A 72,089-nucleotide genomic window follows, 5' to 3' on the forward strand; every position below is an offset into this window, starting at 1 on the left:
TTAGTGTCAAAAAATGTCTTACATTATGGGACAGAGGGAGTAGTAGACAATTTTTAGATTTGTGAATCTACAGAATAGTGATGTGTATATTACTGCAATGAACAGCTATCTAACGCCCCCATTTTCTTTTTTAGACCCCTTTTTTTCTGGAAGCCGGGTAACCCGAAGGCCCAATTAAAAAAAATGAAAAAGAGGCCAGAGGAGGAATGAGGCTGCTGGTTCGTTGTTTGTGTTAGGCTGGAGGATGGGTAGAAAAATAAGAAAAACGCAAACAAATAAACAAAAAGAATAACTAAGGCTATCCCAAATAATATATATGAGAACTACCTGGCGAACATTCAGTAAGTACCGTTATCGAGCTATTCATTCTTCAAAGTTTACATCGGAGCTTGTCCCCGCACAGGCGCACTGGTGTTGCTAGTCCGGTTTGTCCACGTAGGCTCAACAATCTAGCCAATTGGCTTGATGTTTGTGGGTGGTTGTCCTGCACGGATGTGCCGTACTCATTGGGTCTAGAGCACAGAAGGCCTGCAAGCAGCCAATGTGATAGTTGCTCACTTGCACTTTTATCACCCCTAAATCCTTGATATCAATGTTGCTCGTATAGTCGATGATGTAATCCCGTTATTCACTACCACCTTTGACACCCCTACATCCTTGATATCAAGGTTGCTCGTGTAGTCAATGCACTAGATGACGATGGTCGTCGTGGGGGACTTCATTGAAGCCCTTGATCTTTGCAGCAAGCACAAAGAAACTAATGTGATCAATTATTTTCTATGCACTTTGATATAAGATTAAAAATGTTGTGGTGCACTAAACATGTAAGAGATATTTTATGACAATTCAATTTAGACTATAGAAGGTTCTACAAATACGATTGGCTGATAATACACTAGAAATCAAATTCAAGATATTAATTACATTGTATTCTTATATATATATCTCTATATCACGATAACTAATAATATTTAAATACACAAATGCAAATATGTACTTTATAAATCTGTCAAAAATTAGTTCAAATATAACTTGTTTCAAGAAATATATTTATTGCGATATGCATTACAACTGTATAACAAATAATATAATATTTGGTGACATTGTTATATGACTAAATAGACAAATAAAATAATAAAAAAATATTTTAATCAATATTTTATAATATTATTAAGTTTGAATAAGTATAAAGGTTTAGTACAAAAATACAAATTCTAAATCAACCTCGATTCACATTGGACCCGCCCTACTCAATGAATATATAATCCCTCTCATGTTTCCTTTTTCTCTCCATCATCATATTCACATATTTCAATGAGCGTGTTTCTATGCCTCGATTGGATTTGTTGTACTATTTTTGGCTATCCTTGGAGTGCTCAACTTTTCTCTTTTTCTGGTGTTTGCGAGTAGCCACTAGTACGAGTATGTGATTCGTGATCGCGGCCAAGGAGGGGACAACCGATCTAATGTTGACAACAACTGCCAAAGCGACCTGACTATAAGTCTGCTCGCACACTATTTAATTTAATTAATTTTCAAAACTATGTGTGAATGTGTTCCAAGTTATTAACTCATATGAGACTGTAGTAAAACCTAAATAAAAACAGTTCGAGAAGGAGCTTAATATTTTTGCCTTTTTATTATAGTTTTAGGCTTTACTTGTTTTTCTTGGTTTCTTTTTCTTTCTTTTTTTACTTTTGTACTAATAATTCCGTTTCTTTTTTCCATTTTCATTTCTAGATGCATGCCAAACTTTCTTTAGTACACGGTGATTAGTATATGTGGAACTTTTTCCAATATGTCGAACATATTTTATTATACGGCGAACATTTTTTTAACGAGCTGAATATTTTCTTTAACTATAGTGAATATTTTTAAACACATCATGAACTTTTTTCATTATGTGATGATTTTTTTATATACACATACACTTTTTAGTATATAATGAACATTTTCTAGTATACCGCGAATATTTTCTAAATATATGCTAAACTTTGTTTAAATATGGTGTATATCTTTAAAATACACAATGAATATTTTAAATACATGTTCATTTTTGTGTTTGCACAAACAATAGAAAAAACAAAAAACAGAACCAAATTGTATAAACCAAAAAATCGCTACCAGATTACTCCATCACTACAAAAAAAGGTCCTCATGTCTTAGTGGGCCTACATACTCAGAGTCACCTATGTGTGGCCTCAACTTTTTTGACAAAGGGTGCCTTTTATTGATTTATAATGTAGCATTGAGGGATATAATCATGACGAGCACACAATCAGCCTCAGCAAAACTACGATGCACGCAGCTAACAAACACAAAAAATCACGCTGCCAAATAGCAAAGTCAAACAAAACCCAAACTGTTCCTAGACCCATAAAAATACAGTGAAGTATATCTAAAGCGATCAAAACAACGGTTGATGATATATCTCAGTGACCATATGTACCAACCATCTGAACTAATGCGTCAAATAGGAGGTCTTCCTTCTAAGGCCATAAAAATTATTAACGCTGGTTCCCTGTAAAAAAGACTATCGTAGCAGGCGAGACACCTTGTCTTAGGTGTGAAATGACCATTTTATTACGGTTGCTCCATCGTTTTTTTTCCGCACAGTCTGCTCCCCTAGCCGTAGCTCAACCACTGCTTATAAGACTTTTCTTTTGCGGGTGATGAGGCACATTTCTTGAAGAGAACATCGATGACACATGCATGCAATGATTTTGTATCTTCTGTCGTTTACTTATACTATATACTAAAAGATCTAGACATATAATATGCCATCACGAGGAGGTTGCACTTAAAAAGTCAAATTGCACATAGGTTAGTACAAAAGGTTGTTATTCTCTCGTGAAAGGCTGACTTTAGTATGCGAGCATTCTCAAGGTACTTGTTCCTTCATGGAAAAGAGAAGCCGATTCTCTCTTGCTGTCGTGTTAATTGAAATTATACATGTGATAATTAATTTTGTAACCCGACCTCAGATGCCTCCAGTGAACAGTAAAATAAAAGGAAATGGAAACCAAATTCAGATATTTTTATGGTGCAAGTTGCTCTTGTATGTGAACTCCGTGCAAACTATTGTGAATTTTGGACATTCGATGTGCTCGTGGCAAAAAAGATAAAATCGAGAGTGTACTGTGTGATTTAAAAAAAAGTTCTCATACACCCGAAATTTGTATTTTTTGCCATAGGCTCCTCGAATGTTCAAACTTTGTAAAATTTTGCATGGAGATATATATATAACTCATTTGAGTATCTTGCTTGCGAAAAAAAAGAATATTTTTGTTTTTTATTTCACTATTTTTTGTGTTTTACTGTTCATGCCCAGGCTCATCTCAGCTCGGGTGCCAAATCGCCGCATCCTTATACATGTACAATAATTATGTCAAGGTTGATTTCACATCACTCATTCATTGTGCTTGACTTGAGTTTTCCCCCGGGATATACCATGTCATTCCCGTCTCTCGGAGATTTTTTGAACCCCTTACTCATGATGCATGGCTCAGTCATTACCGTCTCGTGTAGACGGGTTCATCTAACAAGGTAGAACTTAACCAATGGACTCAGCTGAATGAACAGAAAAAAATCATCTACGAAGCCTTATGCATTAAACAAACTTGGAGTGTGCGGTCGAAGCGGTAAGTCGCGGGCTGCTTCCTGAATATCAGCGAAAATCAAGCTCTCCCCCTCCGAATTCGGGAATAGAGGGGCGGGCTTTCGGAGTGGGCCGTCGAATATGTCAGCCCAATTCCTTGGACTGGTTCCTTGTCCATCCAAACAGCGGAATTCGGGATATCCAATGCCAATGTCAATATCTAGGCCTGAATATCAACATTCAAACAAAGTGATAGGGTATTCAATAGGATTGATTGATCATGTCACGTATATTCATTATTCAACATGAAAAATTAATTAATTTAGAGTATCTCCTACAAACAAGTAGAACAACATTAAATGGATACAACTATAAATATATAAGAGAACAAGTTTGTACAAGCGAGGACAATGCGATGCTACGTCGTGTATGTTAGTCAGGCCACCTGAATCTAAAGTTTGATGTGGCACCCCATTCAATGGCGAAAGAGACATCATCCGTATCTTCATCTAGATATAGATATTAGCACAAAATCGATAGCATCTCATAAGTTTTCTCTGGCAAATAGGAACTGTTTGTAGATACACAACTAAGATATGGTCGCCGGGACTGATGTATCTGAGCACGTGTTTCATTCTATTAGATAGAGCTTGAGACATAGTGTAGTCAGAGATCTTTTTGATCTTATTTGAGAGAACTAGGGATAAATGTTCTCTAAACCAAGTCTATAAATAATTAAATATAGCACTTCATCTATCCTTCTTGATGCCCAAATAATAGAAATGAGACAAAGCAGAAGTTTCTGTTGTATCTTATGGGGGACAAAACTATTCTACTTTGCCTTATGGTGCTTGTGTTGCTAGGAAATTCCACCTGCGCTGGTACAAAATCAATCTCCCTATTCCTGTGCGTGCGTGCGTGTGTGTGTGTTTCCTTTTTCCTTCCAACCAGAGTAGGAAAAGCCGTCATGACTATTGTCAACTCAACTGCATGAACTTCTTTGAACCCTTTCAATTTGGAGTTCTTTTATCAACAAATGTATGTTGTCTACATAGCATTGCATGCAGAAGAATACACCTATCGAGGACATATACTGTGCCTGGATTTCAAATGCTATTTCATTTGCGCGCGTCACTGGGACAATGTCAGGAAAGCCAGATGCGCCGGCACTTTTTTCCGTCATTGTCATTGCGTCATTTGTTCCTAGAGTTGCAATCTAGCTAGCATCGTGCCAAATAATAGACAATGCTGTCCAGTAATAAAAAATTCTTGTGACTTGCATGCAAGAACCTTGATCACCAAGTTTTGGTGTTCTATTTGATTTGATTTTTGCATGTGCGGCCTGGTATTTGCCTCACCCTAGCGGTTCGTAAGGTCAGAAATAACCATATCCAAAATGAACCAAGCTCTAAGTACACTTGCATACTTTGCCGTGGAGGTCTAAAGACATGGTTGTCCCGTAGACAACGCCAATGCTAGATCCAATTAATTGCTGGCACCATTTGTTTTTATAGGCTGATGAATCATGCATTCCATATAGCAAGTTCTTTTTTTACAAGGAGTAAATCTGGAGCGATACTCGGGCAGAATCACTGGGTCAATTTCTCATACAAATAACGTTAATCCATCAGTCGTGGTAAATAGCCCAACCAACAATTACACAGACGGTATTAATATATAGAAAGACAAGTTACTTTGGAGTATAGTAGTAATTACTAATATATAGATAGATAGATGAACATGGATGGTTGAGTAACATAGATAACACAGGTGGTCATAGACCATTCGGCATGATTAGTGAGCTATCTCAAAGAAATAAATAAACAATGAACAACATAGGTGGCCATAGCTTAATTAGCTACAACAAAGTAACACAGTTGATATAGATAGATATACCAATTGTGTTACTTTGTTTCCTTGTTCGACGTTCTGTATGAATCGTCATGTCCAACTGTGTTACTTTATTTCCAGGATCTCTTCCGAAGAGGCATGTGATACAACCAACTGAGCTAGCGAGCTTTGCCTATCGTAAGACAACAAAAACCCTTAAGAACAAAACCCGAGCGCATATTTGAAATACTTCTATAATTCCGAACGCGATTTTTTCTTAGGCAACGCAAATCATTAAAAACTGTAACGTTTTCTGAAAATCGTGAACAATTATGTTGAAACGGGATTTTTTTTGTAACTCAACAACAAAATTTGGAAAAGCGGGCATTTTTTTAAGCTCCCAAACAAAATATGAAACATGACATTTTCTGAAAACTGTGAACAATTTTTGAAACTCCTAAAAAATGGAAACATGAACATTCTTAAAATTTATTGAAAATGGAAACTTTTTTAAAGTTTTGAATAAACTTTAATAACCTTACAAAACATTTTTGAAAAAACAAAAATAAAATTGGAAAACATGACCATTTTTTGAAATTTACGATTTTTTTTTGAAACACGAACAATTTTTCATACTTTTTGAAAGATGGAAATATGAAGTTTTGTTAAATTTGTGATTTTCTTTTTGAAATTTGTGAACATTTCAGAGAAAAACATTCAGAATAAAATTTTGAACCACGATTTTTTTTTTACAAATTCGCAAACATTATCTCAAAACATGTGAAGAATTTTTGAAATTTACGGAGATTTTTTGAAAATCTGAAATTTTTGAACTTTAGGAACATTTTGAAAGCACAAACTTTTTTTTTGAAATATGAGAATATTTTGAAAAGACAAACATTTTTTTCCAATTTGTGAACATGTTTTTTGAAAACATAAGTTTTTAAAACCACAAACATATTTTCAAATTTTTGAACAATTTGGAATTCTAAACATTGTTAAAGTTTGCGCATTTCGTAAAAAGAAACATGAAAATGAAAAAAAAGAAACAGAAAAAAAATGAAAACAAAAATAAAAAGAAACAGAAAAGAAAAAAAAACAAAAAAAACTAAATGAAAACCAGCCGCAAAAAACAACAGGAAAAAAGAAGAACCCAGTCGGGGAACCTTCTAGAAGGTTCCCAAAACCGAAGAAAACCGTAGCTACGCTAACGCTAATGGGCCGGCCCAGTTCGCGTCGCTTCCTCCTGTGCGAATCGTCGACATCTTGACGCAACGTGCGTCACATAGGATTTTCCCTGATACCCGCGGTAGCGTCACATGGTTTTGTGCATGTGACTTGTTGGTGGGGGTGCCCGCCTATTAATTGAACATGACATGAAAAAAATACCCAAATGATAGGCTATTTAATAGGATTGATCATATTACATATATTCATTATTCAATGTGAAAAATCAATTTAGAGTATCTCCCAAATTTATATCAGCATTAGATATGGACAAATATAGTCATATTAAATGAGTACAGTTATAAATAAGAGAACAAGTTTGTAGAAATGAGGGCAGTCCACTGTCCAATGCTACACCGTATATTATATGTTAGCCATGCCACCTAAGCTAAAGTTTGATGTGGCAGCCCGTTTAATGAGGAAAGAGATAACAAATGTATCTTCATCCAGATATAAGATATTAGCACAAAATCCAGAGCAGCTCATAAGTTTTCTCTCACAGAAGACATTAAATAAGAATTGTTTTTAGATCGGCGTTGCTATACACACGACAAGATTACAGCCGATGGCTGCATGATCCAACGTGGAGGGCCAGCAGTGAGCGTGCACACAGGAGGTTATTTGTTTTTCTTTTTTTAGCAGATGCTAGTGCTGTTGGAGAGGAACATCGTTTGCAGATCGTGCGTAAAGTGTCGTCCGTGAAGCAATTTCGTTTTTAGATACACGACTAAGATATGGTCACCTGAACTGCTATATCTTCTAAACACATGTTTAATTATATTAGATAGAGCTTAAGACATTGTGCACTGGGGCTACCCTGACAATGATACAGTCAGAGATCTTTCTGATCTTATTTGAGCAAACTAGGAATAAATGTTCTCTAAAATAAGTCCATAAATATAGCACTACATCTATGCTTCTTGAAGCCCAAATAGTAGAAACGAGACATAGAAGAAGTTTGTGCTTTATATTATGGGGGAGAAAACTATTCTGCTTTGCCTGATGGTGCTTGGGCTCCTAGGAAATTCCACTTGCACTGGTACAAACTCAATCTCCCTGCGAAAAGTCCATTCTGCACCCGAGCTCATATGCTCCCGCATGAACAGTAGAATCGGAAAAAACAAAAAAAAATTCAAAAAATTCCAATTTTTTTTGAGACAAACATTGACAAAAGTTCTAAGTGCCTGCAAAAATTCGTCACGGAATCACATTCCTAGAAGGCGTGGCAAAAAAAACAAATTCAGTGCTTCAAAATGCGTTTGAAAGTAGCTTTTTCAGAGTACTTTTTTTGTTTTTTTTGCCACGCCTTCTAGGAATGTGATTTCACGACGAATTTTTGCAGGCACTTAGAACTTTTGTCAATGTTTCACTCAAAAAAAATTTGGAATTTTTTGAATTTTTTTTAATTTTTTTCGATTTTACTGTTCATGCGGGAGCATATGAGCTCGGGTGCAGATTAGCCGCGTCCATCTCCCTGTTACTTTTTCCTTGCAGCCGGAGTAGGAAAAGTCTTCATGAATATTGGCAGCTCAACTGCACAAATTCCTTTGGACCCTTCTAGTTTGGAGTTCTTTTACCGACGAATGTATGTTGTCTACAGAGCATTGCGTGGAGAGGAGTACCCCTTGCGAGCCCATGCTGTGCGAGAATTTCAAATGCTATTTCATTTGCGTGCGTCACTGGGACAATGTCAAGAAAGCCTACTGCGCCGGCACTTTTTCTCCCGTCATTGTAATTACGTCATTTGTAACTAGAGTTGCACTCTAGCATCATGCCAGAGAATGGACAATGATGTCCAGCAATAAAATCTTCTTGTGACTTGCATTCAAGAACCTTGATCACCAAGTTTTGGTGTTCTCTTTGATTTGATTTTAGTGGTGTGTAATCTTAGATTTAGTGGCTTGGTGTTTGCCTGGCCTAGCGGTTAGTAAGTTCAGAAATAACCATATCCAAAATGAACCAAGTTCTAATTGCACTTGGTCCGAATCATTAGAGCAATTTCTGATAAAACGACGTTAATCCATCAGTCATGGTACATAGCCCAACCAACAATTACACAGACGGTACTAATATACATCAACACAAGTTGCTTTCGAGTAGTAATTAATAATATATAGATAGATAGACCAACATGGATGGTTGAGTAACATTAAACCCTTTAACAGTCGCGACAATAGCGCCTGCTCGCGCGTTCCACCTGTCATGATTTACTGTGCCGATACTTTTTACCTTTTTTTTGAGGAAGGTAAAGTACCCCTCCAGACATTATATCACAAGAGTTCTAGGGATACATAAGCCATCAGGCGGATCTAGTAGCCAGACAAACCGGCCAACATTATACCTAAGTGATGATCGAGCAAGCCTGTGAGCTTCAAAGTTTGAACTGCGTTTCTCGTGACAAAAAACAAAGCCATCCAACTGCGCACCTCTGGCCTTAATCTCCTGTGTGATGTGATAATATACTGGTTTGGAGTCCTCATTCATAGTATTGATCACCCTAAGGAAATCAGAAGCCACCTTAACTCTTCGAGTAAGCAAGTCGTCCGCCAATGAGAGAGCTTCCCTTATCGCAAGAGCTTCAACGGTTTCTGCATCTGAAATTCCTATGAAGACAACAGAAGAAGCTCCCAAGAATTCACCTTCACAGCTTCGTGCTACAGCTGCAACGGCAGCCTTGTCATCAAGTTTTCCCAAGGCTCCGTCCACGTTTACCTTCGTCCAGCCGGCTGGTGAGGGGATCCATTGCTGGACATTGGTCTCCACTTGTCTTTCTTGTACCTTGTTATTCATCTTGCTCTGTACCACACCTAGATCTTCCATGAAACTCCTGATGAAGCAATGAGTAGATAATGGACTTTGGAATAGATTTTCATGAATTACCTTCCGCCTTGCGTGCCAGATAGCCCATAGGGAGACAAACGCCTCTGTCATTTCACTAGAGGGTAATTTTTCAATGAGCTCAAAAATCCAGTCCCTCGCATTCCCTTGTTGCGTCATGGAGACCTGTTCCGCAACCTCCACTGATGCCAAAGCCCAAACGCATTTAGCCATTGTACACTCGATCAACGAATGCTTCCACGAGTCATCTTCTCCACACACTGCACATTTATCTTCCACTGCCATATTTCTATGTTTAAGAACATCACTCGTCGGGAGAGAGTGCTTTGCTAGCCTCCATAAAAAAACTTTTATTTTGGATGGAACTTGGATTCGCCAAAGGGAAGTCCACTGTTTTTCTACCTTTTTTGTATCAGACGAAGCAGCTGACCCCTCCAGCCAAGCTTCCCTTGTTGTCTTGGTATGCACAAGCATCTTGTATGCTGATCGAACTGTAAAAACCCCTTTGCGGGCGTAGTGCCAAGCCCACTCGTCCTACTGGTTCCTGGTCGACAAAGGGAGGTTCAGAATCGCCTCCACATCCATCGGCAGGAAACACTCCTTAAGCTTCTCACAGTTCCATGTTGCTGACATACGATCAATGAACTCACTCACCCTGGAAGGGGCATGCGCCGCCAGGCAAGCAATAGGTCGTAGTCTCCCATCTCGGGGCAGCCAGTTATCATTCCATGGATCGGTAGCTTCGCCCGTACCAATTCTCTTAATTATCCCTTGCTTCAGAGTATCTCTCCCATCAAGGATAGCTCGCCATACCTGCGACGGTCGCGAGCCCAAATCTGCTTGCAAGAATTCTGTTGCTGGGAAGTATCTCGCTTTGAGTATCCTCGCACTCAAACTATCTGGTGATTGTAGAACCCGCCATGCTTGACGAGCTAAAAGAGCTAGGTTGAACAATTCTATGTCCCTAAACCCTAGTCCTCCCATGTACCGTGGCTTTGTCATATCCGACCATGCCATCCAGCAAGCTTTTCGTTCACCAGCTTTACATCCCCACCAGAACTTACGTAGGATGGAATTGATCTCCTGGCATAAGCCTCTTGGTAAACTGAAACATGACATCGAGTAAGTGGGTATCGCCTGCACTACAGATTTGATGAGGACATCTTTAGCTGCTGCTGACAATGTCTTCTCAAACCAACCCTGCACCCGCTTCCATATTCTGTCTTTCAAGAACCGGAGTTTACCATTTTTATCTCACCCCACATCAATTGGCATTCCTAGGTATTTCTCATTCAGGGTCTCCTGGTGGACATCAAGCCAATCTTTAATATCATGTCTCAATGCCTCCGAGCACCCCTTGCTGAAGAAAATGGATGATTTGTCCAGATTTACTCGCTGCCCTGACGCATTACAATATAATTCCAAAACATCCCGAATGTGATTCACACTCTCCAGATTTGCCTTGAAAAACAGCAGGCAATCATCTGCAAACAGTAAGTGGCTTATCGCCGGTGCCGACTCTGCCACTTTTACACCTTGAAGAGCTAATGATTCACAACGATCTTTTATGAGGCTTGATAAGCCCTCTGCTGCTAACAAAAACAAATACGGAGATATTGGATCACCTTGCCTTAAACCTCGGGAGGGGGCAAACTTTTCAGACTTCACACCATTGAAGAGAATGGAAAAGGAGACTGTTGAAACAAGCCTCATTACCATATTAACCCACTGTTGGTGAAAACCAAGCTTGGACATGATTGCACGTAGGTAGCTCCACTCAATTCTGTCATAAGCTTTCCTCATGTCCAGCTTGAGAGCACAGATATTCTTCTTCTTTGCTTTGTTTCCCTTCATAAAATGTAGACATTCAAAAGCAGTAATAATGTTATCTGTAATAAGGCGCCCAGGAACAAATGCCGACTGCTCCTCTGCTACAATCTCCGGGAGGATTATCTTCAAACGATTCGCCAAAACCTTTGAGGCAATTTTGTATAAAACATTGCACAATGCTATAGGTCTGAACTGGCTAAGATCTTCTGGGCTGGCAACTTTAGGAATCAGCACTAAAAAGGTTTGATTAATAGATGCCATATCTTCCTCACCTCGCAGTAACCGCAGCACTGCCATGGTAACTTCCTCCCCACACACTGCCCAATGGCGCTGGAAAAAGTGTGCCGGGTACCCGTCCGGACCAGGCGACTTGGTCGGGAACATCTGAAATAATGCCGTCCTAACCTCCTTTCCATCAAAAGGGGCGACCAACAACTCGTTCATGTCATGTGTCACCCTAGTCTGTACCACATTTAGAACCTCCTCCAAGCCGTGAGTCGCCTCGGACCCATATAGGTCAGTATAAAAGGCTGTTGCGAGCGCACACATTTCTGCCTCATCCTCCGTGTACGCTCCATCTTCCCTCCTCAACCGAGTAATACGATTTTTCTTCTTTCTCTGACTAGCACGGAGATGAAAATTTTTTGTATTCTTGTCACCTTCAGACAACCATTGGATCCTCGACCTTTGGCGCCACATCACCTCCTCTCTCTGTTGTAATTCAATGAGCATGTTGCTGATCTTTATCTCCGCATGACTAGGGCCAACCCGGATCGGATCAGCTCTCAGTCTTCCCAGCTCAGTGGTAAGTTCGCTGATTCGCCTTTTAACACTGCCGATACTTTTTACCGGATAAGGTGGAAACGCAGGGAGCTAGCCCACGTGAGACAGAAAGCCCAGCCCACGTTCCTTATTCGTTGCCTCCTCTCCCTCTCCCTCTCCATCTCCCTCTTCCTCGTCCGCCGCCGCCATTCACCGCAGCCCTCCGCCACAGCCGCCGCCGCCACCAGAGCCCACCCCAACAGCCTGCAACCCAGCCCTCTCTCCCTGCGCTCATATTATCCCCACCACCAGTGAGCTCATCCCCTTCACCTTGCCCCAGATCGAGCAGCAGGTTCGGATCCACGGCCACGACGGTGTGAGTGCCTCGATGTAGATTCAAGACGCTTGAGGTCGGTGCTCGTTGCGGCTCTTACTCTCGTGCCGACGCCATGGACAAGGTGCCCTCTCCATCAATTTTGTTTTTGATTTGGAGTTGATTCTCTGTTCGTGAAGCTCCTTTCTTCTCTGCAGGAGAGCATCTCTCTCTGATCGTGAAGCAGCCCCAATCCTAGCCCTTCTTTGGCCATGGGGACTGAGCAGGCAGGAGGTACGAACCCCTCCTCGCCTCCCAAAACCAACTCCTGGGTGCGTTCTTCATCCCCTTAGGGCATCCCCAACGCTAGGCGCCAACCCTGGGCGCTAGGACTAAAATCCTATCCGATTAGTACAGCCGTCATCACAACTCTCTATATTCTAGAACAACAAAGCAGCCCATTGTCTTGCTGGAAAGATGTGGCTTATAGACTTGGGGCCTTTGTTGATTGTTTGTTGGTGTTGGTGTGTGAGGAATTGGGTATGTCAATAGCTTTGTATACATCATTCTACCTGAGGCCCATGCATTTTATTTCTGTAACATAGTGATGGTCTGTTTTAGTGTGTAAAATGGTACCCGTGCAATTTCCCATATGCATGTTTACCCTATAGTGTCCCTTTAGCATTAATGCATGGTGGTTACTTTCTCTCTCTAATGTTGTTTTAGTCGTGTTATTTTGTTGTTGTTAGATTTCCTGTTGATGACAGAGGAACAAGGATGACAATCATTCAGTACTTGAAGGACATATACAACTGCAATCTGCGTATTTTATTCAACTACATGATCGACCAACACTCTTTTCTATAGCATGGCAGCAGCTTTGGTTTCTGGCGCTCTATTCTCCATTGTAAGTGGAATGAGAACCCCAAATCCAGTTGTTAACGCAATTACAGCTGGTATGGCTTTTGCAGTATAGTTGTACATGTTTCCTACGAATGAAAACCATTTTGTTCCACTTGAATTATGTCTCTAGGTTTTAGCCTTTCACGTCGCATTGCAACTTCACTGTTATATATCAGTATGATAGGGCAATCTATCCTCAGTTTATCCATGGTTGTTGTACTGTTCTAATTCTTATGGTCAATCTATCTCGATTTTAGGTTGGCAGAAATTCTCAAAGACAAAGACACACAATGAAGATATTAACTATTCTGAAATAATATGTTGAACCAATTAGGACTTCAAAACTATGAAAAGAATTTCAAGAAGGGTCTTCTGACTGATGAAACATTGCCTTTTATCAATGAAAGGTACATGTTTTTAATATTCCATTGAGTTCCTGCAATTACCGAAAAGTGATTTCTATAACAAAATGGCCATATGCTTACTAAAATTTACCATTCAATTGATGAAAAAATACATATGTCTTGCATTATCCTCTAGTGCAGTCAGAGTTATGAATATCCCCCTTGTTCCAAGGCTTGTCATACTTGATCACATTAAAAGATTTGGAATTATTGCATAAATTTCCAGTTTCTGGTGCATTAGTTTCCTTTATCTAATGTCCCTTTTTTGCAATTTTGCAAAGAACCTGGGTTGATAAAATCAAATTGAAGTGATTGTTTGTCTGTTGGCACCAGTTTTTTCTCAAGTTACATAAACTATGTTCTGGGAAGTCCGTCCATTCTAGCTCTTAAATTTTGTAGATGTCTCTTACTTAGTTTGATGGTATGCACATATTGTTTGATGTCGCTTGTGTTCAGGGTTTCTATTGGGTACATCAAAATAAAGGATGACGCATGACACATTTTAGGTGTACATTTATTTAATAGATTGAAAGACAGAGGTTTTTTTAGATGGAGATATATTGGTGATGCGATCTCACTGGTTTGCTGCATCTGTAGTTAGAGAGTAGTCCGTGCCTCATCATCGGGCATCCTCTGGAGCTTCCCCGAGGTGACAAGTGCTTCCCACGGTGTCTCTCTCTGTTCTTATTGCTACTGCACACAAGCTACTGACCTTGCAGACCAGGACATACATCCTGGTGAGCTCCTTGGTCATCGACTGGTCCATCACCGAGGTATGTATTCACCACTAACTTCTCTCAGATCATATGCATGCTCCTTATAATCTAGGGATTATAGTTCTTCAGAATAACTGTATTATCGGGCCGTGAGGCACCGCTGTTGCTATAGTCTTTGCATAGAGTTAGAGAAAACATATGAGTTCGACAACTTGCGTTGAGGAAAACTGATGCAAGCAAAGTGTATATACGTCACCAGAAATTTCCAAAGCATCGGATGTTCTGAGATTGATCAGGTACAGTCAAAGAGAACATGGTCACCTGTGGTATGATTTGGCTTGGCTCACACACCCCAGGCTTTCTAGGAATAGATCATTGGACAACGGTCAAAATTGTCCTTGGAGTAAATAAAGGACATGTTTCTCGATTATGGAGGTGATAAAGAGTTCGGTGTAAAGGTTTACATCGATGCAAGCTTTAACACCTATCCGAATGACTCTGAGTAGCAAACCGGATACGTATAGTGGAGCAACCATTTGGAATAGCTCCAAGTGGAGTGTGGAAGCAGCATTTACAATATGACCTAGAGATTTGCGAAGTACATACGGATCTGAATGTTACAGATCCGTTGACTAAAACCTCTCTCACAAGCAAAACATGATCAAACCCCAGAACTCATTGAGTCTTAATCACATGATGATGTGAACTGGTTTAGTGACACTAGTAAACTCTTTGGATGTTGGTCACATGGCGATGTGACCTGTGAGTGTTCATCACATGGCGATGTGAACTAGATTATTGACTCTAGTGCAAGTGAGAGACTGTTGGAAATATGCCCTAGAGGCAATAATAAATTAGTTATTATTATATTTCCTTGTTCATGATAATCGTTTATTATCCATGCTATAATTGTATTGATAGGAAACTCAGATACATGTGTGGGTACATAGACAACACCATGTCCCTAGTAAGCCTCTAGTTGACTAGCTTGTTGATTAATAGATGGTTACGGTTTCCTGACCATGGACATTGGATGTCGTTGATAACGGGATCACATCATTAGCAGAATGATGTGATGGACAAGACCCAATCCTAAGCCTAGCACAAAGATCGTGTAGTTCGTATGCTAAAGCTTTTCTAATGTCAAGTATCATTTCCTTAGACCATGAGATTGTGCAACTCCCGGATACCGTAGGAATGCTTTGGGTGTACCAAACGTCACAACGTAACTGGGTGGCTATAAAGGTGCACTACAGGTATGTCCGAAAGTGTCTGTTGGGTTGGCACGAATCGAGACTGGGATTTGTCACTCCGTGTGAACGGAGAGGTATCTCTGGGCCCACTCGGTAGGACATCATCATAATGTGCACAATGTGACCAAGGGGTTGATCACGGGATGATGTGTTACGGAACGAGTAAAGAGACTTGCCGGTAACGAGATTGAACAAGGTATCGGGATACCGACGATCGAATCTCGGGCAAGTATAATACCGCTAGACAAAGGGAATTATATACGGGATCGATTGAGTCCTTGACATCGTGGTTCATCCGATGAGATCATCGTGGAACATGTGGGAGCCAACATGGATATCCATATCCCGCTGTTGGTTATTGACCGGAGAGCGTCTCGGTCATGTCTGCATGGTTCCCGAACCCGTAGGGTCTACACACTTAAGGTTCGATGGCGCTAGGGTTATAAAGGAAGTTTCTATGTGGTTACCGAATGTTGTTTGGAGTCCCGGATGAGATCCCGGACGTCACGAGGAGTTCCGGAATGGTCCGAAGGTAAAGATTTATATATGGGAAGTCCTGCTTTGATCACCGGAAAAGTTTCGGATGATATCGGTAATGTACCGGGACCACCGAGAGGGTCCTGGGGGTCCACCAGGTGGGGCCACCAGCCCCAGAAGGTTGCATGGGCCAAGTGTGGGAGGGGACCAGCTCCAGGTGGGCTGGTGCGCCCCCCCTCAAGGCCCAAGGCGCAGGGAAGAGTGGGAGGGGGCAAACCCTAGGGCAGATGGGCCCTAAGGCCCACCCCAGGTGCGCCTCCCCTCTCTCCCCCTCTGGCCGCCACCCAGATGGGATCTGGGGGCTGCCGCCACCCCTGGGGAGGGAACCCTAGAGGGGGCGCATCCCACTCCCCTTCCCCTATATATAGTTGAGGTCTAGGGGCTGCCCAACACATGAGTTTCTCTCCCTCTTGGTGCAGCCCTACCTCTCTTCCTCCTCGTCTCTTGCGGTGCTTGGTGAAGCCCTGCAGGATTTCCACGCTCCTCCATCACCACCATGCCGTTGTGCTGCTGCTGGATGGAGTCTTCCTCAACCTCTCCCTCTCACCTTGCTGGATCAAGGCGTGGGAGACGTCACCGGGCTGTACATGTGTTGAACGCGGAGGTGTCGTCCGTTCGGCACTAGGATCTCCGGTGATTTGGATCACGACGAGTATGACTCCTTCAACCCCGTTCTCTTGAATGCTTCCGCTTAGCGATTTACAAGGGTATGTAGATGCACTCTCCTTCCCCTCGTTGCTGGTTTCTCCATAGATAGATCTTGGTGACACGTAGGAAAATTTTGAATTTCTGCTACGTTCTCCAACAGCAGGTGCCAAAACTAGAGCAACTCTTTCTAATAGGCTGTGAGAACCTCCATGCAATACTATGGAAGGGTGTCAATAGAAGCTTGAAAATACTACACGTCAGCAGTCAACGAAAGGACGCTATAAGGCCACATGATTCTTCATTCATCCGTTCTGTAAACAGGAAATATGATGGTGAAGTTTATCTCAGAGATGCAAGGCTCATTCCATCCTTGGTGCTCGGTTCGTGGGAAGTCAGTTCTAGGATTTTGATTACGGATAGCCTATACTTGAATCTAGGTAAGTCTTTCGAGATCAATGTTGAAGGGAGAAGCGTTAATACTGTGGGGATTGAGACCTGCAATGTCCAGGTAGTTTCGCCAGTCCGAAGCCCCTTCAGATGCTGCTACCATGACATCGTACTCGAGAGAGTAGCTAATGCTTACGAGGTCCCATGGCTTCTACCCCTACACCGCCACGTTGAGATTGGTGATGGAATTAATCTCACTGATGCGGAGTCCGTTTGGGGACTCTTAGCTATTCGTCAATTGATATGGTGGGCTCATTCCTTGCGTGTCCATGACAATTCATCCATCCTTGGTGTTACCCCCAAGCAAGATTCGGTCCTTCCATGTAGAAAACTTATGTTTTATTTGAGGTGGTGCCATGTTGAGAGGTGTCCTAAGTTACAGGAAGTTTTCACCCCTTACACAAACCAGTGGTGTTGTTCCTTTGCTGATATGGAGACCATTTGGGTGACCGATCTCAGAGCAGCTGGCTGCATTTGGAGCAAAGGAATGACTCGGGCATTTGAGGAAGAATCTGTCTTTGGAGAACTACGGAGCATACACTTGCACAACTGCCCAAGGCTCAAGTTTGTCCTCCCAATCTCGTCATTCATCTTACCCAGCCTAGAGACCATCCAAATAGTCCACTGCGGTAATCTCAGGCAGATCTTCCCATGGGATGTGAATTATGAAGCTGGAAAAGAAGACACTGTGAAGAATTTTCCAAAGCTAAAGCACATACACCTGCACCAACTCGACTGCCTGGAGCAAATATGCGAGGCCAAGATGTTTGCTCCCAGGCTTGAGACGATCAGGATAAGGGGTTCTTGGGGCCTTAGGCGCCTCCCAGCTGTCGGCCTTCGCCATGGAGCCGGCCTTCCTGTTGTGGACTGTGAGAAGGACTTGTGGGACATGCTAGAGTGGGACGGTCTGGAGGCCGGGCACCACCCGTCACTCTTTGAGACACATCATCACTCGCTGTATTACAAGAAAGCCCTACCCAGAGTCTCGGTCCTCCGTTGAATTGTCATGACCGTTCAGGTATGCATACACATGCCCTCGCCTTTTTATTGTTTACCTTACTGTATCATATGCCATGTCATCCTTGTATAAATCATGTGTATGTATCTGCGGCACTTACTATGCATGTGCCATATATCTGAATCGCAAAATGATACATATAGCAAGGATCCAATCACCCCTATGTGCTACCGAATCTTTCTTTTCTTTTCGTCTCACGTTAACTAGTTTTATCATCACATTCGCAGATGTGGTGATGGGATGATTTTCTGCTGCTGGAACGGTTGAATCAGGTGTTGGGCTTGCCCAGTTGACGGTGTGTTTATTTTTTTTTCTCGAAAAGGGGGAGAAACCCCGGCCTCTGCATCAGCACGATGCATACGGCCCTAAACGACGGTGTGTTTATATAATTTCCCAAAGAATAAACTGGTGCTTGATGATGCGTGTGTGCACCTGCTTGTTTATTTCGGTGTGTGACTCTCAAGTGAGGAGAAGACTATGTATCAGACGTATGGTTTGGTTTGGTTTGATTTGATTTGTGCTTATGTTTGTATCTAAATAAAATAAGAGGATCCGTCGTGCATGCGGTGTGTTTACCACTGTACTTTATCATTTGGGCATTTGTTGAGTCCTGTCGACATGGTGCCAAAAGTAAATTTTTAATCATTTTTTGAATATGAAACAAAAGAACCGCTTTAATTTGTGCTATCCGTCCCCTTGCATTTATTCTGGAACAGAAAGAAAACTGCTATCCAGTGAATGACTGCTCAAATAAGGACTAAAACTGGGCAGGATCCGTCTACTTAGGCAGTTAGGCACCAATGGTGGTGGCGCAATGCAACTCCTCTGTTCTTGGCACCAACGGACAGTTATTTCTCATCATGAGAAATACGATTTCGCATCGAACGGCACACAACACCCAGGTCAAGGCCCACGCGGTGAGCAGCAGTCGTCGCTGCCGGCGGCGCCTCATACCACGCGCCACAGCTCGCTGCCTCGCCACCGCGGGCCGCCGCCTGTCGCCATCCCCAACCCCAATCCGGTAAGCCAGGTTATCATGCAGACCCGTTGTTCAGTGCATCGTGTCTTGACTCGCATGCATGATGTAGTACTATTTGCTAGTTGGCTGTAGATTGTGCTGAGATTGTTGCGAGTCTTCTCGGGCCTGATTCATCCAAGGAAACTATCTGCGAATTTTTTTGATCTTTAAAGCCTTTTTTTAGCTTCGCCAACATAGGAATCCGTCCTAATACATCAGTATATCTGAGTTAGTAGGGCCTGGCTTTTGTGAAGTTGTAAAGCTTGAGTAGGACGAATTCATGATTGAATCTGGGATGGGCTTAATGGAACCATGAATGCAATATTAACTGACATTTCCCACTTGGCATGATAACGGAGAGCTCAAGTGTCCTCTGTGTCCATTGTTCATGCTTTTGTGTGCTTGTGCACTGTATTTGTACTGTGGGAAGAAACTACAAGTCTTAACAAAATATGGAAGAAGAAGTCGTCTTAACAAAGTAACAAGGATAATGGAAAATTGGATTTACCATAGCCCACTATCTCACTACTTGGCATCGTAGAAAATGGAAACAACAAATTCCTCTTGTCATGTTAGGATACTTTTCAGCACTTGGCACAATAGAAACAACAAGTCTTAACAAAGTCGAGTAGAAAAATGGAACACAGGATTCTAGCAAAAAGCCAGGAAAACTCTTTGTCGATGCCTTAACAAAGAAAATGGGAAATAGGGTTGGACATATGCCACTTTTCAGTACTTAGCATTATAGAAACAACAAGTCTTAACAAAGTGAAGTAGGAAATTAGAAAAGACGATTCTAGCAAAAAGCCAGGAAAACTCGCTGTCCATGCCTAGTCCTGATCATGAACATAGACACAGACTACGGGGCAAAAAACCTGGCTCGCCATATCCTATTATTATTACAAAACCAAGCAGGAACGAGAGCAACAAGTCTTACACAGCAACGTTATCACTCAGGGCTGAGCAGCCTCATTATCATCCTCTGCTTCCTGACGACCCATCCCCTGCCCTGAACCGCCACATTGCTTTGAAGCTGCTGTGGCAGGTGCATCGGAATTGCTGCTGCCTGAGTTGAGGCAAGCGAAGCACGCCCACCGGCTCCACGCCTGTTGCTGCGCGGGCACCGGAGGAGATGTGCTGGCGATGGTAACGCTGCTTTCTGTTAGGTGAGGTCCGGGACGGTTCTCATCTTTGTGGACGGACTGCAAAAGAAAGAAGGGAGTTTGAATGAAGAGGGCCGGTTACACGAACCGAAAAGAGAAAGAAACCTCACTGGTCATGAGTGAAGTAAATACACACCTTTTGCTCGTCGTTGTTGTCGTCGATTACCTGAGTAGACATACCAACAGTGGTAGTTTGATCCAGAGAGGAGGCTGCTAGCAACTCCTGTTTGGTCTGTTCCGAGTCTGATTCTTCTTCATCAGTCTGAAAAACGCCAACACTGGTAGCTGTCAGGGAATTGAAAAAAAAAACACCAGATAGACAACGAATCATGCAGTAATACGTACCTGTGGTCGACCATATGTTGAGAGATGAAGGGTGGGACGGTTGGGATGGATGTCCATTGCTTGCCTCACCGCTGCCTTCACCTTTTCAATATCAGAAGCATTGGCACCATCACAATCGATCTGAGCTCCCACTCTCCAAAGAGAAGGGAGGTTCCTCAGGCTACCAATAAAGTCTAAATCAGTGCCGGCATCCTTCAAGGCACGCACTTGCACTATGGTATAAATGGATTCAAGGCTCTGCATACTTCCCTTCAGAAACCTGAATGGCGCATGCACCCTGCAGCTCCTCAACTTGGGGAAAGTACCATCAGGGAACTCCATGCCCCCAGGAATCGGGTAGCGAAGGAAAGTAAGCTCTGGCAAACTCCCGAAGTTCACCACATCTTGCTCCACAAAATCACCCACTTTCATGGCTAGGATGGAGAGGTTTGGAAGAAGCGAGGAATTAATCCATGCCGGGACCCTACTGAAACCATGTTGTATGTACAGATCACGGAGTTGCCGAGGGGGCTCATAGCCTTTCCAGTAGTCATCTAACTCGGATGTTGGTTGCGTGTGGGTAAAATATAGTCCTAGGACTTTGATTTTCCGCAGATTGCATAAAGACTCAACAAAAAATTTCTTCCAACACTCGTCCACATCTTCATTTAAGTTATAGATGAGCACCCTCAACTCTGTCAGCTTGCTGAGCTCTTTGACGAAGATACAAGACTTGTCAACAGCGTTCAACTCTAGCTCTTCCAAGGATGTCAGGTTCCCTATCCAATTCGACACTGTTATACCAACACCATCCACGTCAGCACGCAGACACTTGAGTTTCCTTAGCAAACCAATACTCTGTGGTAACTCTCTGATACAAGTGCCCCTCAAGTCCAGTGTCTGCAGAAATTTTAGATCTCCTATTTCTTCTGCGAGCTTACTAATATGTGTGCTCTCTAGACCCAGGTATCTCAACTGAGGTAACCTCCTGAGATGCTCAAGATGGTAAGGAAGGTCTTTGTCAAAGCTGCACTCTTCCATATCTAGAACACGTAATACTTGAAAGTTTAAAACAGACGGCAATGCATTGGGTTTACACATGATGGCATAGCACGACCTCAGTTTTGGTATGCCCATGTTAGCTAGAGGCACGTCTCTCTTTTGGACAGCTAACCTATGGGCATTGCATGGTGAAGGTATGTTCTTCTCGTTACTATTCAATATAGTAACAAAATTTTGTTCCTTTCATAATAAACAAATCATGTCCAGCACCATATCATGAATACGACAAGCATCTATTGCGTACGTTACTCGATGCTCTACCGGCTGAATCATGCTTCTATTTGCAAGTTCATTAAAGTACCTTTCACCGGTCTCAAATAAACTTACCCCTGGTTCCTCACTGACGAAACCTTCGGCGACCCACTGCCATATCAGTTTGTCTTTCCTGATCAAATGGTCTTCTGGGTATACACTCAGATGCAGCAGACAAGACCTTAGATAATAAGGTAGATCATAATAACTAAATAATAATATCTTCCTCGTGTTCTCTACATCTGTGTTGCTATCTCCAGATCCAAAACCAATGGAGTTGAATTCTTTAGACCAATCCTCCATTGGTTTACCTGCCAACAAACTAGCTATTGTAATTATAGCTAATGGCACACCTCCACATTTCTGTAAAATTTTGTCTGATACTTCAGCTGGTTGATCAAAAGGGCATTTATCTTTACCACCAAACAATCTTGTATAGAATAATTCTTGAGACAAATGTTGAGAAAGGGGTTTTAGCTTGTAAATATCACCGGTATTTGTGGCAACATCGAGATACGAGTAGTTGTGATTACCCGGCTCCCATGATTGTTATCAATGAAAGCACATTTGATAATTTTACATGCCTCTAAATCCCATATGTCATCAATGACAATTAAGTACCTGTCCACGTGACAACACAAGGGCCATGCATTAGCTAGTAAAACCATCTAAAAAAAATTAAAATGCATAGCATCAACCTTAGTAAGGAATATAAATATGTATGGAATTGTTCAACCAACAGCAAGTACAATAAAGAAAAGAAGGGAATAAGCCACTGGAAAAAGCATACATGAATTTTATTGATCTAGTCTCTTTCATCAAAACTGTAGTTCTTAGTAATTTCATTCCTCAGATTTAAATAGGTTTTTTATATTGAATTAGGTTTTGAACTATTAAATTGAACTCAGATTTATATTCCAGCTCCAAATTGAACTTGTGAGAATGTTTGGTAGTTATTAAAGCCGGAAAACACGGTCCATTTTCTAAAGTACACCAGAACATGAATAAGCTCACCAAATCCAAACTTAGAACTGGACAAAACGAAATGAAACACATGTTTGTAGCTGGTTGCTTCGTTGCGCTCAACGCCCTTATGATGTTAAGATGCACCACCTCGCTAATAATTCAATAGGAGTCTATGCCTTTGCCAGTTCCACTCATATGGCATCCATCTAACATGCAATGCTGCATAACGTCACTAGATCTGACACATTTGGTTCTACACAGACATATTATGGATGGTATTTTTGTCTTACACCTCTTTTATTGGGAATGATTAGTCAGCTCAAATTACTAATGTCATGAGATATAAATTGATTAAGGTGGATGCTGTGTACCTTGCATTCTCAAGTAGTTGTCGGAGTTTGTCATTAAGTTGTTTTTCATCCAATGTAGCTACATCACCCATATGCTCTCTCTTGTCAACTTCCAAGAGGATATCCCTAAGAACTTTCTTCACCTCAGGATTTCGACCCACCGGAACAAAGGCTGTGTATTTAAATCGTGTTCTAAGCCTATCATACACTGCCTTAGCAAGTGTAGTCTTGCCAAGCCCTCCAGGTCCAACAATAGAGACTACCTTCATCTTGGGCTGCTGCTTGGGAACATAGCCATCACCATCACCATCACAATCTGTGAGTCTCTTCGTTAGCTCATTCTGTGTGTCTTCAATGCCAATGAGCTCTTTCTGATCCTTGTACAATGCCAGCACACGCCCCTGCCTCGCGCCGCCTCCAGTCGCGGCCATCTTCTGCCGGCCGCCCCCTCAGCCACGCCGGCCGCATCTCTGCCCTCCACCGTTGGCCGCTCGCCTCGCCTGCTGCGTGCTGCTTCCTGCTGCTATGCACTGCTCTACCGCTGGTACGCTACTGCACCATGCCCTCGACTCCGCCGTGGACAAATGTGGCGGAGGGATTGTTAATGGAGTACAAGAAGGAGGTGGCGGAGAAGGTGTGGAGAGGCAGGAGGTCTGGGGCGGTGTCACCTGGCTGTGGTGGAGGTGTTTATGCGAGAAGGAGCCGGAGTGGAAGGAGAGGTCACAATTGGAATGAATCGCAAAAAAAAAAAATCATAACCTGGAGATCTCAGTTCAAAAAAATGCTAATATCGATGGAGGGGTGATTTCTTTCAATAGGTGGTAAACATAGGAAATATTGGTTGTTATCAAGGAAAGGCAAAAATTTAGGAAAGTTAGGATTTTTGAACTGATTTCTATGCAAATGGGGTTTTATTGTTTGGTAACGTGATATCAGTACCTGCCCATTTGTGATGTGTCTGATTAGGAAAGTTTGCAAATGTTAAGAAACTATTTATTGAAAGGAAAGTCGTGACGTGTCTGTTATTTGTTTCCTAAAACAAATTTCACTAATAAGAGAAATCGATTGATTTAGATAAGTTAGGAAAGTTAGATTAAAATGTATTATTTGTTTCCTGAAAATCTGTTATTTGTTTCCTAAGACAAATTGAACCAATAAAAGGAATCGATTGCTTTGCATAATTTAAGGAAGTTAGATTCGTGATTTGTTATACGTTAGGAAAGTTCTGGTTGTAATAAAGAGTGGATAGAAAAATAAACCGATGGACCAGGGTGGGAGGGGGTGGTGGGAGGAGGGACGAAAAAAAACAGCGAATAAAATCATAACCCGAAGATCTTAGTTCAAAAAAAATGTTAATATCGATGGACGGGTGATTTCTTTCAATAGGTGGAAAACATAGGAAATATTGGTTGTTATCAAGGAAAGGTAAAAATTTAGGAAAGTTAGAATTTTTGAACTGATTTCTATGCAAATGGGGTTTTATTGTTTGGTAACGTGATATCAGTATCTGCCCGTTTGTGACGTGTCTGATTAGGAAAGTTTGCAAATGTTAAGAAACTATTTATTGGAAGGAAAGTCATGACGTGTCTGTTATTTGTTTCCTAAAACAAATTTCACTAATAAGAGAAATCGATTGATTTAGATAAGTTAGGAAAGTTAGATTAAAATGTATTATTTGTTTCCTGAAAATCTTTTATTTGTTTCCTAAGACAGATTGAACCAATAAAAGGAATCGATTGATTTGCATAATTTAAGGAAGTTAGATTAAAATGTATTATTTGTTTCCTGAAAATATGTTATTTTTTTCCTAAGACAAATTGAACCAATAAAACGAATCGATTGATTTGCATAATTTAAGGGAGTTTGATCCGTGATTTGTTATACGTTAGGAAAGTTCTGGTTGTAATAAAGAATGGAGAGAAAAATAAACCGATGGACCAGGGTGGGAGGGGGTGGTGGGAGGACAGACGAAAAAAACCCAGCGAAAATAAACGGCGGACAAGGGTGGGAGGGGGTGAGGGGAGGAGACGAAAAAACCCAGCGAAAATAAACCGTGGAGACGACACCAACTCGTCCATTAGGAGTAGAGATTACTTTAACTTCTTTCGTAAGTGTAGCATTACTAGGTCTCCTCTGCCTTGATCTGGGATGGCCCGTGGCCGCTAGGCATCATGCACGGCCGATGGTTGTTGGTGTCGCACGTGCGGTGCATACCGCGCCCAATGGAGGTTCTCTGGTGGTACGCGATGGGGTGGTCGATGGCGCGACCTTCGGGTGACACAATATGTGGCGTCGATGCTGATAGAGACATGCCATTGTTGATGAGCGTTTAGGCATCGGCCAATCATTAGTCCGGCGGAGATGGGCACCGGGGCGGCGGCGCGCGGTCCTCGGGTTCTTTTCGCTCTAAGATGGTGTTCTGCCGGTTGCTGGCCCGGATGGATCTGACCGTTGACGAGTTCCGAAATGCTCCGTCGGAGATCTTCATTGTATGCTTGACGCATGTAGATTGATGGATCGGATGGGTGTGCACCCCTATTTTGGCCCAAGTGGCTTCAGAATGGTGTGATGCGAAGCTTCGGCTGCTGTTGACATTATGAGACACGTCGATATTTCGATTTTCATGGTGAAGACAATGCTGGAGAACATCATGGTGGTTGAGGTCTGAGGCCTTGTAATGGCGGATCGAGTCTTCGTGGCAATGAGGACTTTGCTTGGTGATTTGCGTAGCAGAAGCATAGGCAAGTGGGGGCGAGAACACAAGCGGAGTACAATGTCATAGCTTTCAGAGTGAAAACTCAACACCTGGCCTTAATTGGTTGTGTCTGGCAGTGACTTTGTTGAAGGAAATGTTTTGAGGGCGCGGATCTTCTCTAGGGTGAAAACCTATGAACTTTGATCGGGCGATGACGGTGCTTGTGTACTGTTTCCTTCTTAGAGGCATCGCTTTTGGAGAGTTTGCACATCGGGTGTGTCTAGGTGGTGGTTCGTGCTGCAGCTACTAGGAATTGATCACTGTAGCGGGATCTTCCTTCTTCTTCTTCTTCTTCTTCTTCTTCTTCTTCTTTTCTTTTGGACGTGTGCATCCGTAATGTCTTTACGCCATTGCGTTATTGCAGTCATGTCTCTCAAATTGTCCGGTCTGATTGGTGGAGAGGGAGATGAAAAGATAATCTTATATACTACCTCCGTTCCTTTATGTAATGTGTACTAGTAAAACGCCCGTGCTTTTGCCACGGGTTCTATAAAAAATTTAAGATGCTTCTCACCACACATCCTTTTTTATTGATAATCAGACCATCAAACACAATAATATGTTACTGACAACTACTCCCTCCGTTCCTAAATATAAGTCGCTTTAGAGATATCAATACAAACTACATACAAATGTATATAGACATATTCTAGAGTGTAGATTCCCTCATTTTGCTCCGTATACAGTCCCTTATTGGAATCTCTAAAAAGAATTAACTGGGCACAATAGAAACAACAAGTCTTAGTAAAGTGGATTAGAAAAATGGAACACAGGATTCTAGCAAAAAAGCCATGAAAACTCGCCGTCGATGCCTGATCATGACGATAGACACAAACAACAGGGCAAAAACCTGGTGAACCATACTTATCCTATATATTACTACAAACCAAATAGCAGGAATAACATGCAGTTTTAATAATACAGAAGAAGAAGTCTTAACAAGGAAAATGGGAAATAGGATTGGGCATATGCCACTTTTCAGTATACTCAGCGTTATGCCAGGAAAACCCGCTGTCCATGCCTGACCATGAGTCATGACCACAATAGGCACAAACTACGGGGCAAAAAACCTGGCTCTTCATACTATCCTAATTATTACAGACCAAGTATCATTCAGGAATAACAAGCAATTTTAATTTAATACAATTCTTAAGAAAAGCAGTACTGCAGTTTAACTGACCATTCTTCAGTCAGCACAGCAACGCTATCATTCAGTGCTGGGCAGCCTCATTGTCATCCCCTTTCCTGAAGCTCCACGTTGGTGTGAACCTGCTGTGGCAGGTGCAGCGGAACTGCTGCTGCCCAAGTTCAGGCAAGCCAAGCACGCCCACCGCCTCCACGTCCGTGTTGGCACTGGAGGAGATGTACCCGTGGCGTCAACACTGCTTTCTATTAGATGAGGGACAGGATGGTTGTCATCGTCGTGGTGGGAGTCGTCAGACTGCAAAAGAAAGAAGGGAGTTTGAAATGAAGAAATCATAGGAATGGGAAAAGAAACTTAGCAGCTAGGAGTGAAGTAATAAGTAGGTACCTCTTGTTCTGTCCCCTCGGAGTCCGATTCTTCTTCCTGATCCTCCTCGTCGTTGGTTATCTGAGCAGACGTGCACCGACAGTGATAGTATGATCAAAATAAATAAGGGAATTCAGGGCGGAATTGAAAAATAAACCAGCTAGCTAGCTAGTTTGGATGGAGTAGTACCTCTTGGTCGGTAAGTTCGGAGTCCGATTCTTCTCCCTCGTAACATTCACCATGTTCATAAAGATTAAGGGTGGGATTGTTGGGATGGGTGTCGATTGCTTGCCTCACCGCTCCTTTAACTTTTTCAATATCAGAGGTATATGCATTATGGCACATGATGTGAAAGTCCACTCTCCGAAGCGCAGGGAGGTTCCCCAGGCTACCAATAAAGGCCAAATCAGTGCTGGCAGCCTTCAAGGCACGGACTTCCACTTGGATAGAAATGTGTTCAAGGCTCTGCATACTTCCTTGCAGAGACCTGAATGACCCCCTCACATTGCAGCCCCTCAACTTGGGGAATGCGCCATCAGGGAATTCCATGCCCCCCGGAATCTCCATCTGTACAAGGCAAGTAAGCTCTGGCAAACTCCCAAGGGTCACCACATCTTGCTCCGTCAAATAACACACTCCTACGTGGGTGAGGTTTGGAGTGACCGAGGAATTAATCCACGCCGGGAGCCTACTGAAACCATTAAATATGGTCAGATCTTGGAGTTGCGGAGGGGGCTCATAGCCTTCCCAGTAGTCACCTGACCACAATCCTGGCCACTGCCTCCCAGAAAACTGTCGTACAACTTGTATTTTCCGCAGATTGCATAGAGAATCCACCAAAGTTTTCCACCAGCACTCATCCACACATGCAGATAACCTATAGTGGAGCACCCTCAGCTCTGTCAGCTTGCTGAGCTCTTTAACGAAGATACAAGACTCGTCAGCAGTATACAAATATAGCTCTTCCAAGGATGTCAGGTTTCCTATCCAATTCGACACTGTTATACCAGCACCTTTAACGTTAGCACGCAGACACTTGAGTTTCCTCAGTAAACCAATACTCTCTGGTAGCTCTTTTATATTCGTGTCCCTCAAGTCTAGTGTCTGCAGAAACTTTAGATTTCCTATTTCTTCTTGGAGCTTACTAATATCTGTACTCTCTAGTCCCAGGTATCTCAACTGAGGTAACAGCCCAAGATGCTCAAGAGGGTAAGGACGGTCTCTATTAAATCTGCACTTTTCCATCACTAGAACACGTAACACTTGAAAGTTTGAAAGTGGCAGCACCACATTGGAATTAAAATTGGTGGCATAGCACGATCTCAGTTTTGGCATGCTCATGTTAGCCAGAGGCACAACTCTCTTTTGGAGGGCTAACCTACGGGCATTGCATTGTGAAGGTCCGTGCTCCTTGTTACTATCCAATATAGTAACAAAATTTTGTTCCTTTGATAATAAACAAATCATATCCAGCACCATATCGTGAATACGGCAAGCATATATTGTGTACTTTTCATTCTCTACCGGCTGGATCATGTTTCTATTCAAGAGTTCATTAAAGTACCTTTCTCCGGTCTCAAATAAACTTACCCCTGGTTCCTCACTGACGAAACCTTCGGCGACCCACTGCCATATCAGTTTGTCTTTCCTGATCAAACAGTCTTCTGGGTATACACTCAGATGCAGCAGACAAGACCTTAGATAATAAGGTAGATCATAATAACTAAATAATAGTATCTTCCTCGTGTTCTCTACATCCGTGTTATTATCTCTAGATCCAAAACCAATAGAGTTGAATACTTTAGCCCAATCCTCCATAGGTTTACCAGCCAACAAACTAGCTACTGTAATTATAGCTAATGGCACACCTCCGCACTTCCGTAAAAAATTTGTTGATACTTCAGCCGGTTGATCAAAAGGGCATTTATCTTTACCACCAAACAATCTTGTATAGAATAATTCTTCAGACAAATGTTGAGAAAGGGGTTTTAGCTTGTAAATATCACCGTGTGGCAACATCGAGAATACGAGTAGTTATGATTACTCGGCTCCCATGATTGTTATCAATGAAAGCACATTTGATAATTTTCCATGCTTCTAAATCCCATATGTCATCAATGACAATTAAGTACCTGTCAACATGATAGAACCAGTTAGAGAATATGCAAGAAGAAAAAATGTATAACATGTACTCAATAAGAAATAAAAAAGCGTATGGAATCGTTCAATTTACAGGATGCACAATAAAGAAAAGGAGTAAGCCACTAGAAAATGCATGCATGGATTTGATTGGTCTAACCTCTTTCATCAAAACTGCAGTTCTTATTAATTGCATCCCTCAAATTTAAATATGTTTGGTAGTTGAATTTTTTGAATTATTAGCATGACTCAGATTTATATTCCCGTTCGGAAGTAAAAACTAGTGAGAATGTTTGGTAGTTGTTCAAAACCCAAACGACACTAAAGCTCGAAACATGGTAAAATCTAGTTGATTTTCTGAAAGTACACCAGAACATGTATATGCTCTCCAAATCTAAATTTAGAAGATGTCAAAATGAAATGAACCACATGTTTTTAACTGGTTGCTTTGTTGGATTCAACGCCCTTATGACGTTTAGATCAACTATCTAACTGATAAGAGTCAAATGGAATGCTCTTTCTTTATGCATTTTGCCAGTTCCACGTAGATGACATTCATCCTAGCATGTAATGCAATATCTAACGCACTAGGTTCTACTCCCTCCGTCCTAAAATTCTTGTCTTAGATTTGTCCAAATACGGATGTATCAAGTCATGTTTTAGTATTAGATACATCTGTATCTCGATAAATCTAAGACAAGAATTTTGGGACGGAGGGAGTACATGACAATATTTTCAACTTATACCTCTTTAACTGTGAATGATTAGCCGACTCAATTTGCTAACTTCTTGAAATACAAACTTGATTAAGGCGGATGGTGCGTACCTTGCATTCTCAAGTCGTTGTCGGAGTTTGTCGATGAGCTGTCTTTCATCCAGTGTGGCTACATCACCAATACGCTCACTCTTGTCAAGTTCCAAGAGGATATCCCTGAGAACTTTCTTCACTTCAGGGTTTCGACCCACCGGAACAAAAGCTGTGTATTCAAATTGTGTTTGAAGCCTATCATACACTGCCTTAGCAAGTGTAGTCTTACCAAGCCCTCCAGGTCCAACAATAGAGACTACCTTCATCTTGGGTTGCTGCTTAGGAACATCGCCATCACCATCACCATCTGTGAGCCTCTTGGTTAGCTCATTCCGTGCGTCTTCAATGCCAACAAGCTCTTTCTGATCCTTGTACAATGCCAGCACACGAGGGTCAACCTTGTGTTTGCCAGCTGCATTGGCAACAACATCATCAACCCTGTACCTGTTACGCCTGTCAGCCACCTCTTGGGCGCGGTTATTGATGTCCTTCATGGCATCGGCGATCTGATGCCGAGTCTTGCCTTTGGTGAACAAGTTGGCCATCTTCGCCATTAGCCCTTTGAGCTTGTTTGAGTCGGTGACAACATCGGATTCAGATCCCTCGACGCACACCAGGAAGTTGTCAACGACATCCTCCATGTCATATGATAGCTCCCTGAGCTCGTCAGCCCAGATGATGACCTGGTTGTCCAGCTGGTCCCTCGGCACCTCCGCCACCTTGACAAGGGCAGCGTTCATGCTCTTCATCTCCCTCTGGAGGGACTCGACATCTTTCCTGACACCCTTCTGCAGCTTGTATTCACCCACGAGCAGCTCACCAAGCTTGGGGAGCAGGCTTCCAATGGCACCGGTTACCACCTCCATCCTGGGCAGAATTAGAATCGATCTTGGTTCTCCTCCCAATGTATGGATGGATCCTTTAGCTAGGAACAATTCCTATAGCATCGATTTTGAGTTACAAGAGTGAAATCTGTTGTAGGAAAAGCAGGGGAAACTGTTCTACTCCTACATCAGAGGGAATAAAATGTGTCCACTCTGCATGCTTACCGAGTACCAGAAGCATAGCTGAATAAGGCACCAACCCTCGCTGACAAATGCAATACCAAGGATATTATCCCTGGTGAAATCCCCTAGCAGCTACCAGCTGGCAGCACCCGTAGGCTCTTCAGTGATTGCCTCCAAAATCCAAATGCCAGATCTGTGCTTGCTGAGACAAAGATGAGCAACTGATGAGAGACGGTAATGAAGGCACATTGCGAACGGAAAGGACAAGGGCATGAAAACATTTCAGGGGAAAATGATGCGGCTGGGAAGATGGAGCACTTACAGCGTGGTTCAGAAAAAACGAAGAGCCATGGTTGGATGAGGCACGAGCAAGAGCAATGATGCCCCCAACTCGTCCTCTTTTTAGTCGACCGAATGGCAGTTTGTAGGCTCCAACTCGTTCGGTGCCGCGGCAGTGCAGGCTCTAACGGTCCCGTGGGGCGATGCGTAGAAAGTGGAGAGGCGAGGGGCTGAACAAGCAGGCGGCGGCTCGGGGGTGAGAGCAAGAGGAAGCGTACGCGCTGTGTGTGTGGTGGCGGCGCCAATGAGGGAGGACGAAGCACAAAGGTACCCAGTGGCCAGGACAGTGCCTTGTGTTGTAACCTAAGAGCATCTACAGCTGAGCCCTCCAAACCAGGCTCAAACGCCCAGGCGGGCCGCCTGGTCACGTCACGGACCGGTCACGAAATTTCGACCTAGTCGTGCACCTTAAACGGGCCTCAGACGTCAAGGCTGACCGCAAAGGTTTGCGTGAAATGTATCAAGGTCACACCAAAAAGGCCTTCATGGTGGCATCACATGACTTATGAATTTGGCATGTTTTCTTTGGAATGTCGGATTCTCACAATGATCTCAATGTCTTTCAACGATCACCGGTGTTCAGGAGGCTCTGCAATGGGGAATCACCGCCATGAAACTACACTGTCAATGGCCGAGACTACAACATGGGATACTATCTTGCCAATGGCGTCTATTCTCAATGGGCGGCGTTTGTGAAGATTTTCCAAATGCTCGTTCAACATTTTTACCAAATACATGGTCAACATTTTTTTATACACATTTAACATTTTCCAAATGCTTGATCAACATTTAAATAATACAAGATTAACATTTTTTAATACAAGGTCAACATTTTTTCTATACACATTCAACATTTTTCAAACCCTTCATTAACATTTAGCAAATACTCGTTTAACAATTTTTTTCAAATATTTGATTAACTTTGTTTGAACTAAAAGAACATTATTTTGTATACATGTTCAACGTTTTTCTATACATATTTAACATTTTTTAAAAGTTTGATCAACATTTTTCAAATGCAAGATTAACATTTTTTTAATACATGGTCAACATTTTTCCTATATACATTAAACATTTTTCAAACGCTTGATTAACATTTTTCAAATACTTCTTTAACTATTTTTAAATGCTTCATTAACATTTTTTTAATACAAGGTCAACATTTATTGAATACGTGTTTAACTATGTCGCCGGTCAAATTGAGGTCGACGATTAATCTATTGTGTTCGAGGGAGGCCGACACGTTTACCACGACGCGACTGCGATCCCAGGGTTGCCAGCCACCCGTATCGGCACAAAACAGTGCAACTCCGCCTTGCTGACGTCCGCCGGAAGGGCTGCCGCAGCCTCATGGATGGCCTCGTCGTCGGCGCGCCAATGAAGGTGATGTGTGTCTACCATGACGTTCAGATGCCAGACGGAGCGCACCGCCATCGGCGAGGCACCGACAATGTGCCTCGCGCCTGATCCACACACCATTTGGGCGTACGCGATGGATTCCTAGCGGATTGAGTCCGACCATTGTCAGGCATTCTCCTCACGGGAGTGGCGGTGCGTGATGTGGACAACCATCTCTTCCTCGGGCCCGACTAGGATAAGGTCCAGTTCGCAGATTGGCTGACAGAGGATTCATCCACTGTCCGCCATGCCGAAAAAGGGCGGAGATTGCCGAAAATGAGCTTTCGATGGAGGGGAGGGGAGTGGACTGTAGTGGAGTGGTTAGGGTTTCGTCCAGCAATAGGACGGGAACGACTATATGTGGGGTCGATGTGAGCCAACATGGGTCAGATCCGGCATGGCGGACACGTCCGGGCGGGCCCGGCCACCCCGTATCTGCCCTAGATTTGGCTTGTATATGAAAGGTGTCGACTAGCCTGGGCGTCTAAGCCCGATTTGAGGTGCCCGGCTTGGTCGCTCATTTTACCGGTTAGTGACCGGGCTGTCCGCTCGAGTGTTTGAGGCGGGTATAAGGCGCCTGGCTATAGATGCTCTAACATAGTGAGTGCCCTCTTTCTCTTCTTTAGAGAAACTACAGTCGGACTTGGCAGATCCTGCCCCCTATACGCCCGTGGGCGTGTCCGAGAACCATGGGTAGACAGTTCCGGATGGCCCCTCAGTTGGGCTGCGGCACATCCACACACTCCAAATGTAGATCCTCAAAACATGCAATCCATGCATGATGATCATACGATACAAATCATCCCAATTCAACATCCGAAACAAATACAACAAACTAAAAAAAATCATAGTTCGATAAGCTGGACATGCCAAAATGAAAATCCAATTTCGAGCGTGACGGATTAATCGTCGGGCAGCGGGATGGATGGGGTACGGGGTCCGGCCGCCGAGGGGGGGGGGGATTGGCGACAGCTGCTCCTTCGTGTCTGCATCCACTCTCTGCAACACCGCCGCCTCCCTCTCTCGCTGCCTCCGTTGCCGATACCTCCGAGCAACATTCTCCGGCTTGCAGGACAAATCCGAAGACGGGACACCAATGGACGAGGCGGACACAACCTCGGTCGCGGCGGTCGGGGACGGGCTGGACGACATCTTGGGTGGCGGATCGGGACCGGGGGGGGGGGGGAGGGGGAGCAAGGGTGGCGGACGATGGCTCAGATGCGGGAAAGGGTGGAGGGAGGTAGGAGGAGGGGAAATGGTATATGATTCATTGGATGTAATTTGTGGTGGGGTAGGCTTGTCGGGTCAGACTTGGTGGACGTGCACGAACCTCTTCATATCCGCATCATATTTGGACTGGATTTGAGGAGTGCCCGTCATCCCAGACATCTGAGCCCCGTTTGAGGCGCCCGTCTGATGGTTTTTTCGATTGGTCAGTGACCGGGCCGTCATCTGAACGTTTGAGGCAGGTTTGAGATGTCGTGCTGTAGACCCTCCTAGCGTGTGTATGATAACGCCTTAATTGGAGCGACGAACGAATCATAGGATTCTCTTTCAATGCCCAAAAATGCGTGCAGACAAATCGTCCCAAGGCTGGTTTTAAATACTCTTTTTGTGCGATAAGGCTGGTCTTTTTATTGTCTTTCGAGGCATCTCACGTGGTCCTCCATTACAACGGGCAGAGAGCTTATTCATCTCAACAATATTATAAAGCCAAGGTTGCGGTAATTTTAGGGGCTCCATCACATGCTTCCCCTGCAGTCATAACGTGCATTGGATTTGTTTACTGTTCACCGTACCGTAAAAAAGAAAAGAAAACATGTCACATGCATAACTACTCTGCAAACGCAGTAGGTTGAATCCGCGACCTCTATGCAAGTCCAAAATAGAAGTTCAGGATCTCGTTAACCTGTCGTGGAACCCTATCAGAAGAAGCCAGCTTGGTTCTGGACCGATGAACTCTGCGGTGCGTTATGATCAAAGCTAAGAGAGATCGATCGAGGAACTCTTTTGACACAGGTACCGACGCTGTTTCCAGTAAGCTAAAGATATAATTATTGGTGAAAATGTTCATGCTAAAACTCAAACACGTTAGCAGGACTTTTCTTTTCAAAACACGATCTTTTAGCGCCCAATTCAATAAAAAAAAGGCAGAATAGAATTGTCCGTAAGTAACGAAAACCGTTACAACATGCCTATAAAATGGGCACCCCGGTCGACCTAGCACCAACAAGAGCACACACACCTCCGAAAAGAGGACACCGTAGAGGTTGCCGGCCATGTCATCGTCATCACCACTCCTCAAGCAGGCGACTATGACCTCGCCGCAAACGACCTGTCAAAACCCCTTTGAACAAGCGACACACAAGACCTTGCTGGCCAAAGAAGCCAAAGAATCGACCGCAAACGTCGAGGACCGGCAGCTTCGATTTTGCTGATGTGCATCATAGCGCAAAGTTGCAAGCCTCGCACTGACCTACTCCAACGAAACACTCGGAGTGCACCGTCCACTGAAACCACCCTCATGGAGTCATCGTTGCCGTAGGGGACCCCGCCGCACGCACCTCCGACTTATCTATCACAGCGAGTACCAAGCATATGCACACTGATTGGCGAACCGGACCGCCGGCATCAAAAGAACAAACAACGACCCAACTTTGCATGTCACCATCGTCGTCACCGCACAAGTCGCAACACCAACCACTTGCATGACTGATTGACCTTCTACGAACCGGGGTGCCATGTGCGTCCAACCCAAGGAAAGTGCGGGAAAGGATCACCAGCCTTCAAAGCAACGCCCCAAACAGAGAAACGCGGTAGACGCGACATCGTTGCACGACCTAGAAGGGTCTAGACTTTCGCCCGAAGATCTCGATTTGAAAGTAGATGATGAACATCAACACAACGGCGCCTCTAAGGAGCATAGCAACGTGGGCGCCGTCACCGCCCGCCGACAAGGCTTTCGTCTGTAGCAGCACATACCATCACCTCCACGCAGACGGCCAAGGCCGACAAGCACTTCTACTGGCCCACACACCCCTGACGCAACGGCTTCGCCTCCACCACGCAGGGCCACTTCTTTCCTCGTTAGGGCATCTCCAACAATTGTAAGATAGGTGTTGGTAAATTTGCCACATAGGACATAGTGATGATGTGACATGTAATAAATGTGAAGAGAAAGCAAAGTTGTACTACCTCCGTCTAGGTGAATAAGTCATTCACGTAGTTCTAGGTCATCGATTTGAGCAATTAAATATGTGTTATATGTTATGAAAAATACATCACTAGATTTCTACAAGGATGTAGTTTCTAAATATATATTTTTTGTCACATATAATACATATTTAAATAGTTAAATCGTCAACCTAGAACTACGCGAATGACTTATTCACCGAGACGGAGGTAGTATGTAGATTAACCAACAACCTTTGCACAAGCTTCAAGGTAAAATAGAGAGTAATCACATTTATTTTCTCATGATCTATTGAATAATTTAGATACAACCTATTGAAATAGTTGTATTATAGCTTGTTGATTGATGACATGAACATTTTACCGACAAAACTAACATACAACCTGTCGGAGATGCCCTTACCCGCAACCCCAGACGAGCGTAGCCAGCAGGCCTGTTTGAACGCACTACAAGTGCGTCTCACATGCTCGACTGTTTGAAGGCACTACTAGTGCGTCTCACATGCTCGACAGTCGGCACAGGACCCAGCGACCCCGAACGTGCATATGCAAGAAATGGTCCCTGCCCCCGGGTTTTTACGAGGCATCTCACATCTTCTCACTAATTTAATGCTAATCTCTTGGAGTTGCACGCATATACTACTACTCCATATAGTATGTATGTCTCTCACTACTTAGAGATCCAAAAATTATGGGGAAAAAAACTACAGCGGTCTGCCACAGATTCAAGAACTTGGACCAATCTCGTCGTAGGAGCCAGGCCAAACTTGTTGTAGTAGACAAATAAGAAATCATCATGTCAAGACTTCATAGGACTTACGCACCAAAACATAAACCATCGCTCATAAAGAGAAGTATAAATCAAAAGTATCCAATCTATATACGCACGAACGAAAACAAACAAAGACTAGATCCAAACATATCCACCGAAGATCCGCACCGATCGAATCCTACAAGATCAGCCAGAGACACATCTCCACACACACCTTTTGACGACGCTAGACGCATCACCGGAACGGGGCTAGGCCGGGAGAATTTATTCCATGTTCAGGGAGCCGTTACTCCTTCGTGTCTCTGAGCAAGACACAAACTCTAAATAAACTCATAAAAACACCTAAAACTAAAGCAAAATTCCTACCACTAGCAGGGGCCATGCATGGTTCAACGCCCCCCCCCTCCATGGCCCTAGGGCCACCGGAGATAAGGCGGACCGGTGGGGGGAGGAAGAGGAACGCTATTTTTTTCCTTTCTTAAAGTGGAGGCGACGGTTTAGTTAGTTGCCATCTACTCTCTCCGTTCCTAAATATTCGCCTTTCTAGACATTTCAAATGGACTACCACATACGGATGTAAGTAGACATATTTTAGAGTGTAGATTCACTCATTTTGCTCCGTATGTAGTCACTTGTTAAAATCTCTAAAAAGACAAATATTTAGGAACGGAGGGAGTAGTACAGTATGAAGCAGGTAGTTTTACTTAAGCTCTATCTTCCATCTCACTTAATTTGACAGTAAGCACGAGCACACGATCTACTAGCAAAAAGAAAAACATGAGCACACGACTTGATTAAACCTTGTGGGCTGGGGAGGACACCACACCAGGTGGGCACTAAATCATGTCTCTTTCACCAAAAATTTACTAGCTACGGGAAAGTCCTTGTATTATATTTTAATATGCTCTATGTGAGCTAGGCAAGCTCAACAGGCTGGCCAGTTGATTAGCATTGCGACGAGGAGCAAGCGAGAGCTGGTCTGGGTCAAGATCTAATCTCGATCTTTACATAGAATAATCATGTGTCTTACTTCCAAAAACCACGTCTAACCAACTAACCGAGCCATCGATGGAAAATGTTTTATTTCACATTTTCACTGATGAACTAATATAATTAGCAGACATAGTTTACTTAACCAAAATACTAGCTAAATTAACTATATCTATATTCATTGTCGCTACTTGTATTATACTAGAAGAGTTGGGCGTGCTATGTTGCACCGTAGGTGTTGTTGGGTTTCTTTTAAAATACTCACTCACTTTGTTTTAAAATATAAGGTGTATTACTTTTTTGAATAGTCAAACCTGTTAAGTTTGATCAAATTTATAGAAAAATATATTGAAATCCATAATATCAAATTTGTATGATTAGATTCTTCATGAAATGAGTTTCCATACTTTTTTTGTTTAATATCGTGGCAGTCGATATTTTTTGCTGTGAACTTGGTGAAAGTTAAAGGATTCGATGCTTTTTGTTGTGAACGTGATTAAAGTTAAAGAATTTTGACTTTTCAAGAACCTAATACCACATATATTTTAGAACCGATGGAATATTTAGTTTGACGGGTGGGGTAGACGATGGACTGTGTTTTATTTCTATTTATAATGTGGTGATTTGATGGGCCTTTCGTGGTGTGGTTATATCTGTGTCATCCACTAACCAACATATATTTATGTGGGAAATTTCTACGTCGATGGTATCGTGTAGTATATTGGTGTTACAGTATCACATGGTGACGCTTTTTTTCTAGGTGGTAGGAGGGTGTGATGTATTGATATGTTTTTATATGCCGGTTGCTGCTTATTGATTTGAAAAATCGTTGACCCGATTAAAATTGTAAAGCAAATTCAAAATTGAATACCTCAATTGAATGAAAGAGTTTCAAATTAGGGAACATAGGGAACTAAATATTAAATGAGAGATCTCCTTAAGAAATTTGTTGACCCGGTTAAAATCAGGTGACACAATTCTAAATTGAGACCTCAATTAATTGTGAGGTCTTACAAATTAGGAACCATAGTGTATAGTATGAAAGAATTGAATGAAAAATCTTTGAAAAATTGTTAATCCGGTCAAAATCAGATGACTGATTCCATTTGGAGGCCACAATTGAATGTGGGCTCTTTACAACTAGGCTTAGTGTTATAGAGGATATGTGTGCTTCATGTTAGCTGTAGCTAAGCACAAGGGCAACGCCGCCTTAGGCCGGCCCCTCGCCATCGGGGACAGATGAGGAGCACTACAAAGGAGGCCACCACGACGGCAACGGGCGGTGGAGCCGGAGCAGGACGATGCCCCTGAGCGGCCCCGAGATGTGTGGCTCCTCGGCGAGGGCAGAAGAGGCTGCAGGGGGCTTCCGTGGACCCAAGGCACGGAGGAGGAGGGCCGAGACACGGCCTTACTTTACATCCGCCCTTATCATGGCACCAATTTGTGTTATAATTATGGTTTTACACCCCATCAGAAGTTTGTATGAAGATTTAGTTCCCCTTTAGTAAAAACTCACACTTAATTAAATGGTAACTTTGATGCCTGCACGATGACAATTATTTGGAGGTCTTTCTCGACCAATATTCATGAAGATAATGTCTAATTTCATTACATAGATTTTTATTCTAGAAATTGGCATGAGCTCTTGTATACACCATAAGAAACTAAGCACACTCGAGATGAGCATATCAAATGATAAAAACTGTATGTATGCAAAAGTATAATTGATGACAATTTTATGCCCATTGTTGATTACAAGTCATGGACATACATTTCAACATGTGAGTGAACCAAACTTGAAATACATATTTTCTAACTGTTCAATTTATACTCTAGAAGGTTCAACAAATTTGCTTAGCTAGGACACTAGAAATTACATTTAAGATACTAATTATATCTTATGCTTAGAGATCTCCATCATGATAATTAATAATATTAAAACATATATGAACACAAATACACATACACACAAATATATGTAATTTATAAAATTGTCAAAAGTTGGTTCAAAGAGAACAGTTTTAAAACTTGAATTTTTTCAAAAAAAAAACACATTTTAGCAATATGTGTTACAGTTGTATAACAAAGATTAGTATAATTCATATTTGGCAGCATTGCTATATGCTTAGTTATTCAAACTAATTATAAAAATATCATAAGATTGAATTATCATATTAATAAAACGCTAAATAAGTATATATATTTAATATAAAGATAGTGATTTTAGTTTGGTATAAGTGACGCTAGCCTGTTAATTGAAAACCAAATAAAACCAACATCAGTAGCAAGGTTGAGTGAAACGATTATTCAACAAGTACAAAAGATCCTTCGAAATAATCTTGAATTTCATTAGTGGACACACATTGGTTTTCAAATCCTTACAAAATGCAACACTCACAGAAGCAACAATGAGCAATAAGCACTACCATATTCACACATGACATTGACTAATCATGTTTGGAAGTTCTCACCGACCTGACTCTTAACACAACGAAGTAGTTCACATACGACAGAATTCACCGACTGAAACATAGTAGTGCATTCTCATCGCGTCGGGGTAATAAATATCTCAAAATCCATGAACGTAGGTAAACATACATCGATTTAGGCAAGAATTATGATGGTTGCACCACTTTCGAGCCGCCTTCCAGGACGGACGCCTCGTTCCTCCCCTTAGCTGCCCACGCTATGCTACTATGCAATGTTTTGGCGCTCATATGAAGTGCCAGGACTGCCGCCTCGTCCACTACTTTCACCCTTACAAAAAAAGGTTATGAAAAAATTAAAATCTGTTTGTGTCACCCTTAGCCCCGAACTTTATGTGGCCACACTAGTAGAAAAGGGGCCAATGGTCTAGGCCGGTCCAGCCCATTAGTCCCGGTTCAATCCAGAACCGGGACCAATGGGGGCATTGGACCCGGTTCGTGAGCCCCAGGGGCCGGCCGGGCCAGGTGGGCCATTGGTCCCGGTTCGTCTGGACCTATTGGTCCCGGTTAGTGGGACGAACCGGGACCAATGGCCCTCGCTCCTGGCCCACCACCATTGGTCCCGGTTGGTGGCCTGAACCGGGACCAAAGGACGGCCATTAGTCCCGGTCCATTCCACCAACCGGGACTAAAGGGTTGGTCCTCGTTGCGGCCAAAGTTTAGTCCCACCTCGCCAACCGAAGAGGAATCAGACCGGTTTATAAGCCCCTCCCTCTCTGCCTTATTGAGCTCCTCTGAAAATGAAAATAGATGCCCTTATATAGGGAATTTAGCCTAAATTCATACGAATTTCTCTTGAAATTTGTTATGAATTTAAGTTGAATTTCCTCTATAAGCGCATCTATGCTCATTTCTAAGTAGTTTTTTATATAGTTTTTTTTCTTTTCTGCTATATATATTTTTTTCTTTTTATTTCTGAGTTGTAATAAGTCATTAAAAATAAGCATCTATGCTCATTTTTTAGTAAAGTTAATCATAACTATTTTTTCTTCTATTTATTTTTGAATTGTAATAAGTCATTAAAAATAAGCATCTATGCTCATATTTTAGTAAAGTTAATCACAACTATTTTTTCTTCTTTTTATTTCTGAGTTGTAATAAGTCATTAAAAATAAGCATCTATGCTCCTTTTTTCGTACAGTTAATCACAACTATTTTTTGCTTCTATTCGTTTCTGAGTAGTTTTCTATATAGTTTTTTTTTCTTTTCTGCTATATTTATTTTTTTTCTTTTTATTTCTGAGTTGTAATAAGTCATTAAAAATAAGCATCTATGCTTCTTTTTTAGTACAGTTAATCACAACTATTTTTTGCTTCTATTCATTTCTGAGTAGTTTTCTATATAGTTTCTTTTTCTTTTCTGCTATATTTATTTTTTTCTTTTTATTTTTGAGTTGTAATAAGTCATTAAAAATAAAAAAGAGGCGCAATGCTTTTTAATTTGCTTTAAGCCTTTTGAAATAGTGTCAACTGCACTGCACATAGCTCTGTGCAGTCTACCGTATTCCTCAAGGCTCGAAGCTAACCAACGTGCAGGAGCATTGAGCCTCTTCGTCATCGTCTCTGCACTCGGGGCTTATAAACAGCTGCGAGTGCCTCTCGCTTGGCGAGGTGGGACTAAAAAAACAGCTGCAGGAAGAATCAACAAAAAAACAGCTGCAGAAACTAAAAAAGTAGTTAGACGGGTCCATTGATACCGGTTGGTGGCATCAACCGGTACCAATGCCACTCTTTGGTCCCGATTAGTGGAACCAACCGGGACGAATGCCGCTCTTTAGTCCCGGTTGGAGCCACCAACCGGGACCAAAGGTCTTCGTTTCCCGCCCTTTGGGCTGCTGAAAAGAGGCCTTTGGTCCCGGTTGGTGGCACCAACCGGGACTAAAGGGGGCATTGGTCCCGGTTGTTGCCACGAACCGGGACCAAAGCCTTTGCTATATATACAGCACTTAGCGCGACTTCGATCTCTCCTGTTCCACTCCCGTCGCCGCGCGTCTCCCTGCCGCCACCTCGCCGTCGCCGCCCCGCCCCGATGCCGTCGTCGCCACGCCCCGCCACGCCTCGACGCCGTCGCCGCCCCGCGCCGCCCCGCCACGCCCCGCGCCGTCGCCGCCCGCGCGCCCCGCCCAGCCTGCCTGCGCCGCCCCGATCAACGTCGCCACCCCGGCCCGCGCCGCCTCGACGCCGTCGCCGCCCCGCTCCGCACCTCACCGTCGCCTTCGCCGTCGCCGTCGCCGGCCGTACGTGAGCACCTCGTCGTCGCCTTCGCCGGCCGTACGCCGGCCACCGTCATTTTTTTGTTAGATTAATTAAATTTTTTTTGTTAGGTTAGATGTGTAGTAATTTAGATATGTAGTTCATAGATTTTTTTTGTTAGATTAGATTTTTTTGTTAGATTAGATGTGTAGTAATTAATTTTTTTATATTATGTTAGATTTTTTTGTTAGATTAATTAGTTTTTTTGTTAGATTAGATGTGTGTAGTAATTTAGATATGTAGTTCATAGATTTTTTTTTGTTAGATTAGATTTTTTTTGTTAGATTAGATGTGTAGTAATTAATTTGTTTATATTATGTTAGATTTTTTTGTTAGATTAATTAGATTTTTTTGTTACATTAGATGTGTAGTAATTTAGATATGTAGTTCATAGATTTTTTTGTTAGATTGGATTTTTTTTGTTAGATTAGATGTGTAGTAATTAATTTTGTTCATAGAATTTTAATGATTTTTTTGTTCATAGTATTTAGAAAAAGGAAAAAAATAAGAAGTAGTTTATATATAGTTGAACTAGCTAGTTGATTTAATAAACTAATTTATTTTACTATATATAGAAGTAGTTTGTTTTTAGTAAGTACTACTTATTTATTTGTAGTATGTGCTTAGTAGTTGAACTAGATAGTTGATTTAATTAATAAAACTACTTTTATTTAACTATATATAGAAGTAGTTCCCGCATCGACATCGGCGATGCCTATCCCGCATCCTCGTCGTCGTCGACTCGGCGGTGGAGGCCTGCTTGATCAGGGCCATGTTCGGGACTGGGCTCCGCCGGGCTGGTATTGGGAGGTGCTACCTTCCGGGGGACGTAGGTTGGTGAGGAGGCAGCCCGTTGTTGACCCGATCCTTGTTTGGTGGCGGTCGCGTGGGCCAGTGACAGTGGTGAGGCATCCGGACACCGCGGAGGTGGTACGTCACCGTGTCAGCGAGGAGGACGAGCACGTCCGTCGCTACATGGTTGCATTGGAGGGCAGGTTCGACAATACCTGGCAGGTTCTTCAGGGATCTCACTGGAGCTATGATCCTGTGATGGTTCCTTATCTTTGGGTGTCCACCGCCCGCGTCGATACCCGTCGGGCGCTACGGTTCTAGTTGTATTAGTGATAATATTTGACGATGTACGGACACCAAGAGATGATGTACTTTTGCTTATAATTATTGAATGCATGCTAATTTGAATACTATACTTTATTTTATGATTCGGTTTTTCTTATTTTATGATTTGGTTTTGCTTATTGAATGCTCATATTGGATAAGTTCTCCTTCATTCCCGTGTGCTAGACAATTTGATATAATAATGCATTCGAGAATGAAAGGAGGAGCTACGTACATCGATCATCGATAGTCAACCCGTGATTAATATTAATGATCTAGTTTAATATTTGAATTATGAACGTAGGCCGGAAATGTCGTACTCATCGGACGACGAAAACCGCCCGGGGAGTGCGACTGGTGCCACGACGACCGAGGTATCTGCGATAGGTTCATTGAGCTGGACGAAGATCGGCGCTTCAGCATTAAGCTCGAGGAGACCTGGGATGTTCATACGGTACGCAACAACGACAATAGTTTTTTTCGTAATTAAGCACGACTTCAACTATTTTAACGCGTATTTTTTATCTTTTCCAATTCGACTAGCTTATCCCATGCTTTGCAAGACACTATGTCTTGGAGAGGATGGGTTTTGAAGACCATGAAAGTTTCGAAACCAAAAAAATTATCCTAAGTACCCATCATGATGTGGATTTTCAAGTAAAGTTGTACAATGCTCAGAGTGTAACCCATTTTGGTTGCAAAAATTGGGAAGCACTTTGCAAGATGTATGGTCTTGATGAGGGTATGCTTGTCACCATGGATCTTGGTGATCCTACAATCGAGCAAGAGAGACCTTCAATTTGGGTCCTTGTGGATACACCTCCAATTCTTCCCCCATGTGAGCTTAACATAGTTATTAAGTAATTTATATTGTTTATTTCAAAATATATAGTTGACAACTTATCTCCATTGACAGCTTATTTTCATTCTTCAAAGAATGTGCGGAAGATGGTAGACAGAACCTACTACACCGAAGGCTCCGAATTAACTTATCAGGAGAAAAATCATCTAGTCGGATTTTGTACTGATCTTGAGAATTACAATATCTACAATCAAACTCCTCAACATTATGGTCAATACGTGCCACTAGTGCATGTGTTGAACTACGGTAACTACCATGGAGATACCCTGGTAAGATTATTTTTTACTATTACAACATCCGTGCATCTTTTTGCACACTTCTAAAACTAGTACATCATTTCTAACTACGAAGTTATTACTATGTTTTCCAACAGATAATCCCGAATGATTGTGTGTCTCATCTGATGTATGCACATGGTAGCCTTCATGTTTTGAACATACAACCAGGTCGTCCTACGAATCTCAACTGTCCATATCGGGTTTCTAAAAGAAGTGGAGACATAACAATCAAAGAATGGAAAAAATGTATGGACAGTCGTAAGGAGCTTCTTGGAAGCAATAAGCAGCGAAGGGCAAGAATTGGAGACAGGATGATCGCCATTCTTCATAATGGAGAGTCAAGGTCTATATTGTTTTATGCTATTTTACCTTAAGGGTGTTTAGGTCCTAGCTGAGATACTGATGATCATGTGCTAAGAACAATTATGTAGGGTTGGGTTCGATGACTATGAGGATGATGATCGTATGACTTATTATTAATAACGAGTAGAAGTTGTATGATGATGCATGATTAGTAGGACTTGTTATTATATATGATGATGTATGATGCAAGCATGCATGAGCATGTTATATCTGCGGGTGAAATGAACATAGCAGCAGCGTTGATAAACCAAGGACGAATATATAAGAGAGGACACTTCTCTCTATTAGCTAGCTAATAACAACCTAAAAATAACCCCCAAAACCCCTAAAGTAGCCACTTTTGTAAAAAAAATTGACTTTTGGTCCCGGTTGGAGCCACCAACCGGGACCAAAGGCCCCCTGACTGGGCTCGGCGCACAGGGCCACGTGGAGGCACATTGGTCCTGGTTCGTGTTTGAACTGGGACTAATGGGTGGAGGTATTAGTAACGACCCATGAGTCCCGGTTCATGAACTGGGACTAAAGGCCCTTACGAACCGGGACTATTAGGTGTTTTTCTACTAGTCCATTCGATTCTTGCCTGCTTCGGGCGAATGGTTCGCATCTAGAGCCACCACATCACTCCAATTGCCCGCCTCGCCCATCCATGCTTCTAAGCATATGTCGGGGGTTGGTCTAGAGGACAAGTTAATCTAGCTAGCCAGCTAGCTATGTGTTTCTTGTTTGAAAAATTGGCAATCCCCGCCCTCTACATCAGCTAAAAATAGGGCCTAAGTAGAAAATATGTGGGTTCTAAGGTGATATCCTAAGTATACTGGAAGCCTAGAGACTCTCATTTTTGGGCCGGACTAGTGGCAACGAACAAATATTTCTTCCTCTATGGTTCCTTATCAATTAAGGACTGTTGGAAATATGCCCTAGAGGCAATAATAAAAGGGTTATTATTATATTTCCTTGTTCATGATAATTGTCTTTTATTCATGCTATAACTGTATTATCCGGAAATCGTAATACACGTGTGAATACATAGACCATAACATGTCCCTAGTGACCCTCTAGTTGACTATCACGTTGGTCAACAGATAGTCATGGTTTCCTGACTATGGACATTAGATGTCATTGACAACGGGATCACATCATTAGGAGAATGATGTGATGGACAAGACCCAATCCTAAGCATAGCACAAGATCGTGTAGTTCGTTTTGCTAGAGCTTTTTCATTGTCAAGTATCTCTTCCTTAGACCATGAGATCGTGTAACTCCCGGATACCGTAAGAGTGCTTTGGGTGTACCAAACGTCACAACGTAACTGGGTGACTATAAAGGTGCACTACAGGTATCTCCAAAAGTGTCTGTTGGGTTGACACGGATCGAGACTGGGATTTGTCACTCCGTATGACGGAGAGGTATCTCTGGGCCCACTCGGTAATGCATCATCATAATGAGCTCAAAGTGACCAAGTGTTTGGTCACGGGATCATGCATTACAGTACGAGTAAAGTGACTTGCCGGTAACGAGACTGAACGAGGTATTGGGATACCCACGATCGAGTCTCGGGCATGTAACGTACCGATTGACAAAGGGAATTGTATACGGGGTTGTTCGAATCCTCGACATCGTGGTTCATCCGATGAGATCATCGAGGAGCATGTGGGAGCCAACATGGGTATCCAGATCCCGCTGTTGGTTATTGCCCGAGAGCCATCTCGGTCATGTCTACGTGTCTCCCGAACCCGTAGGGTCTACACACTTAAGGTTCGGTGACGCTAGGGTTGTATGAATATGAGTATGCAGTATACCTAATGTTGTTCGGAGTGCCGGATGAGATCCCGGACGTCACGAGGAGTTCCGGAATGGTCGGGAGGTGAAGAATTATATATAGGAAGTGATATTTCGGCCATCGGGAAAGTTTCGGGGTCACCTGGTATTGTACCGGGACCACCGAAAGGGTCCCGGGGGTCCACCGGGTGGGGCCACCCATCCCGGAGGGCCCCAAGGGCTGAAGTGGGGAGGGGAACCAGCCCATAGTGGGCTGGTGCGCCCCCTTGGCCCACCCCCTGCGCCTAGGGTTGAAACCCTAGGGTGGGGGGGCCGCCCCACTTGCCTTGGGGGGTACTCCACCCCCCTTGGCCGCCGCCCCCTTGGGAGATTGGATCTCCAAGGGCCGGCGCCCCCCCTGGGGGCCTATATAAAGGGAGGGGGGAGGGGGCAGCCGCACCCTGAAGTTCTGGCGCCTCCCTCCCCCTGCTACACCTCTTCCTCCTCCGTCACGTGCTTGGCGAAGCCCTGTCGGAGTGCTGCTGTTCCACCACCACCACGCTGTTGTGCTGCTGCTGGAGCCATGATCATCAACCTCTCCTTCCCCCTTGCTGGATCAAGAAGGAGGAGACGTCATCCTCTCCGTACGTGTGTTGAACGCGGAGGTGTCGTCCGTTCGGCGCTAGGATCTCCGGTGATAGGATCACGACGAGAACGACTACTTCAACCCCGTTCTTTTGAACGCTTCCGCTCGCGATCTACAAAGTGGTATGTAGATGCATCTCCCATGACTCGTTGCTTAGATGAACTGATAGATGGATCTTGGTGAAACCGTAGGAAAAATTTTAATTTTCTGCAACGTTCTCCAACAGTGGCATCATGAGCTAGGTCTATGCGTAGTTCTCTATTGCACGAGTAGAACACAATTTTGTTGTGGGCGTAGATCTTGTCAACTTGCTTGCCGCTACTAGTCTTATCTTGCTTCAGCGGTATTGTGGGGTGAAGCGGCCCGGACCAACCTTACACGTACGCTTACGTGAGACCGGTTCCACCGACTGACATGCACTAGTTGCATAAGGTGGCTGGCGGGTGTCTGTCTCTCCCACTTTAGTTGGAGCGGATTCGATGAAAAGGGTCCTTATGATGGGTAAATAGAAGTTGACAAAATCACGTTGTGGTTATTCGTAGGTAAGAAAACGTTCTTGCTAGAACCCAATTGCAGCCACGTAAAAGATGCAACAACAATTAGAGGACGTCTAACTTGTTTTTGCAGCAATTGTCATGTGATGTGATATGGCCAGAAGTTGTGATGAATGATGAATGATATATTGTGATGTATGAGATCATGTTCTTGTAATAGGAATCACGACTTGCATGTCGATGAGTATGACAACCGGCAGGAGCCATAGGAGTTGTCTTTATTTTTTGTATGACCTGCGTGTCATTGAAGAACGCCATATAAATTACTTTACTTTATTGCTAAACACATTAGCTATAGAAGTAGAAGTAGTCGTTGGCGTGACAACTTCATGAAGACACAATGATGGAGATCATGGTGTCATGCCGGTGACGAAGATGATCATGGAGCCCCGAAGATGGAGATCGAAGGAGCTATATGATATTGGCCATATCATGTCACTACTATATAATTGCATGTGATGTTTATTATGTTTTATGCATCGTGTTTACTTAGAACGGCGGTAGTAAATAAGATGATCCCTTATAATAATTTCAAGAAAGTGTTCCCCCTAACTGTGCATCGTTGCTAAAGTTCGTCGTTTCGAAGCACCACGTGATGATCGGGTGTGATAGATCCTTACGTTCACATACAACGGGTGTAAGACAGATTTACACATGCAGAATACTTAGGGTTAACTTGACGAGCCTAGCATGTACAGACATGGCCTCGGAACACAGAGACCGAAAGGTCGAACGCGAGTCGTATGGAAGATACGATCAACATGGAGATGTTCGCCGATGATGACTAGTCCATCTCACGTGATGATCGGACACGGCCTAGTCGACTCGGATCGTGTAACACTTAGATGACTAGAGGGATGTCTAATCTGAGTGGGAGTTCATTATAATAATTTGATAAGATGAACTTAATTATCATGAACTTAGTCTAAAACCTTTACAAATATGTCTTGTAGATCAAATGGCCGCCGCTCATGTCAACATGAACTTCAACGCGTTCCTAGAGAAAACCAAGCTGAAAGATGATGGCAGCAACTATACGGACTGGGTCCGGAACCTGAGGATCATCCTCATAGCTGCCAGGAAACAATATGTCCTAGAAGGACCGCTGGGTGATGCATCCGTCCCAGAGAACCAAGACATTATGAATGCTTGGCAGTCTCGTGCTGATGATTACTCCCTCGTTCAGTGCGGCATGCTTTACAGCTTAGAACCGGGGCTCCAAAAGTGTTTTGAGCAACACGGAGCATATGAGATGTTCGAGGAGCTGAAACTAGTTTTCCAAGCTCATGCCTGGGTCGAGAGATATGAAGTCTCCCACAAGTTCTATAGTTGTAAGATGGAGGAAAATAGTTCTGTCAGTGAGCATATACTCAAAATGTCTGGGTTGCACAACCGCCTGTCCCAGCTGGACATTAACCTCCCGGATGAGGCGGTCATTGACAGAATCCTTCAGTCGCTCCCACCAAGCTACAAGAGCTTTGTGATGAAATACAATATGCAGGGGATGGTGAAGACCATTCCTGAAGTATTTTCAATGCTGAAGTCAGCAGAGGTTGAAATCAAGAAAGAACATCAAGTGTTGATGGTCAATAAGACCACTAAGTTCAAGAAGGGCAAGGGTAAGAAGAACTTCAAGAAGGACGGCAAAGATGTTGCCGCGCCCGGTAAGCCAGTTGCCGGGAAGAAGTCAAAGAATGGACCCAAGCCTGAAACTGAGTGCTTTTATTGCAAGGGGAAGGGTCACTGGAAGCAGAACTGCCCCAAATACTTAGCAGACAAGAAGGCCGGCAACACTAAAGGTATATTTGATATACATGTAATTGATGTGTACCTTACCAGTACTCGTAGCAACTCCTGGGTATTTGATACCAGTGCCGTTGCTCACATTTGTAACTCACAGCAGGAGCTGCGGAATAAGCGGAGACTGGCGAAGGACGAGGTGATGATGCGTGTCGGGAATGGTTCCAAGGTCGATGTGATCGCCGTCGGCACGCTACCTCTACATTTACCTACGGGATTAGTTTTAAACCTCAATAATTGTTATTTAGTGCCAAGTTTGAGCATGAACATTGTATCTGGATCTCGTTTAATACAAGATGGCTACTCATTTAAATCCGAGAATAATGGTTGTTCTATTTATAAGAGAGATATGTTTTATGGTCATGCCCAGATGGTCAATGGTTTATTCTTAATGAATCTCGAACGTAATGTTACACATATTCATAGCGTGAATACCAAAAGATGTAAAGTTGATAACGATAGTCCCACATACTTGTGGCATTGCCGCCTTGGTCACATTGGTGTCAAGCGCATGAAGAAGCTCCATGCTGATGGACTTTTAGAGTCTCTCGATTATGAATCATTTGACACATGCGAACCATGCCTCATGGGCAAAATGACCAAGACCCCGTTCTCCGGAACAATGGAGCGAGCAACCAACTTGTTGGAAATCATACATACCGATGTGTGCGGTCCAATGAGCGTTGAGGCTCGCGGAGGATATCGTTATGTTCTCACTCTCATTGATGACTTGAGTAGATATGGGTATGTCTACTTGATGAAACACAAGTCTGAGACCTTTGAAAAGTTCAAGGAATTTCAGAATGAAGTAGAGAATCAACGTGACCGAAAGATAAAATTCTTACGATTGGATCGTGGAGGAGAATATTTAAGTCATGAATTTGGTACACACTTAAGAAAATGTGGAATCGTTTCACAACTCACGCCGCCTGGAACACCTCAGCGTAACGGTGTGTCCGAACGTCGTAATCGCACTCTATTGGATATGGTGCGATCTATGATGTCTCTTACTGATTTACCGCTATCATTTTGGGGATACGCTCTAGAGACAGCTACATTCAATTTAAATCGAGCACCGTCTAAATCCGTTGATATGACACCGTATGAATTATGGTTTGGGAAGAAACCTACGCTGTCGTTTCTAAAAGTTTGGGGATGCGATGCTTGTGTCAAGAAACTTCAACCTGAAAAGCTCGAACCCAAGTCGGAAAAATGCGTCTTCATAGGATACCCTAAAGAAACCACTGGGTATACCTTCTACTTAAGATCCGAGGGCAAGATCTTTGTTGCCAAGAACGGATCCTTTCTGGAAAAAGAGTTTCTCTCGAAAGAAGTAAGTGGGAGGAAAGTAGAACTCGATGAAGTACTACCTCTTGAACGGGATAGTAGTGCAGCTCAGGAAAATGTTCCTGTGATGCCTACACCAACTGAAGAGGAAAATAATGATGATGATCAAGGTACTTCGGATCAAGTTTCTACTGAACTTCGTAGGTCCACAAGGACACGTTCCGCACCAGAGTGGTACGGCAACCCTGTCCTGGAAATCATGTTGTTGGACAACGGTGAACCTTCGAACTATGAAGAAGCAATGGCGGGCCCAGATTCTAACAAATGGCTAGACGCCATGAAATCCGAGATAGAATCCATGTATGAAAACAAAGTATGGACTTTGATTGACTTGCCCGATGAACGGCGAGCGATAGAAAACAAATGGATCTTTAAGAAGAAGATGGACGCGGATGGAAATGTCACCATCTATAAAGCTCGACTTGTCACTAAGGGTTATCGGCAAGTTCAAGGGATTGACTACGATGAGACTTTCTCTCCTGTAGCGAAGCTTAAGTCCGTCCGAATCATGTTAGCAATTGCCGCATACTATGATTATGAGATAAGGCAGATGGACGTCAAAACGGCATTCCTTAATGGGCATCTTAAGGAAGAACTGTATATGATGCAGCCGGAGGGTTTTGTCGATCCTAAGAATGCTAACAAAGTATGCAAGCTCCAGCGATCCATTTATGGGCTGGTGCAAGCATCTCGGAGTTGGAACATTCGCTTTGATGAGATGATCAAAGCATTTAGGTTTATGCGGACTTATGGAGAAGCCCGCGTTTACAAGAAAGTGAGTGGGAGCTCTGTAGCATTTCTCATATTATATATAGATGACATACTTTTGATGGGAAATGATATAGAACTTTTGGACAGCATTAAGGCCTACTTGAATATGTGTTTTTCAATGAAGGACCTTGGAGAAGCTGCTTATATATTAGGCATCAAGATCTATAGAGATAGATCGAGACGGCTCATAGGTCTTTCACAAAGCACATACCTTGATAAGATTTTGAAGAAGTTCAAAATGGATCAGTCCAAGAAGGGGTTCTTTCCTGTATTGCAAGGTGTGAGATTGAGCTCGGCTCAATGCCCGACCACGGCAAAAGATAAAGAAGAGATGAGTGTCATCCCCTATGCTTCAGCCATAGGATCTATTATGTATGCCATGTTGTGTACCAGACCTGATGTAAACCTTGCCGTAAGTTTGGTAGGAAGGTACCAAAGTAATCCCGGCAAGGAACACTGGACAGCGGTCAAGAATATCCTAAAGTACCTGAAAAGGACGAAGGACATGTTTCTCGTTTATGGAGGTGACGAAGAGCTCGTCATAAAGGGTTACGTTGACGCTAGCTTCGACACAGATCTGGATGACTCTAAGTCACAAACCGGATACGTGTATATGTTGAATGGTGGAGCAGTAAGCTGGTGCAGCTGCAAGCAGAGCGTCGTGGCGGGATCTACATGTGAAGCGGAGTACATGGCAGCCTCGGAGGCAGCGCATGAAGCCATTTGGGTGAAGGAGTTCATCACCGACCTAGGAGTCATACCCAATGCGTCGGGGCCGATCAAACTCTTCTGTGACAACACTGGAGCTATTGCCCTTGCCAAGGAGCCCAGGTTTCACAAGAAGACCAGGCACATCAAGCGTCGTTTCAACTCCATCCGTGAAAATGTTCAAGATGGAGACATAGATATTTGCAAAGTACATACGGATCTGAATGTCGTAGATCCGTTGACTAAACCTCTCTCACGAGCAAAACATGATCAACACCAGAACTCTATGGGTGTTCGATTCATCACAATGTAACTAGATTATTGACTCTAGTGCAAGTGGGAGACTGTTGGAAATATGCCCTAGAGGCAATAATAAAAGGGTTATTATTATATTTCCTTGTTCATGATAATTGTCTTTTATTCATGCTATAACTGTATTATCCGGAAATCGTAATACACGTGTGAATACATAGACCATAACATGTCCCTAGTGAGCCTCTAGTTGACTAGCTCGTTGGTCAATAGATAGTCATGGTTTCCTGACTATGGACATTAGATGTCATTGACAAAGGGATCACATCATTAGGAGAATGATGTGATGGACAAGACCCAATCCTAAGCATAGCACAAGATCGTGTAGTTCGTTTTGCTAGAGCTTTTTCAATGTCAAGTATCTCTTACTTAGACCATGAGATCGTGTAACTCCCGGATACCGTAAGAGTGCTTTGGGTGTACCAAACGTCACAACGTAACTGGGTGACTATAAAGGTGCACTACATGTATCTCCAAAAGTGTCTGTTGGGTTGACACGGATTGAGACTGGGATTTGTCACTCCGTATGACGGAGAGGTATCTCTGGGCCCACTCGGTAATGCATCATCATAATGAGCTCAAAGTGACCAAGTGTTTGGTCACGGGATCATGCATTACGGTACGAGTAAAGTGACTTGCCGATAACGAGACTGAACGAGGTATTGGGATACCGACGATCGAGTCTCGGGCATGTAACGTACCGATTGACAAAGGGAATTGTATACGGGGTTGTTCGAATCCTCAACATCGTGGTTCATCCGAGAGATCATCGAGGAGCATGTGGGAGCCAACATGGGTATCCAGATCCCGCTGTTGGTTATTGCCCGAGAGCCGTCTCGGTCATGTCTACGTGTCTCCCGAACCCGTAGGGTCTACACACTTAAGGTTCGGTGACGCTAGGGTTGTATGAATATGAGTATGCAGTATACCGAATGTTGTTCGGAGTCCCGGATGAGATCCCGGACGTTACGAGGAGTTCCGGAATGGTGCGGAGGTGAAGAATTATATATAGGAAGTGATATTTCGGCCATCGGGAAAGTTTCGGGGTCACCCGGTACTGTACCGGGACCACCGAAAGGGTCCCGGGGGTCCACCGGGTGGGGCCACCCATCCCGGAGGGCCCCAAGGGCTGAAGTGGGGAGGGGAACCAGCCCATAGTTGGCTGGTGCGCCCTCTTGGCCCACCCCCTGCGCCTAGGGTTGAAACCCTAGGGTGGGGGGGGGGGCGCTCCACTTTCCTTGGGGGGTACTCCACCCCCCTTGGCCGCCGCCCCCTTGGGAGATTGGATCTCCCAGGGCCGGCGCCCCCCCTGGGGGCCTATATAAAGGGAGGGGGGAGGGGGCAGCCGCACCCTGAAGTTCTGGCGCCTCCCTCCCCCTGCTACACCTCTTCCTCCTCCGTCACGTGCTTGGCGAAGCCCTGCCGGAGTGCTGCTGTTCCACCACCACCACGCCGTTGTGCTGCTACTGGCGCCATCATCATCAACCTCTCCTTCCCCCTTGCTGGATCAAGAAGGAGGAGACGTCATCCGCTCCGTATGTGTGTTGAACACGGAGGTGCCGTCCGTTCGGCGCTAGGATCTCCGGTTATAGGATCACGACAAGAACGACTACTTCAACCCCGTTCTTTTGAACGCTTCCGCTCGCGATCCACAAAGTGGTATGTAGATGCATCTCCCATGACTCATTGCTTAGATGAACTCATAGATGGATCTTGGTGAAACCGTAGGAAAAAATTTAATTTTCTGCAACGTTCTCCAACAAGGACGGCTCAAAAATTAGATTCTGGGAGGACAAGTGGCTAGTTAATGCTACTCTCCGGGAACAATATCCAGCTCTATACAATATTGTGCGTCACAAGGGTGATACTATTGCCAAGGTTTTGGAATCATTTCCGCCAAATGCGACGTTTAGAAGGGATTTAATTGGACCTAGACTCCAATCATGGAACACACTGCTCCAGCGGTTAACCACGGTATAGTTGTCACAAGGATCCGATGTCTTTCGTTGGAACCTATATGGGAATGGATAATTCTGAGTGGATTCTATGTATAAAGCTTTGATCCAGTCAGACGTGCCAGTTGATAATAATAAGAAGATCTGGAAGATGAGGATACCTGTTAAGAATAAAATCCTTGCATGGTATCTTCGTCGCAGAGTCATTCTTACTAAATATAACCTTATTAAGAGGAATTGGCATGGAAATACGCAATGTGTATTTTGTTCGCATGATGAGACAATAAAACATTTGTTCTTGCATTGTAAATTCGCTCGTCCTATATGGTCAGTCATCCAGATAGCGTATGGCATGTATCCTCCGTGTAGTGTTGCTAATATATTTGGCAACAGGTTTAGAATTTTTCTCAGGTTGGGAGCGCTTGCCGTGATTTGGTGGCTTTGGCTATGTAGAAATGATAAGATTTTTAACGATAAAAGTATTTCTCTTATGCAGGTTATCTACAGATGTACCGGGACTTTTCGTTTATGGTCCTCTCTACAATGAGTGGAGAATCGAGACCGGTTTACGAAGGTGTGTACACGATTGAAGGCTGCAGCGAGGGATACTTTACCCAACATGGGCGGTAGCATGATCTTAGGATTGGGCCACCTATGTTTTAGGCGTCATATAGATTTCTTCTTTGTATTTCGCCTTCTTCTTTTATATTGGCTAGTCACGAGGACTTTGTTGGCTGTGTGCATCTTAATTATGCAGAGACCGGGTGTAATACTTAAACCTTTTAAGTAATAAAGAGCCCCTTTTCAAAAATCTAGTTATAATGTATTGGTTGTGCTAGCAACGATAGGGTGAGCCATAAGTAGAGCAAGCACGCGACTGCCCACCACATACACCTCACCGTCGTGAGTGCAGACGTGGGTGTTTGCTCCATGTTTCACCGTTCTTGTTATTTTGCGTGGGTGCACGCGAGAGTGATGTCGATGTCGAGCCACCGAGCTCCATGGTCGGGTTTTTTCCCTGGCCTCTCTTGAGATCAGATTTCATGTTTATAAAGTATCCCATCTAAACATGTTGATCTATACACACACTCCTACCTGGTACAGATACAATAGGTACCGGAAATCGGTAGATCCCTTGATAGGGGTTGCTTATATTGCGGAGTACGCATAGATGGTCAGACTAGGAGCACACAGAACGAGGAGTTACCTAGGTTCAGGCCCTTGTGATGGAGGTAATACCCTAGTCCTACATGTCTGGTTGTATTGATGGTGTTTGTTTTGTATGAGAATTCTTATGAATAGATTGGCTGCCGACTTAGGAGCCAGTACCTCTCCTTATATAGGTGGATGATTGCAAAAAAAATGATAGCTTACCAACACTAGTGAAGAACTGGGCTATAGCTCCGGTTCGTAAGGCCCTTTAGTACCGGTTCTATCACCGGCACTAAAGGATGGGGACTAAAGGTCCCCCCTTTAGTACAGGTTCTGCACGAACCACCGCTAAAGGGCCACCACGTGGCACGTGCCAGCGTCGGGGGGTAGGGAGCCCTTTAGTACCGGTTGGTAACACCAACCGGTACTAAAATTTTTGGGGGGTTTTGGTTTTATTATTTATTTTTTCTTTAATTTAGTTTTTTCCATTTAATTCTTTTTCGTTTGTTGGTATTTTACGATACTACACATTGTACACGTTATGCATATATATAAATAGAATTTCTGGTAGAACCGATCATATATATATATATATATATATATATATATATATATATATATATATATCATCGAATGTCTCACAACCATCATTATTCACACACATACACATGTATATATATATACAATTAGGTATATATGCAATTTCTCCTACATGTTGCCTTCAGAGCCAGTGGCATTTGCCTTGGTGCCTTCGGAGCACGATGACAATTGGGAGTGGTTGATTGGGGCGGTAGCTGGTAATAGAATTCCCCTTTGGGATCTATGACCTGGTCAAGCAAAAATCCCGATATTTTCTCTTGAAGTGCTCGTATGCGCTCCTCTGGTAGGAGCGTCTCCTGCACCGACTCGAACTATTAAGAACGAGATCAATATGCATGTGTATTAGTTATGTGACTAGATATCGATAATGATGTAAAAATTGTGAATATTGTTCTGTCAAACGTACCCATAGCTGTCTATCAGATTTGGTCCTTTTGGACGCCATCATGCGAATGTTCTCGCAAACGTAGTATGCACACACATCAGTCCCCTTTGCCTGCTTCAGGGCCTTTACGAGAATATAATTTAATCAGATAATAATTAATCAAGCATGATAATTAATGGTATTGAAACTAGAATTAAAGAGATGCATGGTAGCTAGATAGTACTACTTAATTAATTATACCTTGGGTCCAAACCAATACAGCTTTTCTTTCCATTCCCCTAGAACCTCATTCCTGAACTTTGCCCAAGCCCTACCCGCCGGCAAAGAAAATGAATAAACGAGTTATTAAATAGTTGATATCAGGAAATGACGAATTAAAGAGGCCGACATATAGTTAATAATGATTGAAATTACCTGTCGACTATCCCCTTCACGATTGAGTAATCACTTTTTTTAAGTAGTGAGTCCAGTACTTTAACTGTTCCTTCGTCAACTTTAATGATTAACAAGATCCAATGGTGACTGCATGTGCACACGTTTTCATGTCTTGGTTAAGTGGGCATGTGCATAACACTCATCAACTACCCTAGTTAAACCCTATACACTTAATTATTAACATCTAGCTAGCTAGCTAGTAAGTAATTAAAAATAGAATTTGTAGTACAAGACTGTGTGACTCACAGGAAGTTGTAAGGAAGTAGTATATCTGCATTGGTATTGAGGCGCTTCAAGAACTCTAGCATGTTTTTCTCTACTTCTGCTTGATACCATGGATATGTCCATGTTTGTTCATTAACGGTATTTGGGTCAATGAACCCAATGCCATAGTGTCCATCTTTTTCCATTTCATACATCGTCATCCTGTATAATACCATAGAAAAATATATAGTGAGGATAATTACAAGTAATGATCGATCAATGAGCACTACAGCTAGTTCGGGACTTAAATTAGAGAAAGAAATCACTTATAGACAATAGCAACTGACGAGAGCGTTGTCGAGTGCGTCTTGATTGAATAACTGAAATAGTTCTGAATACTCAACTGTCAAAGCTAGCTTATGGAAGTAATACTCTTCCTTGACTTTCACCATGAGGGACTCTCAATTGGAACTCTTGGTAATTTTCATGTATCAATCATGTAATTCATACATTATCGTTGGGAGGTTCTTGACCTCCTCAGGCTTGACCAAAGGTTGGCCGCGGACATATTTCCGTTTTATGTCCTCCTCTCTAAGCAGAGGCATGGGCTCAATCTCGAGGAGTTGTCCAACAGTGATACCGAGCATTTCAGCCCGCCTTCTATGCTCGTCGGTTATTACCAGCTGACCGACGCCGGTACTCTCATGTGTTGGTACAACAAGCGGGGGGATCGATTACGCCGCCTGTTCTCCTAGCAGGGGAACGGTTTTCCCGCATTTTTAGCCAGCTGCTTGGCTCGAGCTCGAGCTCGATTCCTTTTGTCGTGCTCGATGTGCCTTCCTGATTTGGCGCTCATAGTCTGAGTCAACAGGCTTGGGAGCTGGTGCTTTAGCCATACGAATAAAGTGGTCAATCTTATCCTCAGGCACTTTCTCCCTTGGCGGCGGTGGCGGTTTCGGTCCAAAATGGGCGTCCACTTGGGCCTTCACTATGGCTTCGTTTTGCTGCTTGGTCATGTCGTAAGGCCTCTACGGAAGAGGCCCGAGGCTTGGACCATATTGAAATCGCTTGCCTCCGCCTATACCTCCTGTACTACCTCGACCTGTAGCACTACGCACCATAGCTGTGGCGGCTCTCTTCCACGATTGCTGAGGCAGCGGAGACGGCTGACGCGGTGTCGGACTTGGAGCAGGAGTGGCACGCGTTGGTGGACTTGGAGGAGGAGGAGTGGCCTCACGCATTGGCTGAGTTGAAGCAGGAGGAGTTGCCTCACACGTTGGCCGAGTTGAAGCAGGAGGAGTGGCCTGAAGTTGTGCCGGACTAGGAGGAGCGGGATTCATCTGCTCCTTGTCACCTCCTGGAATGTCAAGCTCTAGCTGATGCGGTGTCGGTGGCCTTCGAAAGATGATGCAATCTTTTCTCCACAGGATGATATGATGTATGGCCTCTCCCATTGTGTGCTCCTCGCCACCTCCAGGAATGTCAAGTTGTAGCCCCGAATAATGGTCGTCCACCACCTCATCAACCACAACACAAGTATAGCCGGCTGGAATCGCCCTGCAATGGAAGGTTGCTCGGGGGGATTTGTATAAGCAACGGTGTCCGCCACCTTCACGGATATGTTCTTTATTTTGAAGTGTAGCTCACAGTTAGTGTTCTCCATGATGTCATCCACAGGATATCTTCCCAGCAGTGCGTCGCACGAGGCGGAACCCACGCTGCTTCTCGGCATGGATGGAACGGTGCTATCCAATTCCGGATCATCCGCTAGCTATTGCCGCTGCTGAGACCCCCTTTCCTGGCTAAGTGAGTTGATCTACTGCTGCTACCTCTGGAATTTGAGTGCCAAGTCCGCATGCGCTGATTCTAGGCCTTGAAGGCGTTCTGTTTCCTGCTTCCTCTGCTTGTCCTCCAGCTTCTTCTTCTTCTCCTCCTCCATCTTCCTTCTCGCACGACTTCTGTAGTCGGCGTTCCAGTCCAAAAAGCCCTCATACGATGGAACGACGCCCTTGCCTCATGTTCTTCCTGGGTGTTCAGGATTTCCCAGGGTGCGCGTAAGCTCATTGTTCTCTATGTTGGGCATAAACACCCCCTTTCGAGCAGCTTCTATTGCATCAATTAACTTATCTTCGGCTCCTTTAAGACACGCCTTCTTTGAAACCAGGCCTGTCTTTGGGTCCAACGCCCCCCGTGCACATAGAACCAAGGTCTGCACCTGGGGGGCCAGCTCAATGTAACTGGAGTGACATGTGCAGCCTGCATCTCTTGCTCAGACTTATCCCACTTAGGCATTGCCACTGCGTAGCCACCTGGCCCCAGCCTATGGAAGTGCTCCTTTTTTGCGGCATTGGCCTTGTTTTTTCTAGACAATTCCTTAGATAATTCTAATTCCTTGAATTTCATGAAAGCGGGCCAGTGTTCTCTTTGCTTCTCCAGTGTTCCCTTGAATTCTGGAGTCTTCTTTCCTCCTTTGACGTCATTATTCAATACAGTTTTCTAGTGGTTGTTGAATGCAATTGCCATCTTCCTAAGAGCAGCGTCCTTGACTTTCTCCACATCTGCAGTTGTGAAATGATCTGGCTAAGTGAAAACGAAAATAACTTCAATTTAACAATATCATTATCTGTATCTTTCTTCTTTTGCATATCACACAAATCAACAAAATTGTTTAGATGAGTAGCGGCATCTTCACTAGGAAGGCCGGAGAATTGATCTTTCCTAACAAGATTCAACAAAGCAGCATTGATCTCACAAGTTTCAACATCATTAAGAGGAGCAATCAGAGTGCTAAGGAAATCATTATTATTGGTATTGGAAAAGTCACACAATTTAGTATTATCTTGCGCCATCGTGACAAGCAATCCAACACACAAGCATACAAAATGGCAAGAGAAAGAGAGAGGAGAACGGGAAAGAGAAGGCGAATAAAACGGCAAGGGTAAAGTGGGGGAGAGGAAAACGAGAGGCAAATGGCAAATAATGTAATGCGACCGAGATGAGTTTGTGATGGGTACTTGGTATGTCTTGACTTGAGCGAAGACCTCCCCGGCAACGGCGCCAGAAATCCCTCTTGCTACCTCTTGAGCATGCGTTGGTTTTGCCCTTGAAGAGGAAATGGTGATGCAACAACGTAGCGTAACTATTTCCCTCAGTTTTGAGAACCAAGGTATCAATCCAGTAGGAGGCTCCTCAAAAGTCACATGCACCTACACAAACAAACAAGAACCTCGCAACCAACGCAATAAAGGGGTTGTCAATCCCTTCCCGGTAACTTGCGAAAGTGAGATGTGATAGAGATAATATGATAAGATAAATATTTTTGGTATTTTTATGATATTGATTGGAAAGTAAAAGATGCAAATAAAAGTAGATGGAAAACTTATATGATAAAAGATAGACCCGGGGCCATAGGTTTCACTAGTGTCTTCTCTCAAGATAGCATAATTATTATGGTGGGTGGACAAATTATTGTCGAGCAATTGATAGAAAAGTGCATAGTTATGAGAATATCTAGGCATGATCATGTATATAGGCATCACGTCCGCAACAAGTAGACCGACTCCTACCTGCATCTACTACTATTACTCCACACATCGACCGACTCCTGCCTGCATCTATATTATTATTTCATAAGAACAGAGTAACACATTACATGATGTAGAGGGATAAACTCATGCAATATGATATAAACCCCATCTTTTTATCCTCGATGGCAACAATACAATATGTGCCTTGCTGCCCTTGCTTTCACTAGGAAAGGACACCACAAGATTGAACCCAAAGCTAAGCACTTCTCCCATGGCAAGAAAGATCAATCTAGTAGGCCAAACCAAACTGATAATTCGAAGAGACTTGCAAAGATAACCAATCATCATAAAAGAATTTAGAGGAGATTCAAATATTTCTCATAGATAAACTTGATCATAAACCCACAATTCATCGGATCTCGACAAACACACCGCAAAAAGAGTTACATCAAATAGATCTCCAAGAAGAGGAAGGATAAATTTGTATTGAGATTCAAAGTGAGAGAAGAAGCCATCTAGCTAATAACTATGCACCCGAGAGTCTGTGGTAAACTACTCACAACTCATCGGAGAGGCCTTGGTGGTGATGGAGAGGCCCTCCATGGTCGATTCCCCCTCCAGCGGAGTGCCGGCGGATACAGAAGGTTCTGGCGGTGGAATTAGGTTTTCTTGGTGCTCCTGGATGTTTTCGGGGTACGTAGATATATATAGGTGAAGGAAGTCGGTCAGGGGAGCCACGAGGGGCCACGAGGCAGGGGGAACGCCCACCCTTACTGGGCGTGCCGGACACCATTGTGGCCGCCTCGGCTGCTTATTGACGTCCACTCCAAGTCTCCTGGATTGCGTTTGTTCCAAAAAGATCGCTCCCGAAGGTTTCAATCCGTTTGGACTCCATTTGATATTCCTTTCCTTTGATATACTGAAGTATGTTGGAAATATGCCCTAGAGGCAATAATAAATTAGTTATTATTATATTTCCTTGTTCATGATAATCGTTTATTATCCATGCTATAATTGTATTGATTGGAAACTCAGATACATGTGTGGGTACATAGACAACACCATGTCCCTAGTAAGCCTCTAGTTGACTAGCTCGTTGATCAACAGATGGTTACGGTTTCCTGACCATGGACACTGGATGTCGTTGATAACGGGATCACATCATTAGAAGAATGATGTGATGGACAAGACCCAATCCTAAGCCTAGCACAAAGATCGTGTAGTTCGTATGCTAAAGCTTTTCTAATGTCAAGTATCTTTTCCTTAGACCATGAGATTGTGCAACTCCCGAATACCGTAGGAATGCTTTGGGTGTACCAAAAGTCAGAACGTAACTGGGTGGCTATAAAGGGGCACTACAGGTATCTCCGAAAGTGTCTGTTGGGTTGGCACGAATCGAGACTGGGATTTGTCACTCCGTGTAAACGGAGAGGTATCTCTAGGGCCACTCGGTAATACATCATCATAATGTGCACAATGTGACCAAGGGGTTGATCACGGGATGATGTGTTACGAAACGAGTAAAGAGACTTGCCGGTAACGAGATTGAACAAGGTATCGGCATACCGACGATCGAATCTCGGGCAAGTATAATACCACTGGACAAAGGGAATTGCATACGGGATTGATTGAGTCCTTGGCATCGTGGTTCATCCAATGAGATCATCCTGGAACATGTGGGAGCCAACATGGGTATCCAGATCTAGCTGTTGGTTATTGACTGGAGAACGTCTCGGTCATGTCTGCACGGTTCCTGAACCCATAGGGTCTACACACTTAAGGTTCGATGACGCTAGGGTTATAAAGGAAGTTTGTATGTGGTTACCGAATGTTGTTCAGAGTCCCGGATGAGATCCCGGACGTCACGAGGAGTTCCGAAATGGTCCGGAGGTAAAGATTTATACATGGGAAGTCCTGTTTTGGTCACCAGAAAAGTTTCGGGTTTTATCGGTAACGTACCGGGACCACCGGGAGGGTCCCGGGGGTCCACCAAGTGGGGCCACCGGCCCCAGAGGGCTGCATGGGCCAAGTGTGGGAGGGGACCAGCCACAGGTGGGCTGGTGCGCCCCCCCAAAAAGGGCCCAAGGCGCCTAGGGTTTGGGGAGGGGTGCTTCCACCTTACTTGGGGGGCAAGTTTCCCCCCTCTGCCCCCTTGGCCGCACCCTAGATGGGTTTTGGGGGCAGCCGCACCCTTTGGGGTGGGAACCCTAGGGGAGGCGCAGCCCCCTCCCTCTCCCCTATATATAGTTGAGGTATTTGGGGCTGCATACAGATGAGTTTCACCTCTCCCTGGCGCAGCCCTACCTCTCTCCCTCCTCCTCTCCTGCGGTGCTTGGCGAAGCCCTGCTGGATCACCATGCTCCTCCACCACCACTACGCCGTTGTGCTGCTGCTGGATGGAGTCTTCCTCAACCTCTCCCTCTGTCCTTGCTGGATCAAGGCATGGGAGACGTCACCGGGCTGTACGTGTGTTGAACGCGGAGGTGTCGTTCGTTCGGCACTAGGATCTCCGGTGATTTGGATCACGACGAGTACGACTCCTTCAACCCCGTTCTCTTGAACGCTTCCGCTTAGCGATCTACAAGGGTATGTAGATGCACCCTCCTTCCCCTCGTTGCTGGTTTCTCCATAGATAAATCTTGGTGACACGTAGGAAAATTTTGAATTTCTGCTACGTTCCCCAACAGTGGCATCATGAGCTAGGTCTATTGCGTAGATTCTTTGCACGAGTAGAACACAAAGTAGTTGTGGGCGTTGATTTTGTTCAATATGCTTACCGTTACTAGTCCAATCTTGATTCGGCGGCATTGTGGGATGAAGCGGCCCGAACCGACCTTACACGTACACTTACGTGAGACAGGTTCCACCGACTGACATGCACTTGTTGCATAAGGTGGCTAGCGGGTGCCAGTCACTCCCACTTTAGTCAGATCAGATTCGATGAAAAGGGTCCTTATGAAGGATAAATAGCAATTGACATATCACGTTGTGGTTTTTGCGTAGGTAAGAAACGTTCTTGCTAGAAACCCTTAGCAGCCACGTAAAACATGCAAACAACAATTAGAGGATGTCTAACTTGTTTTTGCAGGGTATGCTATGTGATGTGATATTGCCAAGAAGAATGTGATGAATGATATGTGATGTATGAGATTGATCATGTTCTTGTAATAGGAATCACGACTTGCATGTCGAAGAGTATGACAATCGGCAGGAGCCATAGGAGGTGTCTTTATTTATTGTATGACATGCGTGTCATTGAATAAACGCCATGTAATTACTTTACTTTATTGCTAACCGGTAGCCATAGTAGTAGAAGTAATAAGTTGGCGAGACAACTTCATGGAGACACGATGATGGAGATCATGATGATGGAGATCATGGTGTCATGCCGGTGACGATGATGATCATGGAGCCCCGAACATGGAGATCAAAAGGAGCAAAATGATATTGGCCATATCATGTCACTTTTTGATTACATGTGATGTTTATCATGTTTATGCATTTTATTTTCTTAGAACGACGGTAGTAAATAAGATGATCCCACATTAAAATTTCAAGAAAGTGTTCCCCCTAACTGTGCACCGTTGCGAAAGTTCATCGTTTCGAAGCACCACGTGATGATCGGGTGTGATAGATTCTTATGTTCACATACAACGGGTGTAAGCCATATTTACACACGCGAAACACTTAGGTTAACTTGACAAGCCTAGCATGTACAGACATGGCCTCGGAACACAAGAGACCGAAAGGTCGAGCATGAGTCGTATGGTAGATACGATCAACATGAAGATGTTCACCGATGATGACTAGTTTGTCTCACGTGATGATCGGACACGGCCTAGTTGACTCGGATCATGTAATCACTTATATGACTAGAGGGATGTCTATCTGAGTGGGAGTTCATTAGATGAACTTAATTATCCTGAACATAGTCAAAAACCCTTTGCAAATTATTTCATTGCTCGCGCTTTAGTTCTACTGTTTTAAATATGTTCCTAGAGAAAATATAGTTGAAAGTTGACTGTAGCAATTATGCGATCAGTAGAAAGCTTATGTCCTTAATGCACCGCTCAGTGTGCACAACCCCAAACATCATCTGTGGATGTTGCGAACATCGGACATACACGTTTTGATAACTACGTGATAGTTCAGTTAAACGGTTTAGAGTTGAGGCACCAAGGACGTTTTCGAAACGTCGCGGAATATATGAGATGTTTCGAGGGCTGAAATTGGGATTTCAGGCTCATGCCCACGTCAAGAGGTATAAGACCTTCGACGATTTTCTTACCCTGCAAACTAAGGGAGAAAAGCTCAATCGTTGAGCTTGTGCTGAGATTGTCTGAGTGCAACAATCACTTGAATCGAGTGGGAGTTGATCTTCCAGATGAGATAGTGATGTTTCTCCAAAGTCATTGCCACCAAGCTGCTAGAGCTTCCTGATGAACTGTAACATATCAGGGATAGATATGATGATCCTTGATGCATTCACAATGTTTGACACCGCGAAAGTAGAAATCAAGAAGGAGCATCAATTGTTGATGGTTGGTGAAACCACTAGTTTCAAGAAGGGCAAGGGCAAGAAGGGATACTTCATGAAACAGCAAATCAGCTACTGCTCCAGTGAAGAAACCCTAGGTTGAACCTAAACCCGAGACTAAGTGCTTCTGTAATAAGGGGAACAGCCACTGGAGCAGGATTACCCTAGATACTTGGTAGATAAGAAGACTGGCAAGGTCGATAGAAGTATATTGAATATACATTATGTTAATGTGTACTTTACTAGTACTCCTAGTAGCACCAGGGTATTAGATACCGGTTCGGTTGCTAAGTGTTAGTAACTCGAAATAAAAACTACGGAATAAACGGAGACTAGCTAAAGGTGAGCTGACGATATGTATTGGAAGTGTTTCCAAGTTTGATGTGATCAAACATCGCACGCTCCCTCTACCATCAAGATTAGTATTAAACCTGAATAATTGTCATTTGGTGTTTGTGTTGAGCATAGACATGATTGGATTATGTCTATCGCAATACGGTTATTCATTTAAGGAGAATAATGGTTACTCTATTTATTTGAATAACACCTTCAATGGTCTTGCACCTAAAGGAATGGTTTATTGAATCTCGATCGTAGTGATACACAATTTCATGCCAAAAGATATAAGATAGTACCACTTACTTGTGGCACTGCCATGTAAGTCATATTGGTATAAAACGCATGAAGAAGCTCCATGTTGATGGATCTTTGGACTAACTCGTTTTTGAAAAGTTTGAGATATGTGAACCATGTCTATTGGTGTATACGCATGAAGAAACTCCATGCAGATGGACAGTTTGGACTCACTTGTTTTTGAATCACTTGAGATATGCAAATCATACCACATGGGCAAGATGACTGAAAAGCCTCGTTTTCAGTAAGATAGCAACTTGTTGGAAGTAACACATTTTGATGTGTGCAGTCCAATGAGTGCTGAGGCATGCAGTGAATATCGTTATGTTCTTACTTCACAGATAATTTGAATAGATGTTGTATATTTACTTGATGAAACAAAGTCTGAATTATTGAATGGTTCAAGTAATTTCAGAGTGAAGTTGAAGATCATTGTGACAAGAGGATAAAATGTCTATGATATGATCGTAGAGATGAGTATCTGAGTTACGAGCTTTGGCACGCAATTAAGACATTGTGGAAATTGTTTCACAACTAATACCGCCTGGAACACCATAGTGTGATGGTGTGTCCGAACATCATAGTTGCACCCTATTGAATATGGTGCGTACCATGATGTCTCTTATCGAATTACCACTATCGTTCACGGGTTAGGCATTAGAGACAACCGCACTCACTTTATAGGGCACCACGTAACTCCATTGAGACGACACCGTTTGAACTATGGTTTGGAGAAACCTAAGTTGTCGTTTCTTAAAAGTTTGGGTGTCACGACCGGTTTTCCAATAAAAATATTTATTGAGAAACCAATCTTTTGAGTCCAGTATGAGAGAAATCCTCCTCGCTGGTAGACAATTTCTTGATACAATAAGCCAGTAGGATAAAATATATTACAGGGTCGAACTGCGGTTGCCCAACCAAATTATTACAAGCACGCCAATAATTATACATAATGGCGGACATGACACAGTGGTGTGGAGACATACTACTAACTCGAGGATAGGGCGGTGGTGGAAAAACACAGCGGGGAGAGAAATACAAGACACTAAGTCTATCATCTCATCGAGCGTCGAGGTGAGGCTCGATGAATTTATTTGGTAGCGGAAGCGGATATAAAACAGTGACCAAATCCAGGGTCGTACGAGACTGACTGGGACTCCTCTAAGTGTCGGACTCGCTATCAAACTCTTCATCCATGAGATCGCCTTCGTCAGCATCTGGCCAAATCAACAAGCCAGTGAGTACTTTGAAAGTACTCGCAAGACAGTTCGGACGTAAGATATAACAAATGCATGCATGGATGTGTCACGAATAAATTCATCAATGTACATTAAAAAAAATTGCATAACAAGGTAAGTAAAAGGGAAACGGCGGTAGTCCGCCTGAAACCCCAACAAAGCATAAATAAATATCGATCCGGTGTCTGAAGCGACGCCTCGAAAGGTGAACAAATAAAATTAGGGAAATGATGCCAGAGTCGGGCGTCGTAGCGACACCACATAAAGGGCTTTAAAAGAAATGCCACAGTCGGACGTCGGGGCGACATCACAGAAAGGGCTTAAAAAAATGCCACAGTCGGACGTCGGGGCGACATCACAGAAAGGGCTTTAAAAGAAATGCCACAGTCGGACGTCGGGGCGACATCACAAAAAGGGCTTTAAAAGAAATGCCACCGTCGGACGTCGGGGCGACATCACAAAAAGGGCTTTAAAAGAAATGCCACAGTCGGACGTCGGGGCGACATCACAGAAAGGGCTTTAAAAGAAATGCCACAGTCGGACGTCGGGGCGACATCACAGAAAGGGCTTTGATTCACAAGTAAATAATACTCATAATAAACATTTAATTCATGGGAATAAATGGGTTAGTCCACCCACAAGAATAATTATTTAACCGGAATTAGCACTCATGCGAATCGCCGGAGTCTCTGTCATCAAAACTGTCATTGTTAGGACAAGATAATACGAATTTGGACATGGAATAGATGATTTGGAGTGATATATGACTCTGCAGAGTTTGTACAAAATTATTCCCACAGCCAACGGATTTCCGTAGTTACGAAGGACTAGTTCCGTTTACGGTATTTCGGAAGAAAACATAGCTAACCAGTACACACCCATCCTACCTCTCGATGCTAGCAATAACCCTAGACATCGTCCAAGAAAAACTTTTGAGACGGGGAGATCACAATCTCGAATAGCATGGGATCAAATTTATATACGCGCGCTCTAAGGGGTGCCCCCCTCTCGGTCCCAACCGGAAACACCCATGCCCCCTGACCGGATGACTGGCTTTAATCCAGGGCCATGGAACCATCATCACGGCCTCTCCTTTTGGTGTGTACCAGAAAAGCGGTTTGCAACTTACTAAACCATATTCCTTGCAGAAAACATGTGGTAGTACAGGGAAGGAAATGAGAGGAACTGGACCGGTACGGTTTGACACTGAAGTCACATAGTCCGGCATAAGACTGGCATGCTACAACACTGCCATCTCACCCATCCTCATGCCATCACATGGCCATTCATACTCACATCCATCCACTTATGGATCATCGAACTCACTTACCTCATTATCGCATAAAATAACGTTCATCGATATGCTTCTCAACATGCCATGAAACTAACTAAATGCAAAACATGCCAAGACACTCATCATATCAAAAGTTCAAACATGCTTGCCTGGTTCAGAGTAGTCGGAGCCTAGCTCGGTGAAGTTCGCGGCTCCGTCACCTCCTTCGGTATCTACGGTATAAAGAAAATATATGTGCTATCGTAAATACCAAGGAGTGCACAGCAAGTATACCAAATATTTTTCAAATAAATATGATAAAAAACTAGACAAAATTTTAAAGAGAACAGAAAAAGAATCAATCAAAAATACTTTTCTGCTTAAAAGTTATAAGGGTTTTTGTCCAGGGACTAATCTGTAATGAAACAGAAGATTTCCAGGGGCTAGCTTATAAAAACAGAAAACGCTTCGGCAGAAACTACGCCAGCCCAAAGGGAAAACGTACTTTGCCCGAAGGCGCTTCCAGAAAACGTTTCAACAGAGAGAGCAGAGAGGCTGACGGTGGGGTCCCACGCGTCAGGTTTGAATTTCAAAAAGGGGGGAGCGAAGCTCGTCGGCGCCCGAGAGCCGCGGTGGTCGCCGGCGGCGATCCACGGCGAGGCAGGGGATCGGAGGGTACCTCCGTGCTCAGGGCGCCATTCCGCGTTGGTTGGTGGTGGTGGTGGTCGCCGGCGAGTACCACGTCGACGGCGAGCTTTGCTCCGGTGGACGGCGGCTCGGGTGGTCGAGGAACTCGTCGGAGAGAGCTGCAGAGATCAAATTGACGAGGGGGTTAGGCTCCTGGTAGCTAGAGAGGGTAACGGACGGGATTTGGGCGCCGGAGGTGTCCTCACCGGAGCGAATCGAGGTGGCGGCCGAGGCGGATCGGGGCGGCCGGAGCTGAGGGGGAAGACCTCCTCGGGGTCCCCCTAGTGGCCTGGCGTGGTGTTGGTGAGGAGTGGGGATGAGGCGTGCACGAGGGTGAGCTCGGGGGCCCTTTTTATAGGCAGCCCGAGGCGGTTGCCGAGAACGGGGATCTCCGGCGAGAGATTACGGTGGAGCCGGGGATGTGCAGGGGGATTAGGGGCTTGGGCTTCGTCGTTGAGGTCCACCGGTCCCATTTAGGCGATAAACGGGCTGGGACTTGGTGCTGAGGGTGAGCTCGACGGAACGGGGGTGGCGCGGCACGTCGGCGGCAGGGAGCACGTTCCGTGCTTGCCGGGCCATGGCGACGGTGCCACGGGCGTGCGCTGGCACGGCAGGGACACGCGGAGAGCCAAGGGGCCTTGGGCGGCGCCGGGTGGCGTGGCGAGAGGGCTCGGGCCCTTGTTGGCCGCCACGGGAGGTGCAGCCACCGCAGAAGCTCCCAACGCCGGCGAGGCTCGCTGCTACCGACGCCAGGAAGGCTCCACGCACGCGTGTGAAGCTCCGGACAGGAGGGAGAGGCTGCGAGGAACGTGCCAAGTGCACTGTCTACGCGTGAGGGGAACTGACGAACGCAAACGACACTGAGACTGAATTTTTCTGAATTTTGAACAGCAGCAGTGCATGCAAGGTGTTCGACAGAATGAAATTGGCATCTAGGGATTTTTCCTTGAGCTGAAACTTGGTGGAGTGGCTTCTCATTGCTCAAGTAGGCTGCCTGAATTTTGGTGGAATTTTTGGGGAAGTGTAGATATGAATTTCATCAAATTTGGCAAATCTGGTCCAAACTTGCAGAGACTAAATTTTGAAAATTTTGAAAAGAGGAGGAGTGGATCAAGATGGTTCTGGGTTGTGGGTACAAAGGACTACCCAGGAGAGTTGGTTTGAGGTCAAAACTCAAATGAAAAAGAGTACTTGCTTTGAAAATCCCTCAGGCTCCAAATAATTTTCAGATTTGTTTTGAGAGGAAAAATAATTAGAATAAAATCCAAAACTTGTTTGGATTAGTTGGGACAGAGAACTTAGGTTGATCACAAGGTGTAGGGGAGGTTTTGGAGGGGTTTTACCACATGGGAACAATGCAAAGTCAAGGGTGGTTCCAAGGTATGAAAATCCCCAAATTTTCATAGAGCTTCACTTTAAAAGAAAACAAATTAAACTCCCAAAAATAAATTTGAGAGAGAACCAACAGAGAAGAAGTTTCAAAAGATCAAACACTAAAGTTTGAAAAGATAAAGTCCTTGCCAAAGCAAAGAAAGTTTTTAAGTGGAAGGTTTTTCTGAAAAGGAAAATTTTAAAAAGGCCTCTCCTCAAAAACCACAAAGTTTTTGATAAAAACCAAATAAAAAAAATTTGGAGTGTCACATTGGGGCTGCGACGCTTATGTGAAAAGTTTCAGGTTGATAAGCTCGAACGCAAAGCGGATAAAATGCATCTTCATAGGACACCCAAAATAGTTGGGTATACCTCCTAATTTAGATCCGAAAGCAATAGGGATTGTTTCTTGAATCGGGTCCTTTCTCGAGGGAAGGTTTGTCTCAAGAATTGAGTGGGAGGATGGTGGA

The 72,089-nt window shown here is 43.7% G+C and overlaps 1 protein-coding gene, 1 long non-coding RNA gene and 2 pseudogenes across 5 annotated transcripts; 2 read left to right on the forward strand and 2 right to left on the reverse strand.

Moving 5' to 3' along the window:
* Window positions 1-12,253: 12,253 nt before the first annotated feature.
* LOC123133055 (uncharacterized) lies at window positions 12,254-14,717 on the forward strand. 4 transcript variants are annotated; one of them, XR_006465148.1, is made up of 6 exons: window positions 12,254-12,543; window positions 12,617-12,730; window positions 13,148-13,354; window positions 13,559-13,708; window positions 14,303-14,478; window positions 14,594-14,717. It is a non-coding gene; the product is annotated as an uncharacterized lncRNA (long non-coding RNA). The 4 variants fall into 4 exon arrangements; XR_006465145.1 differs by having other exon boundaries at window positions 13,148-13,305; XR_006465147.1 differs by having other exon boundaries at window positions 12,617-12,692; window positions 13,148-13,305.
* A 17-nt stretch (window positions 14,718-14,734) lies between these two features.
* LOC123138559 (uncharacterized) lies at window positions 14,735-18,306 on the forward strand. The gene is made up of 2 exons (XM_044558535.1): window positions 14,735-14,806; window positions 17,023-18,306. Exons 1-2 carry the CDS (start codon window positions 14,735-14,737, stop codon window positions 18,304-18,306), a joined length of 1,356 nt encoding a protein of 451 aa, XP_044414470.1.
* Window positions 18,307-20,295: 1,989 nt separating this feature from the next.
* LOC123138560 (disease resistance protein RGA5-like) lies at window positions 20,296-25,770 on the reverse strand (annotated as a pseudogene).
* Window positions 25,771-27,282: 1,512 nt separating this feature from the next.
* LOC123133056 (disease resistance protein RGA5-like) lies at window positions 27,283-31,596 on the reverse strand (annotated as a pseudogene).
* Window positions 31,597-72,089: the final 40,493 nt, after the last annotated feature.

The sequence above is a fragment of the Triticum aestivum genome, chromosome 6B (genome assembly GCF_018294505.1).
Source record: "Triticum aestivum cultivar Chinese Spring chromosome 6B, IWGSC CS RefSeq v2.1, whole genome shotgun sequence".
In the NCBI taxonomy this organism is placed as follows: domain Eukaryota; kingdom Viridiplantae; phylum Streptophyta; class Magnoliopsida; order Poales; family Poaceae; genus Triticum; species Triticum aestivum.

Excerpts from the sequence above, each read along its gene's own strand:
- LOC123138559 (XM_044558535.1), top strand. The coding sequence starts at position 14,735 with ATGGTCACCTGTGGTATGATTTGGCTTGGCTCACACACCCCAGGCTTT. Across the intron at positions 14,807-17,022 it reads GAATAGATCATTGGACAACG|GTGCCAAAACTAGAGCAACT; the intron begins GTCAAAATTGTC and ends CTCCAACAGCAG.